This window comes from Melopsittacus undulatus, chromosome 6 (genome assembly GCF_012275295.1).
Source record: "Melopsittacus undulatus isolate bMelUnd1 chromosome 6, bMelUnd1.mat.Z, whole genome shotgun sequence".
In the NCBI taxonomy this organism is placed as follows: Eukaryota; Metazoa; Chordata; class Aves; order Psittaciformes; family Psittaculidae; genus Melopsittacus; species Melopsittacus undulatus.
Genome location: NC_047532.1, coordinates 85766406 through 85838494, shown reverse-complemented (window position 1 = coordinate 85838494; position 72089 = coordinate 85766406). Strand labels below are relative to the sequence as shown.

Below are 72089 nucleotides of genomic sequence, written 5' to 3'. Positions count from 1 at the left end.
GCACCCAGGGAGACTGTGTCACCCATCAACATGCCAAGGCAGCTGTGAGGGACAGATGTGTTGCTACATCTGCACATCCTGATGCTCCCATCAATGCAAGGAAAAGCTACATCTTCTGGCCCCCTCCCTTCTGGTGCAGAACAGCAGCCCTGGACTGGCCAGTGTGAAGGGTGCTGCTGCTGCTTCACCAGGTCTGGCTGTGCCCAACAGTCACTGTCCACCACCCCAACTGTGCAGCCACTGCTTTACCTGTGCCAAAGCCACCTTGGGGACAAGCTCCACCATAGCACCATGGCCTGACTTGCACTTGTGGCAATGGCCTTGGGCCTCAGCCTGGGGCATGCCAGGTACCTCCCACTGCTCTTCTAGAAGATGCGATTTCCAAAGGAATAGCAGCTCCTGCAAGAAGCAGGGAGTTGGACTCAGTGATGCTTATGGGTCTCTTCCAACTCCAGATATTCGATGATTCTGTAAGATGACCCTGAATCAAGACCTCTAAAATCCATCTCAATTTTATAGGCAATTTAAAGACCAGAGGCTAAGTGCAGAATTGTTCATTAAGTTCACAGTGATGCAGACTCCAACCACAGGGTTGTTAACTGGTAAGACTGCCCTTTCCTGTCCAGCAATGAGTTGGCTGTACCCATCCAGGCCTATGACAGCTCTTGCCTGGATGATTTGTCTTTATTTGTGCCAGAGTAAGAAGCTCAAACGTATCAGCTTTGATGGGGATGAGAGATGGCAGACTGTTAGGAGGTAGGACAAGCCAAGGGGAGCCTGTTGTGTCAGTACACTGCAGTTTCTTCTAATTACCTACAGACAGCTCTACAACTGGGTTTTGATGCTGTTCCTAACAGTGCAAATACACGAAGCATTTAAAAATCATCTCCTTACAGAGTATCTGAAGGGGGCCTACAGGGATGCTGGGGAGGGACTCTTCATTAGGGACTGTAGTGATAGGACAAGGGGTAACGGGTTGAAACTTAAACAGCAGAGGTTTAGATTGGATATAAGGAAGAAATTCTTTACTGTGAGGGTACTGAGGTACTGGAATGGGTTGCCCAGGGTGGTTGTGAATGCTCCATCCCTGGCAGTGTTCAAGGCCAGGTTGGATGAAGCCTTGGGTGATATGGTTTAGTGTGAGGTGTCCCTGCCCATGGCAGGGGGGTTGGAACTGGATGATCTTAAGGTCCTTTCCAACCTGAACTATTCTATGATTCTATGAAAACCCCAGGAAAAGATATGAGCATCCTGATTGCTAAAGCCCTGAGAGCTGTCCTGAGCCTAGCAAATAGCTTTGCTAAAACAGCCTTCCAAAGTTCTGAGACAGCTTGTCTCCTTAAACAAGGAGAGCACTTTTTTCCTCTTTAAACCAGGCAGTTTTGCCACTTATTTTTTCCAGTTATTTAAAACTCTTCCTTGTATTTTTGGAGGTTTTTATCAAATTCCTAGAAAACAAATTTCCCTGTGCCTTCAGCAGTCACAGCACACACAGAGATTTATTGCCAAAGACAAGGGGAGAATTGCTCTGTCTGGTTTGTCAGCCTCTTACCCCACATATTATTTTGTTTGGTGGGTGGTTTCTTTTCCCCCAGAACTTTCCACCCTATTAAAAGCTATTTTCTTCTCAAAGTTCAATGATGAAATGTTCGTGCACTTTGTTCCATGGCAAATTTCACAGTATCTCCTGCCATCTGCTTCACTGCAAAAGAGTTTCCCCTTATGAAGACTAAATATATAAACACAGAAATGCAGATTTCATGTCAGCAAGTTCTTCTCCAGAGATTAGGAACTATTAGCATGAGCAGAGGGTTAGCTTGATTGTATCTTTATATTGAACAGTCCCTAAACTGCTGATTAAGTAAAGCCAGACAAGATACAGATAGGCTGATTTTTATTTATATAATGTATATAATTAAGATAATACAGAATCTGAAGGAGCTGTAAGAACACAAATCTCTATAAATAAAGAAATCAGATCTATGCAAATAACTAACTTGGGGCATGATGAAAGGAGTTTCTGTTTGAATTAAATTAACTGCGTGGCCTACAGTTCTTGTTTTGGATGGTTTTGACACTTCATTAAACTTTCATGTATGAATCAACTTTTTAAACAAATTACAAAAGCCAAAACTTCATTGATATGCCAATATCGTAATCCAAATCTCTTTCAAGCTGATGTGAATTTTAATTTTTCTTGTCTTCCTCCTTAAATGCCATTTATTTGCTATGGCACCTGATTTGTTTATTGGAAAACAACTTGCTGCAGGAATGAGAGATGAAATATTGTGAGCTCAGTGCCTCTCACTACTCTAACCAAAAAGACCGAGGACTTGCACTGTAATATGCACATGAACTGGGAGTCTGCAGAAAGAGTAGGGCAGGGAAGATGTGGTCTAGTCCCGGACAGGAGCCTGGCTGACATGCACACACAGTGTTTGGAGGAAGGCAACTGTTGTCTTCAGTTGCAGAACAGCCTTGAAGTATTTTCTAGAGTCTAAAACCTGAACAAGTACAGTTGATGCTGAGCAAAAGAGAACGGTTTCCAAAGTGACCCCTCATAACATCAACACATCACAACCCATCAACACACCTCACTGGGCTCTCAAGAATCTTCTGTTTGCTCAGTGTTAAAGGGCAATATTAGACTTATGTAGTCAGTTACATGAAAACTTGGACTTAGGTCTCAGTCTAGCAACACTTCTACAATTGCTGAACTCTATTCCTGTGGCCAATTGTCTTGACTGGTTTTGGATTGCTCAAGGTTGTAAAGTCAAGGATGTGCTTGCAGAACTGAAACTCAACAATACACAAGCTGCACTGGTAGCAAAGGAAGAAATGAGCCTGATACCTGTGAAACTACTCAGGAATCATATGTCTAGTGGAATATGTGGTACTTAAAATGCAAGTGCAGTACTGAACTCCCCTTATCTGAAGGAAAAAAACCCAGTCTGAGAGACTTGCCATATGAATAGCTGCTGCTCACAGTGTTTCTCCTCCTTTTCTACTGTCCTTTTGCTGAAGTGGCAATTTCCAACAAAGACAGACAACTCTTTTAATCTGAGGGAATTCCAACTTTGACAAATCCACATATACCAGGGATATGAGACAGTTATCATGGGGACACTCAATAAATTTATTAGTCCATGTTTTAGGAAGCCCTAAGGAATGGTTAGTATGGAAAGGCCTGTCTAATTTAACAGTTGATTATCTGTGTTTGGCATCTTTTAAAGGTTCACTGCCACAAGGGGCTACACCAAGTTGTTGGTTTTCAAAAGCTTAAAAGCAGAATTCATGGTGCAATTGTCTGGAGTTGATCTAGTAATAAGAGGTAAGAGCCACTACCCAGTACAGCCCACCCTGAAAACGCACCTCTTCTTTTCTGATGTCTGACTTTGCTGCTTGATCTCTCACCAAGGCTTCCAGTGATATGTGTTTTCTATGGGCTAAACGCAGACTCTTTTGTGTGTTTATACCAAGTTTGGCATAAGCACAAGATATTGTTTTATGATGCATCATGATCAGAAAGTGAATCTGAGAGGCTTGTGAACATTGCTCTTTGAGATACAAAGAAACACTGATACATTTTCACCAGACTTTCTCAGTTTTATTGCAGAAGATATGAACTTGCAATGGAGCAAAGGGGGATTTTTTACTTCTAGGAAAAAAGCATCTTTAATTTATAGCAGTGTTTCTCAAAAAGGTCGCAGATTTCCCCCAGATAAAATCCATACGCTTCTGTGGGAATTCTTGCAAGCTTCTGTGGTTTCCTGTGCTATTTAGTTGCTTCTCTGTGGTGTTCTGCACCAATCAAAATTCCTATAGAACTAGTTGGAAAGTACATAAGAACTGATCCCTGAACTGAGCTGCTGTTGCACCACTGAATCACTCACTACATTAATTTATACAGCTGAATTAGGTCTTTGGGATTGGTGGGAGAAATAGAAAGCAAGTAATATCTCTCATCCTTGCTAGGAGCCTGAATCTAGATAGCTCCAAAACAACATTTAACTTCTAGAGAATTTAACAAAGCCAGAAAACTGTTTTCTCCCATTAAAGTACCTTGCAGAGAGTTACAACAGGCACTCAAAACCCAGAAAGTTTAAAGCCTAAGAAGTAGATGTGATTTTATTCTTATTTTCTCAGTAATATTTGGTGGTTATGAAAGTAACAAGACTTTTCAGACTGGGCTGATAGCTACACATCATACACTGGAAATTATAAAACCCATGGATTAGACTGGTCTGTAGTGAGAACCCATAACCCAGCACAGGGAAAAGACAATTTAAAAGGTTGGGCACTGGTTGCACAGCACGGGTTAAATTCTGCCTGTTGTCTTAGAATTGATCTTTAACACAACTCCCCATTTAGAGATGCTCTTTAGCTTGTCTATGCCGAACATTTAGATTCAGAACTCAATGGTATCAGGTAAGTTTCTTTCTTGATGAAGAGTAAATATACTGAAATTGAGTAACCTGATCTCAGGTTTGACTGGTTTCAGTCTGCATGGTCTGACCCTACAGCTGACCATGCTTGCAACAAAAGGTTGGAGTAGATGAGCTCCAGAGATCCCTTCCAACCCAAACTACCTTGTGATCCTGTGATACTGGATTTTGAGGCAACAAAATTACTTATGAATTCCAATTAAGCTCAGTAAATAATTCTGCCTGGAAAATGAACAAAAGCATTTTCCAGTTTTTGCTAATAACACATTGTCAAAATTATTGATTTGAAGAACGTAAATTGCTTCACTCTTACATATTCTAAATTAATTTTTTCATTACAAAATATGTTTTTTCATTTAAAACTGAACCTAAATTAGAGGAAGACACTAGGGGAAGAATCTGGAAGTTAAGAATCCCTGAAGGGCATTGGACAGAACCAAATACATATATAATGAAGTCCCAAGAATATTTGAATTTTCAGACTAATTTTGCCACATTTGTCCTTTTTTTATTAGTCTGAAATATATATGTATCTATGTAATAAATTTTAACTGCCAGCAAGGCAGCCTTATTATTGCAAATCATAAATAAGGAACTATGAACAAAGGCCTTTGCCACAACTGCAGTTCCTGCAAGCTTTGCTGCCAGCTTCCTCTGGTGCTTACAGACCCCATCCTCATCCTGAGCCTGGCTGTGCCATGGGTAGTTACTAGCAGTGTCCCCTGGGCAGTAGCTGTTTCACTGCTGTGGGTCAGTGGCCTCTTGCTACTGGAGCCAGGTTTGCAAATTGCTGCAGTTTGATAACAAAACAACTGTCTCTGCTAGAGAAATATACAGACAGGGATGAGATATTAAAAAATAGTGTTTCATCCATGCTTGATTGATGAGTGTGTTTTAAGATATCTCGATAGTGGTTGTATGTGTGCAGCCCTCTGAAGCAGGTGCTTAGAAAGGTAAAGGACCATGAGAACCTGACTTGCAGATGGACTATCAGTTCATATGTGGCTTTCCAGCTTTCAGGCTGAGACATTATACCTACCCAGCAATATGCTACATTGCATGGACTAACAGATTCAGGCCAATGTGAGTTTAGAATCTCTGTCCTGCCTTCAAAGATTCCCAGGTCCTGCTGGTTTTCCTTGTGAACCCAACCTCAGTGTGTCCACTGATTACATCTGACTTTGTATTTTAACTTTTTGTTTTAATAATAAGCTTTTCCAATGCCAATGTGCATCTTGATTCATTCTTTGGGCTGTAGATTTTTTGGAGTTGTTTTTCCCCTATTTGCATGCTTTTCTCAGAGAAGTTGAGGAATTTCTTCAAGACTTTTCTTTCTTACTTTGAGTAAGATATTTACTTCTTGTCACAGTAGCAGCCTGAAAACAGCAGCTTTTCTCTCTCAGGCTCCTGAGGCAGAATGTAAAGGAAGACCTTGTGAAATGATAGAAGCAACAAGATACTATTCACTATTTAAAATCCTAGGAAGTTCTAATGATCATCCTTTGAATGAAGTGTAGGCTTCTTCAAAAGCATGTCTTAACTACGTATCAACCCTGGAACTTCTGTTCCTCAATAAGTCTACGGTTAGCAGAAAGAAAACAAAAACAGAGTGACAGTTGTATAAACCCTTATACAAACTCATTTCCCTCTAACCACAAAACTTGCTGTTTTCTTGTTCCAAAGCATCTAAGTTACTTTTGTGAGACTTCTAATGAATTCACTCTGGTCATCGAAAGTTCAGCCTCAAGCAGTAGGATTTTAAGAAAACTAGAAGGATTCAAGCAACAGAACAGACCAAGACTTTACTGCAGATTTCTTGAAGCAAAAAAATATAGTTCCCAATTGGATAAAGCTTTTCAGCTTTAAGCAGGAGTACACTCATGACTGGCACATATATATATATATATAAAAAGGGATAAATATCATCATTAGTTAATCTACTCACAGGCTTAAGGCCCACAGCATATCTGCATCTTTTCCTCAATAACAGGAGGAAAACCTGTAAGTTACACATCTATTCTTAAGACTCCAATTAAGAACAATTAATAATCGTAATAATCTCTAATTAATAATCACTGATTTTAGTGCTTTGAAGATGTAAAGTGTCATAGGAATTGTTATTGCTTATGAATTATGACAAGAACAGAAAAATACTGTAGGTTACTTGGAAAAAGATGGGAAAATACTTCAAATAATGTCCTAAATAGGTACCATCAAAGCTAGCTTTTGGCTTTTTATCTTGTCAAGCTGGATATTATTCACACAAGCAGATGTAAATCATTAGTAGCTTCTCTGAAATCTGATAAAATTATTTATCCTGGCATGATTTAGAAAATACTGTTTCTTGAACATTTTTCTTTCTTTCACCTGAGGAAGTTTTTCACCTACACATAGAAAAGTATTACTTTATTCTGGAAAGAAAAACCTATTTTGTATTTGAAGATTTCTTTGTCAGAAACGAAACTCAGTTGTAGAGCTGCTCTTAGGATCCTCTGGGAAATAAAGGAACAGAGTATGCTGAAAGGGGGAAGAGAAAGGATATGTCTTCACATATGTGTCACTATATTATTCTGATCCATAGAGGCCTTTCACAGTGTAATGCAATGCAATTTATTCTAGGTGGCACAGCACCCCCATAAGGCGCAATTTTGAACTGATGGATGTCAAAATTGGCTGGGGGTGGGGAGCGTAAAGAACATAGACAGAAATTGCTGCTTGCTTCTGGCACATGTTTATATAAGAATCAATTTGCTGTGAATAAGAGTGGCTTTGGAAGCAGAGTAGAAAGAAGTGTACAGTAAAAGAGAAAACCACACAGTTTATTTTTGGTGCTCTCTTCACCCATCTATGTGTGTAGTTATGTTAGGAGAAGATTGTGATTAATGTAAATAACTGTTGTAATGAATGTAAGGATTAATTATATTAAACTAAGAGTCTGTCTGAATTCTAGGGGTGTCTGAATACCAAAGCCTGCCAGTATTAGGAATGGATTAGCAGGAAGATCTTTTCAATGATCACCTAGCCCTTCAGTGAATGATTGGTAAGAAGTAAAATGCACAGTGTTTAAAATTAATACCTTTAGATTTCTTTCCTTGGAAAGAGGTAGGAAAAACCAAAAGGAAATTCAGGATGATATGCAACTTGTATGCATAAAACCATGGACATAAAGTTGGATAAATGTCCATAGTGTGGAGCATTCTGAAGTCCACAATGCCCCTACTACCTACTGCCCTGGAAAACAGCTGCACACATGGTGTGGTAGTCAGTCAGTAAGACCTATTTAACTTTGTACTTCTGAATCACAGAATCACAGAATCCCAAGGGTTGGAAGGGACCTCGAAAGATCATCCAGTCCAACCCCCCTGCAAGAGCAGGGTAACCTAGAGTACATCACACAGGAACTTGTCCAGACGGGCCTTGAATATCTCCAACATAGGAGACTCCACAACCCCCCTGGGCAACCTGTTCCAGTGCTCTGTCACTATTACAGTAAAGGAGTTCTTCCTGATGTTAACGTGGAACCTCCTATGCTCCAGTTTACACCCATTGCCCCTTGTCCTACCACTGGATATCACTGAAAAAAGCCCAGCTCCATCATCCTGACACCCACCCTTTACATATCTGTAAACACTGATGAGGTCACCCCTCAGTCTCCTCCAAGCTAAAGAGACCCAGCTCCCTCAGCCTCTCCTCATAAGGGAGGTGTTCCACTCCCTTCATCATCTCTGTGGCTCTGCGCTGGACTCTTTCAAGCAATTCCCTGTCCTTGAACTGAGGGGCCCAGAACTGGATGCAATATTCCAGATGCAGCCTCACCAAGGCAGAGTAGAGGGGGAGGAGAACCTCTCTTGCCCTACTAACCACAGCCTTTCTAATGCACCCTAGGATGCCATTTGCCTTCTTGGCCACAAGGTCACATTGCTGGCTCATGGTCATCCTCCTGTCCACCAGGACCCCCAGGTCCCTTTCCCCTTCACTACATTTGTACTTTCTGCCTTCTAGGACATGCTCAACATTTCATGCGGTAGAAGATATTTAGGAGTTGCAGATAAGTGAGCCATTTAGTGCCTGAAACATCTCTGCATTACAGGCCAATAGGAACTCTTTAGTCAGCTTTTTCCCCTTTCTGTATTAAGACAAAATGTCAAAACATGTCACTCAGCCCAAGAAAAAAGCTGATGCTCTGAGTAGTTATTTATAAATTTGGGTTTTCACAAACAGAATTCTTAATTTGTTATGCCACTTCTTGGCTTCAAATCTACAGCACCATTTAGGAAAAGGACCAGTGTTGCTGTCATCCTTGCTACCTGCTATGTTGTACTACTATGTTACCTGCAACCTGCAGTACTTAATGACAGCCTTTATGTTTTAACCTGAAACAGCTTCAACTATACTTTAAGCAAATTGTGTATTTGATACGGTGGATCAGAATGCTTACAATGCATGTGTTTTGCTACCTACCACATACGAGCTGAGGAGTTTTTAGCTTATATATCTCTGATTCGATGCAAACATGGTGTCATACACCCCTAATATTGGGCAGGGGGAGATCTTATGCTATGTGGTGAAACAGTAACAGTAGAGGAGTTCTAGCCTTAGCTTTCCTGGGTATTTCTTAGGTTACCTGTGAGAAATTCTTTATCATGCTCAAAAATGGCCCCTACAATCTTGGACTGCTCAAATTAACCTGCCTGTGCTGTACTCTTTGAGACACTGCCAATAATTACCTGAAGGTGAAGTCTGAGGAGTTGAGAGCACCTTAAAACTTTGACTCCATGTCTCAAACTTGACTTCACTATTGGTTACAAACTTCAAGACATAGGCATTAGTCTAACAATGTCTCTATATATATCCTGTTTGGAAAACACTGAATACCATCTTAGTGCATACTGACAGCTGTGTGAAAAGCATTAAGGGAGTTTGTAGGTTTTGTTGTTTTCATTTGTATTTTCTGATTAAATACCCTGCTTCTACTCAATGTTTTCCACAAGCACCATGCTCAGTCTCCAAGTCTCTTCATGCATGCCTTCCTCTGTCAAAGACTTTATGTTCTACAACTGTGAAAAGTGATAAATAGGTTTTCTATCATCTGCCTCCTTTAGCAGTTCCTTTTTTCCCCCACTTTCTATTTAATTTAACAGTCATACTCAGAACTCCTTCTTTTCATGTTATAGCATAAATTTGATAAATGTTGAAATCATGTACCTTACACTTCTTACACCTTATATACTTTCTCTAAAACTATTTTACCTAATCATACTGTCAATGGTTTGGAGCAAGGACAAACCAACTACTCTAACTGTACCATACCAACCAAGTGAGCTCTCACTCTAGGCTCTGTCCAACAGAGCAAATGTGGCAAGAGGAAACTGCAGTGAAAGTCACTGAGAAGTTGGTTGCTAGACAACTGAAAGAACAAAGGAGAAAATAAAGGCAATACATTTGCACGTAAAGTTCAAAGATGTCTGGAATTGATTTCTTTAATAGAAAAAGTAAATATGGAATGGTAGACTAAAGAAAGCAGAAAACAAGAACCTGACAAAGAGATCAACTTAAGTCAGTATTTTAAACCTGATGTATTTGCTGAAAAGTTCATATTTTTGCAGTTGTCTAGACTCAGCTCAGTCCTGATTATTTCTATTTCTTTGATTCTTATGATTTTTTTTCCTGATTTTTACATTTTTCCTACCAAACAGGCTTGTTGTTTTTTCATAAGGTCACCTTCCTCTTTTCTAAGCCACTAACTCAACCATGTACTCAGAGAACCAAGTTGGTATCTGGTGCAATAAAACAGATTTTGGTGTTACCAGCACTGCAAAGGACCACCACCCTCTCCCTATAATTCTTTTCCAACCCAGTCTCCTATGTACTTCACAGGAATGATTTCAAACTCAAGCCTTAAGGTAGGATCAAATATATCAACCAACGCTGCTCTTTAAACAAAACAGTCCCAGGTATGGATGTAGGCTGTGAAGTGAAATCTCAAGCTTCATTGCATTCAAAACAACTTGCAATGCAAACTTCGGATAAAAAGGAATCTTGATTATTTTTTAAATAGCAAAATCTAACACAACTAGTCTAAAAAAGTTGGGCTTTTCAGCATATGTTAAACCCCAACAACACATGCTGACTGCAGCAGTGCTATTAATATAAGCATTCTTATTAGCACATTTTTACCACAGGAAACAAGATGTTATTGTTTCTGATCTCTAACGTACTGAACAATATTTTTAATGAGATAATTCCAAACACATTTCCTCTTGTAGCTCTTTTATTACATTTCCTACAGATAACACTTACAAAATTACCCCACTTATTGTTATGACTATAACCTGTGGTTCAGGAGCCAAACTCTAACAAAAGGAAATATTCTGTTTTACATTTCTTAGTTCTAACAGGGATAAAACCCTCCTGTGTTTAGCTTCTATTATCAAAGCTTACAGTGGTAAGTGACCAAAAATCCATTTATTAACCTAACTTCTAAAAACATCCTCAAACCTCCAAGCATCAATCACCTCTAGACTATCAAAGGAGAGAAAATACCTTCAGCATTGCTTCCAGAGAAATTATAATTACTCTCATGTGAATGAAAGACTAGAAAGATCATGCCATATTTTATGGAAAAAGGGAAAATAAATTGAATAATCACTTGTTAATGATGGGCTTTAACAGCAAGATAGGAAAACCAATGTTTTTGTGCTATGGTGCATCTGAAATTATAGTGTGATAAGGGAAAAACTGACTAATGTAAGCTGTTCTGTTTTATGGTACTGACCAAAAAAGGAAATCCAATCCTGTTTTCTAGCTAAAAAAGCTTTCATTTTTAACTTTGTACAGGGAAAACTGATCTAGCAAGCAGTTTTAGGAGATGGCAAAAAACTGTAACAAAATACAAATTTCCCAGGAAACCATTTGATAGACTTCTGTATAGTACCTGGAGAGTTAAAAGTGAGTACCTATTATTCTTTCATTAAGACTGTCATCAGATAAGCACTCATTTTTCAAGGGACCAAGAGTACTAGTTAGGAGCCAAGACTGCATGTTTTGACAGGCACATTGCTGTATTTACTCAGTTTGGATAAAATCTTAATGGTGATTAATATTTGACATAGATCAGGTAAAGTTTTCAGGGAGTTCAGACCTTTATTAATATATATATCAGTAACAACAGCCACTGATTAAGACCTTTTCTTCTATCTGTATAGATTCTAATCCTAATAAAATAAATAATCTCAAATAACCCTCCTTAGTTCCCAAACAGGCTAAGTTCTGTTCTTTTATGTGGTAAAGTTGGAGTATTTTACTACTTGTTTTCTCAGAGTCTTTCTAGTTTTCCATTAGAATCGTTGAGAAATTTGCCTTCATGTGTGCGGAAACCAAAGATCTTTAATTGCTGAGAGCCTTGAATGGCTTGCATGTTAAGAGCATGTGCTTTAGGCTCTATGAAAGCAGAGAAAAGTCTCTTACTGGTGGACTGACCAAGAAGGATGTCATTACCTTAACTGTTTACTTAATTTAGACTGAAAACCAACTTGAAAAGAGATACCTCAGTTATAGCTCCTTATTTGTCTTCCTAATGCCCTAAATAATCTTTATTTGAACATAGAACCTCACTTTTCTCCTCGGAGAATTTTTGCTCTGTTCTGATGCACAGTGTTGTTATCCACAGGGGCACATATGCCTCTCAATCACCTTTTTCTCATTAGTCATCTCTGAATAACTTATTTTAATAAGTCCTTTTCATGTTGGGAAGCTGTCAAATCTAAAATCAAATCAAGGGAACACATCAGCAATAATTAATTACTATATATATACAAGCATTGCTGAGACTTGATAGACTTGTTTTATTCACAGAGCATTTTTGGGTCTATGCTGCTTCTATTCAGGTAACAAACAAAACCATTCTTGACTGTAATAGGAATAATTCTTACTTGGTATTGTCTTACTGGAGTGCTTTAATTAAGATTGCTGACCTGTTATGATAGACCTCAGAGATCAAAGACAAAGATGATGTGCTACATGGCCTGCCCACACCCTTCCTGCCCTTCACCAGGATCATACCTGCCTTTTCATCCTGTCCTCCCGCACACCCTTGCAGAACAGAGGTCAGGGAGAAGGTTGGAACAGGTTTTATGCCACTGCTCTTTTTACAGGATCATAGAAGCATAGAACAGTTCAGGTTTTAGGCCATCTAGTCCAACCTTCCTGCTATGAGCAGGGATATCTTCAACTAGATCAGGTTACTGAGGATCACATCCAACCTGGCCTTGATTGTCTCCAGGGATAGCACACCCGCCAGCTCCTTGGGCAACCTGTGCCAGTGTTTCACCACCCTCAGTGTAAAAGATGTTTTCTTCACATCCAGCCTGAATCTCTCTTCTATGATTCTATGAAAAACATTGCCACTCATCCCACCACAACGGGCCCTACTGAAAAACCTTTTTGGTGTGTACCCTGGCTTTTTCAGTTCATCCAGCTTCACCACCAGCATACTGTTGGCTCATAAAGCCACTTGCACACCAGTAAGTAGTTCTTTTCATGTCCAAGATCATGTTTTCATCTTGGTGACTTCTCCTCTTTGGCCTTTCATCCTCCTCTTGACTGCACCATTCAGAGCCGGAGTTCTTAATGCTTCTACCTGTCTTCTCTGCAAAACTCTCATTAGCATTTTGATAATAAAGTCCTCTTCCCCAAGGCTTCACAACAGAGCTGAGATTTATTTGTGTCCAATCAAAAATGAATAGTTGAGAAATTACCTGAAGAGCAATACTGTTCCATCTTCTCTCCTCAGGTAACCACACTCCTTCCTTCAGCTGTTGGAAAAAGTATAATGGGTTTCCAATGGGCCTAAAGTTTTAACTAGCTTTATTTTCCTTTTCATGAGTGACACAGCCTAAGCTATCAATAGCCTTTACAGTTTACTGTAGAATCATTTCTCTTCATATGAGCTGGTACAATAATTTCTGTTTACAGTCGAAGCTGCTTCACATGAAACTGCCACACTACTGTATTAAGACAAATTCCTTCAGGGTTTAAGATGCCTATCATCATAATGTCATACAAGAACAATCGGTCTCTTGTGATTCTGACTGATAATGCTTGTCTCTTCCTGGGAAATGTTAGTAATTCTGGAGACATTTTCATTTTATTCGGATATGGGTTTTTTTTCAGCTGTTGGTTAACTGTGTCTTATGTTATTTTACCCCTCACATTCATCAGATAGCTTTTGGCAACACCTGACAACCCTATGAAGCCTGTGTGGCAGAATCTGTGTCCACATCACAACCTTTCTGGGACATAATTTCCACTTCAGCGATCTGCTGCAATGCACTCTGCAGCAGCTAAGGTCTAATAAGGCACTGAAAGAGTCAAGAAAGAAAAATATTGCCTCTTAAGCTTTATTTTTAACCACAGATGTGGTATTTTAATATTTCATGAAAACTGCCCACATGGACATCACTTCTTGTTTCATCAAATAGCATGAATATCTGAACATGCTTGAAATGCAGAATTACTGCACCATTACAGAGTCATAGAATAATATAGGTTTGAAGGCATGTCAGGAGGTCATGCGGGGCAACCCTGTTCATAGCTGTGCAACTTAGATCCTGAAGACTGAAGTGGTAGATGTCAGGAGGAATCTTGACCTCACCAAAGGCAATAGCAAAGCTCCGGGGTACTTCTGTTGAGCAGAGTACTTCACTTACCACAGGACCCCAGTGTTTGTGGCATGGTTCAGTTCATCATACAAATTGAGAAAACAACTTGCAGTTCCTAGTGATGACTTTTTACACGTCACCAATCCAAGCTGTTGTTTTGCATGTAGATCAGGTGATGCCAAGTAGCCTACGCTCTCAGGCAACCCACAGAGAAGCAGCCACCTACAACTGGTGCAGAGGCACAACATCTCTGCTAGAATAAACATGTCTTTCACTCACTGAAATCTATAACTTTCCTGCCACAGTTGAAACATTTCTTCCCCCAACTCCCAGATTCAGCAATGTCTTGTTCCAAGAGGCTCAGACAGCACTCAGAAAATAAATTTACACTTCTTCTTTCCATCTTCTGAAAAATGTTACATGTACAAAAGGAAAAATGATGCACTGAGTGAATGACACCTCTTTAAAATGTAAATCAATAATCATGTCTGACATCAAAACACTGGAGCTGTGCCAGATCTTTTGTAAAGGTGTGAATTGCTAATCTAACTTAGTACAGGGCTAGATGTTTTGACAATAATGTTAACAAAAGCAAAAGCTGTATAAAGCAGGGAGACAAATGAGTTTAGCTAAGACATATGGTAATTACAAGCTAAAAGACCACAAAATCATCTATTTAGTCTCATGATATTTTTTTATGTTTATGGTGGGGTGTGGGTGGGGGAACATATACTGTGTTGTGTCCATCATGTTGAATCCCTGTCACATAGATGGTGAAGCAAAAACCTTTCAAATGTGTTTTCAAAACCAAAACATACACTCACAAGCTTTTGCCTACAGTAGAATATGTAAATACAGGAACAAAATAACACTGAAGTTAATTTATATTTTCTTATTGGTGAATACATCATACAAATTTTGGGCAGAATTCTGTTCAGGTACAATACTGTCATTTATAAAGGAAATCATTTTAATTGCATTAAGTTAGGTCCAGCAGTGCTTCTGCTTGCTGTCTGATATTTTCCATAGTGGCAGATAAACGGTCAGTGGAGTCAAATACTTAATTGATATTTACACATAGAAGAATCTGGCTTCCTATTAACATGATGATACATCTGCATGAGATATATGGTAGTCTTTCAGGTGCTTTGCTATTGAGGGAGTACTGATTAATACTGGATAATCTACCTACATGTATCTTTGTGAATAAAAGCAGACATTATTGTAGTAACGATACATCTAAACTCAAAAATTATTCAAATCTAAGATCAAAGACATGTCACCAATATTTTCACACCCAGAGTAAGAGATTTGAGGAGAATGGTCTCTATGACACGTCAATAAAGCAAGTTTATACTGGCTTTAAGAACACTTGAATGGTGCTTGTGTTGAACACAGGCTTATAGCCTTTGATTGTTACATGAGCTGAAATGATTGCACAACTTGATACAGAATAGTAGGAATAATCATAATTAATTGCCACTTTCTGTGGAATTATATCTAGTTGAACCATCGTAAGGTACTTGTACTTCTTGTTTCTTATCAAGAGTAAAGGGAAAATCTCCTGGGTTTGCCTACCTATAAAGACAGGGTCTTCGCTTTATCCCATATACTTTCATAATCTTCGGTAGTCAAAACCACACCACTCTTGGGTTACTAAAGCTCATTTTTACACATATTTTTATTCACTCAAGCGTCCTGATTTACAATTTTCTGAACACTAAGTAGACTACCTTTCTAAAGTTATGACCTTGATCTTCCTGTTGTTTTGATAGACTTTTCTTATTTGCTATTAAAAGGTAGTTTGTTGAATAAGTTCCATTCCTTGTTTCATACTCACTTTTTGGGTTTTTTTTTTTGTTTTTTGGGTTTGGTTTTTTTTTGGTGAGATTAGAGGGGATGTTCCTTTAGCAGCCTTCTGTTTAATATCATGATAGTTTTGCTGAAAATCTCATTTAGTTTGGTTCAGCAAAACATTATTGAAGTGGCCCTTTTTAAAGAGTAGAGTACAGCACTGAAGTCCTTCCAATAGAATGAGACCATTTAGTTGACTTTTCATTATAATCCAAGAGAGCACAACCTCACTCATTCAATACATGTGATTTTCTTTGAAAGTCTGTGGAAATGAAAAAGAAATCTAAACTGAAAGGAACAGGACTATTGAAGTAGAATAAGTATAATCTTGTTAAAGGGTCCATAAAGGAACTTCAGGATTCAAGGTACATGCTGCAAGTGTTTCATAGTCTTCTGAGTGGATTAAAGTAATGGAAGAACAATCTAGACCATGGTATACAAGACAGTTCTCAAAATTAAACTCCATTTATCTATAATAAAAATATTGGTTTATAATTGTTTAAATTTACTACTAAGAAGAATAACAACATGCATAATAAGCTGCTAGTGTTTAATTTGGTTCAGACAGGGTTCACGAGTTTATGTGAAATGTTATTAGCCCTGATATAGCCTGTACTCAGTGTTTAAGGAACTAATATCATGTTTTCTTTCAAAATTACAGTGAAATGCATAAACTATTTTAAAGCAAAGTTAAACATATGGCACACATCAGTATTCTGAAAACAGATTTGTACCATCGCGTTTTGCAGACTACCAGACAAATTGTCTTTGGGGGCCCTCTCGTGGTAAGACTTCATTATTGCACCTAAAACCTTTGCAGTGTTCAGGCAATCTTAAACTGATCTGGTTTCAAGTATTTTCTGCAGTTTGTGAAGCTACAGAAAATGCAAGATAATATTAAGGGATTATTGAAACCCAAGGGAAAAGAAAGAAAGGTAAAAATATGCTATGCCGAACGTGTTCAGGATATAAACCTATGAATGGCGTGTCAATGACTTGTTTTTGGAACTAGGAAAGGATAAAACATTACTCATTGAGATGAAATTGTCAGTTCTGCTAGCTGAAAATAAATAAATAGATAAATAAAAAGTCTCCAATCCCAAAAGCAGAGCTACATGACTGTTTCCTTTGTTGGGTTTTTTTTCCCACACTTTTCACCTATTGCCACAGTATAAGATTACAGTGTTGTTTTATATGAGAATTCAGTGGGAAAACACAAATCTTTTTCAGTTATATATGCTCATAGTAGGAAGTTAAACATCATAGTCTGTCAGGATTATAACATTTCACATCATACTTCCATAGCAGTTCCCCGTCAAGGTAAATACAAATAACGTTACGGCCATTTAAATCTACTAGCATGTACAGCCTTTGCATACAGACCTACTGCTGCCCAACATCACTGAGGATTCTGCTACAGATTGGGAAGAGTCGTGACATTTTCATATTAATCTCAGTTAAAACTGCATTATGTTCCAAAGAGGCAGCAATCAACTTTCATAAACCTCTGCACTAGGTTCAGTAGTGAAGTATCATAGAACCATAGAATCAACTAGGCTGAGAAAGACCTTTAAGATCACTAAGTCCAACCATTGCCCCAGGACTGCCAAGCCCACTTCTAAACCAGGTCACTAAGGGCAAACTGATCTTCCCCCAAGACCTTCCCTTATGGCTGCCCCTCATGATGCTCACTCATCTGCCTCTCATCTGCCCCTCATAGTGGCCCACACTGTATAGTTGCTACCCCTATCCCCTCATAGCTGCCTCTCACACCCCATGGCTGCCCATGCTCTCCGCTCATGATCTTCCCTGATGACCTCTCCTCATGACTACCCCTCACCCCTCATCACCCACCTCTTACCTCTCTAACTTGGCTACAAGGCCAAATTACCAGCAGAGCAGCCTCCTTCCTGCACTTCATGGAGGTGGTGTTCAGAATGTTGTGGACCAGAATCTGATCCTCTCTGATGTTACTTTTCTCTCCGTAAAGTGGGGCAGGAAATGCTCCTTCCAAGAGACTCTGGAAGACTTAGTCTGTAATTGCTTGTAAACCACTTAAGTAGTAAGTGATATGGAAATCCAAAGTGGTAATTGTAATTGAGGCTTAAGAATAACCTATTTTTGGCATGCTATACATACTTATGGACTTGATTCAAGGCAGTTACTGAAAACTGCAAAGTATCCAAAAAATGATAGGAAAAAAAAGTTTGATTAAAACCATTGCAGAGGCAAATCCAACCTTCAGAACACTCTCTGAAACCTATTGTTATGGCCTGCTTGTACAAACAATAAAATTAATGCACTGCTAAAATCATTACCTCATGTCCAGTTGATTAACATGGGTGCTAGAAAAACGTGCTTGCCTTCTGCGTTAGAGAATTAGATAGTATTCTAGAAATGTTTATCTATTGTACAAATTACTTTATGTTCTAGATTGACTAGAAATACAGGCCCTAATAAACTCATGAGTTACATCTTTGGCATTGATGCTGAAGAATGCTGCCATTTGACAAGTATACAGGAGCAGGTTAGTAAAGGCTCATAATGTGAAATTCATCTAAGTGTAGATGTCTACAGCATAGCTGTCATCTGAATTGTCATCTAAGGTTCCAGTTATGGCCACTGAAATACAGGGCTGTACTTCCCCCACACTCAGGACACTCAAGTGCAGCACAGCTATTTCGACAACAGTAACTTTTGGATACAACGCTTAAGTCTATGAACCAATGCCAAGCCAGCAGAGTTAACTCCTAATGCACCAATCTGTTCTCAAAGACATCATTAATATACTCATGAAGACCATAGAATATTAAAGTCTATAGCTTCCAGAAATATAAACTATTAATTAAGTGCTATGAGTTCATACTAAACCTCACTTAACTGAAATGAGGGCTACTGCATGGATTACCATACAGGATTCATACAATGCCATCAAGCACGCATACTGTAGGGGACCATCTCTACATTTACAGTTCTTGATACTGTCTGACCACACAAAAAGAACATTTCTCTTGTGCTGCATTCTAATCAGCTGTACTCCAAGAACTATGTAATTGTTTTCTTGTTTTAATTCATTCATTTTCAAGACCCATTTAATCCAAGAACTCTTTTCACTTTCATCTCAAATGTGATTTGGTTAATGATTAATAAAACCAGAATTAGCTGAAGAAGCTAACATATACTTTTACACATGAACATGAGTGTCTATAACAGACTGTTTACAATGCCAGTATACTTCTGCAGACGAAGTAACATGCAGGCTTAATATACTAATAAATGCATTTGTGGGGTTACAAGAGAAATTGATAGAAACTCACAATCTGTGGGGGATGAAACCAGATAATTAGGCAGCACAATGCTACATAGCGTGTTTTTAAATTCACTCGATATTCAAAAAGAAGAAAGTAAACATACTATTGAGAGCTGCAGACTGACAATGGGATATAGACATTGGTCTAAAAGAAGGCACAAATAACTATTAGTTTTAAATAAGACTCACCATTTCAGCGAATAAAATAAACATAACATGGAGTAAGTAAGAAAAACATTACCCTCCAAGACAATTGTTTCACAGGTGAGTTGAATGACAATGATAGTTGATTTTTGGATGACCAAACATGACAGTAGGCACTATTTTAAAAATAGGTATTTTTAGAAGATTCTGTTTTTGTAAGTGACAATGTTTAATAATGTTATGAAGTTTAGATATCAGTGTTTACTTCTTTGACTCTTCTCTGTGAAACTGGGAAACTTCTGCGCTACACGCACAAAGTAGATTTAAATCCCTCAGGCTTCCTTCTATATTCAGGTCACAAAGACACAGTATACGGTAGAAACTGAAAACCACCAGTGGAAACATATATCTACACTAAAGTAGAATCTGTGACAAAATGAACCTTGGATGTTTATCTATTCTGAACTTACTACACAAAAAACTATACATTTGGAGGAAGATTAATGACTTACAGAAGCAACAAACAGTCGAGTCAAACTAAATATCACTTAAGTAATTATGATAGAAAATCCACAGAGATTAGTTGGATCTTCTTACTAATATATTTTTACAAGATCAAAGATTACCCACCAGCCCAATACATGTAATTAAGGATTTTTTGTTTCAATCATTTCACAGTATTTGGTTTTGTCCTTGTGTAATGGTTATACTTTCATTGCCTCTCCATATGAACGTTACCTTTTCGTGTATTTTATCGGGGCTTCCAGATAAAGTTCACATTAACTTTTCAAAGAACTGAATGAACAGGCACAGCATAATCTGATTTCTTGTACACAGACAGTAACACTTGCGAATCTTTCCTCATTTATTCAGCTTCTCTTCACAAGTTCTGAAAATACCTGCTGTTCCTTATCCTGATTTGGATATATGTAATTTCTGGGCATCACTTTAGTCAAGGACAAGCTAATGAAACTGCAATACTTTGGTTATATTCAACCTTGAGCTATTATTGATTAATCATAAAGCAGCCTTGGCTAAGAAGTTTTTCATCTTTATATTTCTATCGATTGTAACTGCTTCTTCCCATTGCTGACCAGGTTATTATAACATCATCATTTCAGCTAGATTACTGAAAGGCACTTTATCTTGACTGTATTGTAAACCAACAGGAAACACGCATCTGACCACCTTTAAACCAGTGTGACAGTCTCCTACCTTTTGAAACTTTTGGCTACACTATGAATTAACAAGGCAACAGTTTGAACTGTTTGGTCTATTTGAAATAACTATGTATCTCAGATGAAAGCAGTCTTTTTTCCCTCAGTATCAAATACAGTATCAGAAATTAGATACATTGGGACTACCAGGCTTAGATAGAAATGCAGAAGTTTAAATATCATCTCTAGGGCATGCTGAGATGTAGGGGAAAAGAAGTCACCCAGGAAAGGCTCCTGTATGAAGAGATGCAGCAGGAAAACATTTGAAAAGCTGAATTAAAATCTCTGTGAACCTCGGCAAAATATAGCTGAAGGCCAAAATGGGTGTGTAAATAAGTAGATTTGTATAAAATTCTATTGAGAGTCTCCAACAGTTAATTGGATTACCATCTTTAAAAAAGAATGTTTCCTGAATAACTCATATTTGTAGTCCCTGATCAAGTCTTCAGGTAAATAGTACCAGGTGAGGAAAAATACTTGCTCCTGTCACTCTAACCCCAGTGGCTATATGAAGGGTCTTTCACAAATCAATTGATACGCAATTGATACGCAAACACAGGGGGAAAAGCTCCGATTCCTGCTATTGTTCTGGAAGGCTGGTGTTGATGGCCACATTTTAAATGTTTAACTCCTTCAGTGCACCGAATCCAAGCTAGCATTTCCTGGTGAAGACCACCAGACAAAGAAATGGAATACTTATACAGATCCTAGGGAAACAGTATTAGCTACATCAGTGCTGCTGATCAGGATACAGGACTATGATATGCCCTCAGAAGTAACTTTAACTTAGCTTTCTGTCCTTCAACTTTCCTAACGAGGAAAAGATGGGAGGAGACCTTTTCCTTATATTCTCTACAAATATTCGAGAAAACATTTGAATAAGTCCATCACTGAATAAAAGTCAAAACTGTGTTTTTTTGGGTTTTTTATTTATTTTAGTGATGATACGAGGTATCCAAATACTGCCTGAAATACCTTCCAGTTATCATATCAGTCTGCAAAACATGAAGTAGTGTAGATCTGAGTAAGAAACAGAAGCAGAGCAAGACTTGGAACAGGTGAGTTGAGACTGTTTTGAAATGTGAAAGAACCTGGGGGGAGTACACGGCTGGGGAATTTTGGTTTAACTATAATCCTACAGCCACTACACAGTGTGACTGAACACTAAGATTATAAATGAGAAACAAAGTCTAACATTTAAATTAAGAAATATTTTACCTTTAATATTAAAGACACTAATGGAATTACTGACATGTATTTTTAAAGTGTCATTGCATTTGAAATACAGACATATTTACTAGGATCTAGCTCATGCATTTGAAACACATACACATTTACTAGAATCTAGCTTACTCTAAGTCTACATAAGAACCAGTTAATTTGCAAATACATTTTAGAAGGGATGGACAGTTCATTCTGAAGGTAGTTCAAATTAAAATAGCAAAACCAGTAAGTGATCTGGAAAATAAGAGGAAAGGTTAATAAATCAGCAGAAAAAATAGAAAGTGTGCTCTAGAAATATGTACATTTCCTCATTAAGTAGAAAAGGATTCGAGCATTCACTGGTCAGGACAAAACAAAAAATGTTGAATTTAAGTAATGGCAAGGAAAATTTAAGTTAAGCATTAGGGAAGATTATGCAGTATAGCAGCTTTTAGCTTAGGGGAAGTGGTGAAATGACCACTGGAAGTCAGACCTAAATTAGACATATTCTGTCTGCTCAATCTGCCTGTGTGACAGCAACCAATTTTATTAACAAGAGAATTATCATGACAAATGATGAATGAACTGAAACAAACCAACTTCAGCTAACTTTGTTCCAGGGTTGGGCAGCATTTATCCTGGTAGGCTGCTGAAACTTTGGTTTGAACCATTTATACAATTCCTAGTTTTTAAAAAGTATTTCTAACATGAACAAGTCACAAGAGAGGTGACTTTACAAGAGAGGTGTAAAGCTGTGCTTCTTTATAGAGACTCTGTAAGATCTTATCTCTGGTGTGAGTTTATTCATAAGCAAATCTTGGGTCATTGCTCCTCATCTTTAAATTTTTCCTTCTTCGGTCCTCCTGGACAAGCAAGCCAACCCTGTGACTGCCTGTTCTATGAGCACAGCTGCCCATCATCTGAATCACTAGATTGAACTGACCCTTCACTGTGCTAAAGAATTTGCTGAAAAGCATACCCACATCTGATGAAAAGAGAATCAAACACCTTCCCTTCAAGGTACACTACATAGCAATCATACCAATAAATTTACTTTAATGCTGTGAATGCATACAGTGAACATCAAAATAGGCAGGTGACCACATAGTATACAGGGATTGCCATAGGCAATTCTCTGAAATCTGTCACACTTTAATTAACAGAAAGGAAAAGTTCAGGTCACTAACAATACCATACACCCTTTCATAGCTTAAATGTAAAATGCAGCATACCGAGAAAAACTGAATTGCAATGTTTGAAGCACGATGTAAAAAAAGAAAGAAAGAAGATTAAATCATAGACTTCCTGATTTCAAGAGTTTTGAAAATTCATCAGTAGGTGCGGAATTTCACCCCATGATTTACATACGGAGAGCATCACACACTTATGTGGAGAAATCACAGCCATGGCAATACGCTGTGATTTTTGAGGGCAATGGTATAACTGGGTTGGGTTTGTTTGTTTGTTTGTTTGTTTTTACCCTTTTTCTTTATAGTTGGTTGAAAAAAAAAAAACCCAACACATAGGGAGATCGTGTTAATGTTTTTGCAAGTCTAACAGGCTGAATAAGCAGCTTTTGTGACAGTATACTTCCAGTTGTAAATGCTCCATCACTGATACAGCACTTGAAAACATTCATGATCAGGCTCTGTGGTGAACCACACATGCTGTATCTTATGCTTTGCCGTCATGAAAGCTCAGGAGTTAAAATGTCCACGAGTGTTTTAACTGCAGCTAAAATATTAATAGTGTTCCATGGCGATCTTGTTGAACAAAGCTGAACTTTCACGTGGAGAGTAAGAGGGATGAGCCTATCAGCCTTGCAGGTGGACAGGTCTGTTCATCTTGTATGATGGCATCCTGTGAGGTACTCAGCAGCCTCGGCCACACAGCCAGATCACATGCTAGTGCAGAACTCATTAACTGCCACAACAAATCACACTTTATTTATCATTCCTTACTATAACACAAGCAGACATCACTGCATGGTTGGGCTTTCTTCCCCTGCCATGGCGGCCATTCATTGCAGCGCTCCTCAGCCACCTGTGCTAGCTCCTACAGGCAGCAGCATCATCCCAGCACCTCCAACGCTCTCTTAACCTCATCATTCCCACCACCTTCGCCTGGGTGCCGGCAGCACCACGGCTCCCAAGCACCGTTCCCTGGCCCCGTCCGTTCACCAAAGGCCACCACACCACCATCCCTACACTGCCCGCTTCATATGCAAACAACACCCTCCCCAGCAGCGGCCTGCCGCAGGCCTCCGCAGGCCGCGCCCCGGCCCGCCCCCGGGGGAGCATCCCGAGCTCTGATTGGCCAGCGGGAGAGTCACTCAGGAGCGCCGCAGCTGGGGGCTCTGCCGCCCGTTGCCTCCCGCGCCTGCGCACAAGCGGCCCGTTCGGCGGTGGGCGAGCGGGGCGTGCTGCTCGCGCCGGCTCTTCCGCCCCGCCCCTCTCCCCCGCCCCCCCCGCCGTTATTCGGCTGCCCGTCACGTGACGCGGGCCAAGCGTTTACGTTCGAACCGCTCCCCCCCCCGCTCCGGTAACCGTTTCGGTTTCATTTCCGGGAGGCGGAGGAGCAGCGGCGGTGGCGCTGCCGAGCGGAGCGTCCCCCCCGCCGCGGCCTTCCCTCCGCCCCCCGCCGGCCACACCCCCTCGCGCTCGCGGTGAACCGAGATCCCCTTCCCCTCACCCGCCTGCACACACACCCCTCCTCCTCCTGCTGCCATTCCCCCTCCTGCGCCGAGAGAAAGGGAAGGGAGGAGGCGCCGGGCCTGGGTCTCCCGCACCGAGGCGCCGCGGCACAACATGGAGGAGCTGGTGGTGGAGGTGCGGGGCTCCAACGGGGCCTTCTACAAGGTACCGGGTGCTCGCGGCTGGGTCGGGCTGGGCCTCAGGGGAGGGAGTGGGGCCTGAGACGGGAGGAGGAGGAGGAGGCGGCGGCGGTGGCGGCTCCTCCTCCCCACTCTGAGGGAAAGCGGAGGCCCCGAGGCAGGAGGAAGAGGAGGAGGAAGAGTAGGGCAGGGGTGGAGGCCTCGGCCGGGTCCTTTCCGTGTCTGGGGAGGGAGCCGGGCCTTTGGGGTAAGACGAGCTGAAGGCAGCCGCTACCCCAGGGCTGGAGGAGCTTGAGGCCTGATGAGGAGAGAGAGAGGGAAGACGAGAGAGGGCCCCGGCGGCTGAGGAGGCCTTGGGCCTTCCCCCTATTGTGGGAAGGGGAGGCCCTGGCGCCGCCGGTGTGCGAGGGGAGGCTCGGGGAGCTCTGGGCCGCCGCTTCCTTGAAGCTGAGTCGAGGATCAGGGCTGGGGATGGGGCATTAATTGCTAAATCCTCAGCTTTTGTCGCTACTTAAGGAAAGTCTTTCTCTTAGGTTTTCAGGAGAGCTGCACTGCTAGTGCACAGCGTTTAAGGTGGGGGAAGGGGGAGGGAAGCTTGTTAAGTACACGTTTATGATAAGACGCTCTCGTGGATTCCTGCGTGTAGTGCTATGGCAGAGGGTACTGCCTACTGATATTAAAGAGAACCTTGCTTGATCAAATACATATATGTGCTGAGTTGCTAAATACATTTAATTGTGAAATGTACTTTTTACTGAAACTACTTAATGACATTCCATGTTTCTTCCCAAGCCCTTGTTGCTGGTCCTGAATAAAGCCATCACTGAGCCTCTACTGTATGTGCTGGGTGCTTAATATTTTTGTTAATACTGTGTAGTATTCATGTGGCTTTACATGAGTTGGGTTCTACTCATCAGCATATTGATGGGGTATGATTTGTGGGTTTGTGCTGTTAACAGGAAAATAAAACTTGGACACAGTTTGTTTGGGCCTACTGTTATTGAGATGTTACGAGTGTACCAGAAATAGTCATGGATTGGTTTCTGCGGGTCTGCCACAGTTTAAATGTTCCTGGTACTTTAAAAATTGGGCCTAGTTATTGTGCGGCATCCAATATTTATGTTAGCAATGAAGTAACAGGTAGAATTTCACACTCTGATGTTAGGGTAGTAAGGCAGGTTGGGATCCAAATGATACAGTTCCAACACTTCACAGTGCTTCGAAGAAAACAATGGAAGCTTACTCGTAAAATGCACATAATATACCCTTTCTGAAAAGAATTTTTCCTTTTTTTCCTTAAAAAAACCTTTTTCTTTAAAAAAAATTAAGCAAGTCTGTAAATATGGTAAATAAGCATCCTGTGGGTTTGTAGTGTTGTGGCCAGAGTTATATATCCGTATATTATTTCCTGGTATTAAATTGTTTAGGACTTTAAAAAATCATTTCTTATTATTGAAGACAAAGTATTTGCTCAGAAACAGAAGGCATTAAAAGGTTGCACAAGAGAACTTCTAATGAAGCTTTTATCAAATTATGTGGGAGTACTTACACAATCACGCAAAGTAGATGATGACAAAAATTGTGCGTTTTATAGTAAATTTTATCAAAGAAACCCACAAGAGTTGAAAACTTATGTAACTTTTTTGGGTAAATTTCAATTTTGACCTCTTGGGGTCCTGCACCCCTTTTGTTTGTAGCATACCAACATTTATGGTTGTGGTGCAGGTGAAAATATAATTTGAGGGTATGTTCATGGGAGCTTTTTCATTAATTATGATTTAGTATATCCAGGTTTTAACACAAATGTTGCTTCTAAGTTGTGTATTATGTTTGACTTTTAAGAAATTTAAACAAATTTTTTTTAATTAAAGAAATTTTGGGGTTTTTTATTGGCTTTTTGTTTGTTTGGGTTGTTGTTTGTTGTTCTTTTTAAAAAAACCTTCCTGCAGGATTGCTCAGTATAAATCAGAAATTTTTGTCTAGCCTGATTTACGTGAGTATTGGGTACAATATTTATTTTTCATCATGGTGTCAGAGTGTCACTCTGCCATTAAATAATTTATTGAAATATTTTCTTGGGAGTTCTATGCCCATCTTGAGGATGGGGAATTTGGTTACAAAATGAATCGGTTGACCGAGCTCAACAAGAGGTGTGTGATCATGTCGAGTGTGGATTTAATTGCAGGAAGATTCAATTTTTTTAAGTTAAAAAGTTTAGAGACGTGATAAATGTTTTACAACAGTAACACTGCAAACAAACCAAAAGCAAAGCAATTCATTTATTTAATCTCATGATTTGCAGATAAATTGTGATAATCTTGAGAATTATTCGAAGCCAAAAAAAGAAAATTTCATCAGAATATGTAAATGCTTTGGAAAAACATGCATCTATCTTGATATTAAGACATGGAAGGTGAAGGAGTATGAGCTTGCTGGAGTTGTGAAGGGACTAAATGACAAAAGTAGGCACCCAGTCACCACTTGAGATTTTTATATCCTGCTTGCAGCTCTCTTTGAGAGCTTCATAAATTCAAGACTGTAAGCACTTAGTTTTGTTTTTGAGTGTTCCCAGCAGCATCTTGATCTTGACAGTACAAAACTGATGCCTAATTGTCACTTAAGCCCTACTGAGAGTAATAAAACAGTCTTTTCTCTGCTTGTGTTACTTGTGGGACCTGATCCAGAGCACATTCAGAGATGCAACTAGAGGGATCATGTTCCACACAAAACCTGGGAGGTGGCTTGAAGATGGAAGGGTTGAATTAAAATGTCATACTGGTCAGGTGCACTACATTTCACAGAGTACTGGAGTGTGTTGGTGAGATTGCTGTAGTGGAGACTAGTTCTTTCTGAATGGAATTAGAATATCTCTTGGTGAATGTATTGTGCTTTCATGACTTTTTTTCTCATTGGCTAAGATGAATTGTTCCATGGGAAGTGCAGTGCAGTCAGTGAGCATGATTCAGGGATAATGGACAGTCTAGTACCTGGAGATGCTTAGTCATGATTTGATATGTTGCTGGCCCCAGAATCCTTGGAAGGAAAGGGGTAGATTCCCTTATTTATTTTCAGAAGGTCCAGCAAACCACCAAATGTGAATCCTATGGGGAGGGAACTGCCTTTTTGCAGCTCAAAAGTAAGTAGCTGCATCTTGAAGATGTTCACTATTTGGGCATATATTTTCACATCTTTTCTTACACAGGTGTAGTAAATCGGTTTTTTGAAGTTCTTGTGTAATTCTCAGAGGTCTAATAGACAGTCCTTTGTCTCATCTTTCCAGGACTAGTTTTAGATATTTCCCTGGAAAAGGGGGCATGCTGGATGCTGTTACAGCATGGGATTGATTTTTCTTTTCCAGTTTGGGAATGATTCTCTCTTGTATCCTCTGCTAAATAATAGAAATCATCCTGTTCATGACGCAGATAGGTTGGAGTGATGTTTGCTGTTGATATGTGTATGTTCTCTGTAATCAGTTTTTGCTACTGCGTGCTTTGTAATGTTGTTAAAAATCTTCTACTTACTACCCCAGTAGTTTCAGCACTTTGCTGGTTTTTCCTTGCTTTTATAGGTACTTCACTTTTTTCTGCTTCATAGAAGCAACGATTGACAAAATCATTCATTTTCTGTAGTTCATCATTACTTCAGGTCTTGCTACTGACTACGGTTCCTTTGGCCTCCTGTTGCATTCCGTATAATTTTTTTTCTTTTACTTTTCCATACAGACCTACAAAAAGATCTCCAGTTTCTTTGTACATTCACAAGCTCAGTCCTCTGATGATACCCTGTATCCTTGTCCCTCATTTCATTACCGTTCTGTGATTCTTCTTCCTTCCGTATTTTCCCTATTTGGTTTCTTTCTATGGCTTGCCTTTCTCAGATTTGATTAGCCACATGAGTTCTGCTTTGACTTTTTGCTCCCAACAGGTATGAAATGTAACATAACTGTCACACTAACAGTAAATGCACATTTGTATCAACATTTTTTAAATCTTAAAAAGCATATTTTCCCTACCTTCACTTCTTACAGTTAATTATCCTCCTTTATTAAAATGGTAGACCGTTCACATCTGATGTGAGCAGACTAAAGCAGCAGAATTCATGGCAGTTAGAGCCTTTATTTGTTCCTTTGAAGTATTTGTCATTCCAGTTAGCACAAAAAGTAACAAATATACTGATGTTTCCAGAAAATGTTTTGTATCAAACAACTTGTAAGATTGAGCCCATATCTTCAGCATGTAAGCCTTCTTAGAATGTGAATGATCATGTGTTTGAGAAATGACATGCCATTTCAGTGCTGTATTGTAAACTTTTTACTTATGCCTGAAGCATGGAGAGAGAGAGGTTACCATTGGATTATTTGAAAGTCAGATCTAGAAAAATTACAGCATGTGATTATTTTTTTGTTACTATTTTCCCCCTCTCACTAGTGAAGGAGAATCAGCCTTGGCCATTACAAGATGTGCTTCTGCTCACAGAAGTGCAAGCAAACTTTTTTGTCACAGATCTGATTTCTTTTTGTATACTCTTGTTTGGTATCTCTGCTATTAGTGATAGCTGCTGTAGCCTTTCACTGCCCCATTCCCTCATTTTACTTCCATTTAGTTTCACTGTGTTTTTAATACTTCTCATCTATGCTTTAATGTTTTTCATCTATTTCACATTCACCATAGCCAGTGTTCTGTCCCCTTTTTGGGTGTGCATTTCAAACTTGCATATATGCACTTTAATGTTTGACTTTTAAAGCCTATCTTACACTCTGTTTCAGAAATGACCTATGAATGCTTGTTGTACTTTTTATAATTCTGTGTGAAATCAGTACCACTTTGGCTTTACTGACATGAGGGCTGCCTTGTCCTATGTCTGTGCTTTTGGCTTATGGTGTTAAAAGTCCCATTTCTTTTTAGCATTGTGTATAATTTTGCACATATTACAGAATAAAGACAACAGAAGTTCTGATAAGGTTATATTTTGGTTTTCCAAAGGTGTCAATGTTTAAGTATTAACTTTTTTTTTATGAAAACTTATAAATGTTTCAAAACATTTTTTATTTGTATTTCACAACTATGTATATGTACACTTTTGAGGCCAAATATGTTTTACTTTCTACATACATGTTTATGCTGGAGGAAAATTGACATGCTGCTGTGATGCAGACTATGGAAAACTGATGTGATAAGTATCTCTGACATTATTCTATGTCATAAGAAATTGGAGAACCAGGAAAACCACCTTTCTGGGGATAGATGGGGCTAGACAGCCAAGTATTTAGGCTATTAGTATATTTTGTCTGGTTAATTGTTTCTTAAATGTAACTCTCACACAGAGGTAGGCTGAAGTATTGTATATATTGCTCGCTGGAAATCAGTTATCTGGCAACGCATCATTCACTTTGTAGTTAATTAAAAATTCATTATAATGATTTTTTTTTCCATTATTTTGAGTGGAAATTAAAAGGCAAACAGCAGTGTTATGACATCAACTTTTTTGGCCAGGCTAGAGTGAAAACCAGGTACTCCATCTGTTTCTGTGGTTGAGTGTTCTGAACTTTTCATAAGCAAATTATGTCAGTTTTACAATTTTCTCAAGCGGTGGCTGTATCGGGGCTACCTGTGTATGGTCAGCAGTCATCCTTAATGTTCCTGGTTCAGGATCCTTCAGCTTTCTGTGTTGTGACCAAAACAATGTTGAAAACCTGGTTTAAAGAGAGCATAGTTCAATACTCTTTTCATCTAGCGATGTGTCCCAAGTTTTACTTTTTCCAGATAATGTAAGTACTAGACTTTTTGCAGGTCTTAGGCTAGTCTTTAGCTTGATAGCTTACATTTATTTGTATCACCGTCTAGTTTACTTAATAATGGTAAGTTTTGGTACTATTACCGCTAGCTACTTACATTGTTGTATTCACTAGGATTCTACTCAAGATGACTTGGTGTATTTTTTTGTCATTTTCTATAATTTTTACAGATCTTTCATAGCAGAAGTAATGTTTTTTATTTGTTTGGTTGATTGTGGGTTTTTTGTTCTTCCTTTTTTTCCTGTTTTATGACTATGAGAAAATTCATGAGAAAATGTGTCAACAAAGTCTTTCTCAGGACATAGCTTTGTATTACTTTTACCTGTTTTTTTTAAATATCTGTAAGCCTACCATAATTATACCTTTTTTTCTACACAGGCATTTGTGAAGGATGTGCATGAAGATTCCATAACAGTTGCATTTGAAAACAAGTAAGTGTATTGCTTCTGTTATACCTGTAAATATTATTGACCTTGCATTTAATTAACCCAATGTAACTTAATAATGTAAAGTAGTATCTTTTAAATAATCTAAGCTTGCTGCTAGCATGTTTTAGGATTACGTTTGATATTTACCATGTTGTGACATTTCTGTATAACTGCTTTTAATAGTTCAAATATGTTTAGGTACAAAATAAAGTAACATGGGTTATGTTGGCATGGTAGGCATAATATTGAATTTACCGGAGGACAACCTGTGCGCAAATAAACCAGCAGTGGTACATGACTGCCTTTCTCATGTTAATGTCTTATTTTAGATACAATGGATTTTGTTATTACAAAATTTGTTCTATAGGTAAGTGATAATAAATACCTGTTGTCCAAGTTAGAAATGGAATTATGTTCCTTTCCCATCATTCCAGGGCATAAAAAGTCAACCTTCCATTATACCATTTAGTTCAGGCTTCATTTCCTTCAGGATGGCAATAATACATTGCTATCAACTTTTTGTTGTGAATTCTTTATTATAGCATCATTTGTCGTAGCTGGGAAATTATATTCTGTTTTCTTTCACAGTCTTTTCTTGTTATGCTCATTTTATGTAGTCCGTGTTAAATAAACTGAAAACTAATACTCTGCTCAGGCTGAATCGTGATCAAGTTTTCATAGCATATAGTAGATCCAGAAAAAAAGAAGAAACAGGCTTGTTTTGAAGCAGGTAACCAAATGTGTTAGGAAATGGTTTTTAACCTATTTTGAGGTTAAACCTATAAATGTAAATAGAGTAAAAACTGCTGCTGTCAGGTTTCATAACAGTGTAGGTAGCATGAGGGATTCACTTAAGGTACATAATGGTCATTTTGGTGCATTTTTCCTCATATATGCATTGGACCTTTAATACATATATGCACAAAAAGTCCACAAAATTTAAAAGCATAAAATGAATGGATTGGAAATGTTTGATTTCTGTTTACAAAGAAAGTGAAAATGTTAAAGGTCATTCACTGTATTTTTATTTGTAGCTGGCAACCAGAGAGACAAATACCATTCCATGATGTGAGGTTTCCACCGCCTGCGGGCTATAATAAAGACATAAATGAAAGTGATGAAGTAGAGGTATGTTTGATCCTTTTACAAAATCTGTGCTGGGAGGTGAGAGAACAGTGGGTGAAAAATGTCAGCCAGGCCAGGGGAAGGTTTGCTTCCATGTTATGTGATGTCACCTTTTTTGATTCCAAAAACTACATAAAACACAATGTCAAGCAATTCAACAAAAAGATTTTGACTTACAGCCATTGTGGAATTCCATGTGCTGTGACCTCTGTGCTGATTTGCATACATGATCAGGGCTTGATTACAGATCAGTTATCAGAACTGAATTAGTCTAGAAATAGAGGCCATGCTGCAGTTCTTCAGCTATAAGTCAGTAAAGTCTCTATTACCAAAATTTTAAGCTGAACAAGATAATTTGTATTACAGGTGTGTTTATGTAAAATACAAAAATACATGTGAGTATGTGAATACTTGTATGTAAAGTGGGACTGGCTTTAATGCAGCACATTCCTGAAACTTCTTTATTTTACAAACTGAAGTTGATTTGTGTAATTACTTTAAAAGATTTACAATTTGTTTGCACAATATTGTTTATTTATACAATCTTATATACATGACTTTATATACTACCTGTATTTGCAGTAGACATTTCAGCTGTTAGGTGCTTGCTGAGTAGTACTTAGAGACTTTATGTACCAATATATTTAGCTGGATTTTGTTCCTATAGCTGAGCTCTTGATTGTATTAATGTCAGTTTTGCAGTGTCTTCTAAAAATGCTACAGACTCACAATCTATTTATTTCGTTTAGGTTTATTCCAGGGCAAATGAAAAAGAACCCTGCTGTTGGTGGTTGGCTAAAGTGAGAATGATAAAGGGTGAGGTAGGAATATGCATATGTATATCTATTTTATATTTACTTTATCTTATTTTCTAAGTATTTATGTGCGTGGTGTTTTAAACTTGTCCCTCTTAATTTTTAAAGAGTTTTGTGACTAGGGCTGTTGTAATTACTATTAACCTCAACCTGAAAAGTTCAAAATTGACTTAGTTAACAAAATGACCTTGTACTTAATAGTGTAATACTTACTGTTGTCATAAAATGTGTGGCTTGGATGATTTTATTGTTTTTATATCAGTTCTACGTAATAGAATATGCAGCCTGTGATGCTACGTACAATGAAATCGTCACAATTGAGCGTTTGAGATCTGTGAACCCCAATAAACCCGCAACAAAAGATACTTTTCATAAAATCAAGCTGGCAGTTCCAGAAGATTTAAGGCAAATGTAAGTACATGTAATTCTTCATAACTTATTTAAGATAACTTCTCAAGCCTGAGACAGGAAGGGAAAAAAAAAGCTCTAAATTAGTTTTCAAAACTTTCACAGAACACTGTAGAAAATACAAATGTGGACATGCTCATAATTCAGAAATTGAGAGGATGATTTTCCAAGAGCCCTGGAGAGGGAATACTTTCTTCAGGGTTTTAAGGTTTGTGTGCAGTACAGGTTAAGATTTTTATTTTTCCAGCTCTTCAGTGATTTTCACAGATTAATCTGCATCCATTCTTTATTAATTTTAAGTAGTCACTCTTTCATTGACAGAGTATTTGGCAATCTGTGCAAGGTGATCTTTAATAACAAAAGAAAATACTGTCTTATATTGTAAGGCATAATGCATTTTGATGATGGTTGTGGGAATATTGTGAAATAATCAGACCTTCCAAAGTAAGATACAGAAACAGGTGGTTATCTTGTAGAACACGAATTGTTGTTCTCTTGTAAATATAGCTCTAAAACTCAGATTAATACTGACTCTCACTTTTTTTAGCTTCATATTACTTTCTGCTTTTTTTGAGGTACATCTATTGCCTCAATGTGTAACAAGTTATGAATTCAGCTTAAACTAAGATTCTAAACTTAATGTTACTGTAATCAAGTTCACTAAGTAGCAAGTGGACAGAAGTCTGGAGAAGCAAAACAGCATTGGATTGCTGAAGTGGTTACCGTGAAGTCACGCATCATTGTGATTAATGTTGTATTTGGAATTTTGGACTTGCTGATTTTAACAGACACAGCTTTTTAATGTAGTCTTGCTTAAGTGGTTTGGCATTTTGTATATAAATGCAGTGAAAATTTCAGAAATATTTCTAATCCTACTTGTGGAAACAAATGAAAGAAAAATTAGTAAAATGATAATAGAATAGAATAATAACTGCACTAAAAAAGAACAGGGTATATTTATATTCTTTGTATTAATAAATTAATATTTCTGTCTGTGAACCATAAATGCAGTGGTTATTATTTTTAGCTTTGTATTATTTTTTCTAGGTGTGCCAAAGAGTCTGCACATAAGGACTTCAAAAAGGCAGTTGGAGCTTTTTCTGTAACATACGATTCTGAAAACCACCAGCTTATTATTTTGGTAAGTTCCAGTGTCTAGCCGCATCATTGGTAGTGGTTTGTTTCAAAAATTCAGTGTAAACCTCTGTGTTTTCTTTCTTCTTACTAATAATTTAGTCAATCAATGATGTAACAACAAAGCGGGCAAATATGCTGATTGATATGCACTTTCGAAGTCTTCGTACCAAGTTATCCCTGATCCTGAGAAATGAAGAAGCAAGCAAGCAGCTGGAGGTATGTTGCTTTTTTTCTTGAAGTATTTTGAGTTAAAAAAAAAAACACAAAAGAAAATTTAAAATACTTGTGCATTTCTTAGCTGTTAGGACTTGCATTGGGGTAAAAGTAATTATGTACTGATACTATTCTTGATCTTAAAAAGAGGCAGATGAAGGTGGAACCTAATGAAGTTTTTCGTTGTTAAAGGGCCTGTTCTTACAAAGACCCATTTTTATCCACTCCAATTTTATTTGGCAGGATTTTGTGGGGGATTAAATAGAAATAAATATGTGTGTAAGAGACGTGTGTGTGTATACATATACACACATATTCATGTATGTCTTCAGTAGTTTGAAGCATAAAATCACTAGCCATTGTTGCATGAAGAGTGCCATGTGTTTAGTAGCTTTGCATTACCATTTGTAAAAATGGAAAGTAATGAATATGACATGATACTGAGAAGGACGAGGACTGGATCTTGCAGAACAACACAGTGAAAATGGACGATGGAAGGGGTAAGACTGATGTTGGTAGGATGTTCAAAGGCATGGGTTTGTCTATAGATAAAATGCTAGGAAATCATCTTACAGCAGATACAGCTTCTGATATTCCTGTGACTGGAGAGTGGGTGTTGACTGGCAAGGAGCTTGACTCATACTTGTCCATGGGAAAAAAAAAAAGAAAGAAAAAGTGTAGGCTAAAAAATAAGGGGATTTTTATACAGTAGAATTAACATTTTTTCATGGTTTGTCTCCTATCTACAAATCAAAAAAAATAGCATTTCTGAAAATTTCTTTTTAGGTTCAGTGTCAAGAACTAGAAGTACTTGCTTGAACTATTGTAATTGTTTTACATGGGTGTATAGCAGTTCTGTTGCTTCAGAACCAGATTTCATTCCCCACCCTTATACCCCAAAGGTTACCTCTGTTTGATCCCAGCTTGAAGTGGGATGTGGTGTAGTAGTTCAGGCCTCTTGTATTCAGTAAGTGCACTCATTGTTACATGAAGCTCCCTTTTTTTTTTCCTCTTCTTAGTCTATTGATCTCAATATTCCAGAGCTGTAATTCAAGTTTGATCTGTTCCTGATTTTTCTCAAGACTAAGAAAGGAGCAGTTTCTCCTCATCAGTGTTCCTTTTTGAACACTCCACTGTAGCTCTTCAGCAATCCATTCTTCTGTCTTCCTCTAGAGCTGACAATTGTGTGGGTAGTTTACCTCTTGAAGTGCAAAGTGTTATTTTGGGGGTGGGAAGAGCAACAGTCTCCTTAGAGCTAATTCTCTTTACATGCCCCCACAAATGCATGCACCAGCAGCTGTTGTCATTGATTCCATTCCCAAACTAATCTTTGATTTTTTCTGTCATTGTAAGCATGAACCTTTTTGCTCCTGTGAAGGACTGGAGAACCTCATTTAGTTCTCACTATAAAACCATTATTGGACTTTAGTTTCTACCTGAGCAGTACTTATGTGAAGGTTGTGAGATAAATATATGTGGTTATAATTTGCATGACAGAAGTTGGCTGGCTCTCTTTCCTGTTGCCATTTGTTTCCTGTACTTATAATAAATACTTAATCAATTTCAACCAAACCTGAAAAGCTTCAGGTAGTAAAAATCATACTTCATGATTTCTTTGAGACACTGACATGCAAACAGGCAGCACATATCCATCTGCAGAGGATATACTCGTGAATGCTTAGGACTTTACTGCATTAATAGTTCATTGTTTCCATCAGTCTCTTTTCTGTGTTTAAAACTGTCTTTTTTCTTTTTTAATGTCTGCCTTATTTTTTCCTTCAAGCAGTTTTACCTTTCTGGGCCGTAATCACTAGACCAGATTCTTTTTGTTTGATTGATTTTCTTCTCTCTTTCCATTCGTTGTATCTTGAACCTTCTTTTCTTCATATTAGTTTGGCTTTCATGGTTTTTGAACATGGCTTTTAGAGTATCAAGTAAAATAACAAATTGTTTTTTGTTTGCCAGTAGGTGTGACTTATTTTGGGGTTTTTTTTGACATGCTATAAAAAGCTTGAATTTACAAGTGTACTTTTGCATTCTGGTTTGTTTTATTCTATCTAAATGAAGTTCAGTCCTGGTCTCTAAGTAGGTAGGGATACATTATTTGCATAGTTGTTTGTGACTAATTTATTGGAGGTAAGCAGAGTAATTTATTTCTTATGTTTAAAGACCTATCTTGTAGTACTGCATAACTTGCACTAAAATATTAGATTTTCTATAAGTAATATAACTACAGGTTGAATGTCACGGCCGAGGTCCCCAGTGATGCTGTAGCTTCATCTTTTCTACATATTGTAGATGACAGCGTTAACCAATCATTGACTTGATCAGCCTGTTCTCCACTCGTGTGTGTGCAGTCAATAGCAGATGATGTTGACTGGTAAAATGGCATTTGGATGCCAATCCAAATCTATCAGATCCAGATCTATTAGAATGTGGATCTGTGAGCATTTAAAATAATGTTTGCTTTCTGAGTTGTCTGTAATCTAGTTAATAAAGTACTTGATAGAGCTCTCTGCCTATATGAAGCATTTCATGATGCTTGGATACTTCCACTGCTATCTACTGTACCCAGTTCTCTGTGGCTGTGATTTAGCACAGGATGTCTATCAACAACTTTAAGCAGGAGCAGGTCAGGTAACAGTAGCAGTTTAGCTGGGACAGAGTAGGGGTTATTGTGGGGACTTTCGTGATGTTTTCCCAGCCTCTTTTGGATTCCATTGCTGAGACAAAACTACTAATTTAATGTGTGCTTGTATGTCTTCACAGTAGTTACAGCTTTGACTGTGATGCAGAATCGTGTAGGATTGTAGATCTTTCTCTAGAGAGATAACAGAGCTTTATGTTTTCAATTTTTTCCTTCTAAAAGACTTTTTCCGATTTACTTGCAACTTCTAACTGTAGTAATCTATTATGTGACAATCTTAAAGTCTCAGATTGACCCTTCTGTCTTGGTACAAGTGTGATTCCTGGATGAAATTCTTAACATACTTGGTCTCTAAATTCAAGCACTGTAGCAGTCACACTGTAGAATTTGTTTTGTCTTGCATAGGCATGTGTTTTTATTTTTTAAGTGCAGTAAATACTCATGGTTGCTATGTTTTTTGCATAGTTTTTGTGTCCAGCGATTGAGCTATTGATGCTTCCCACTCCCTGTTGAAATGGGTGCAGGTTTTATTTTTTTGGTTTTTGTGTGTTTTTTTTTTTTTGCAAAGTTCATTAGGTTTGCTTGAATAATTAACACAGCTACTATTTTATTAACTTACATGAATGCTGTCTTTACCTAGTAACACTTAAAACCTGTAGATATTCTGTGGTAATACAAAATACGGAGGTGTCAGTGCAGCTGGAGGCTAGCCTTATGTTGATGTTGAAAAGGTGATATTAGGACTCGTGAATAAGAAACTTCAGTGCTCTTGAAGTGAAAATAAGTGCTTTTAAAGGATTGATTAAAATAAAATTAGGTTAAGTACCTGATAAAAGAATTTGCTCTAAATTTATGTTGTTTTTTTCTCTCCAGTTTACTAAAAAATTAAAGTAAGCTAACATTATCTTCTTCGTCAGAGTTCTAGACAACTTGCGTCACGATTTCATGAACAGTTTGTTGTACGTGAAGACCTAATGGGTCTGGCCATTGGCACTCATGGGGCTAATATTCAGCAAGCCAGAAAAGTCCCTGGAGTAACTGCCATTGATCTTGATGAGGATACTTGCACATTCCATATTTATGGAGAGGTAAGTTACCTTCTTTAGCTCTTCAGGAAAACCCAAAACAAACAAAAAAACCCCACTCTTGGGAAAAATTGATCTTGTTTCTATCATACATCTGTCTATTTTAGGATCAAGATGCAGTGAAAAAGGCAAGAAGTTACCTTGAATTTGCTGAAGATGTCATACAAGTTCCAAGAAATTTAGTAGGTATGTCAATTCTGGAGGCTGTGTGATAGGAAGGAAAAATGCTTTCTGAGAGCTGGTTTTATTTCTTTTAGAAGGGTGGCTGGTTACAAGTTTGGAGACGTTTTCATTGTGAGAAGATTCTTGGTGGTACACAAAGTTTTGGGGTGTTGAGGCTTTGTTGCTTTTTTTTCCAGCTTCATGCAGAGTTCTTACAGACACATTTGTCTTCAGTACTTTGTAAGAAATTACCTTCTGATTTGCAGCTCAGGGATATCTTAAACTAGAAGCAATGTGATGATGTTTAAATACCAGGTTAAAAAGCTTCTGCATTGAGCTAGAGAATTAAATTGCTTCCTCCATGATGTCCAGATATTAGTTCAGCTGTACAGCAGATGAATCTTTAGTCTTGTGTTTTAATAATATGTTTTGAATCACCTCAGTTCTGAAGCCGATTTAAAATCGGTAGTTTTCTCTTCTTTACTCCCCCCCGATGGTACAGGTGATAAAATAATGATGGCAACTTATTTTTACTTAACTAGAGGCTTTAATTTCTTTGTTTTCTGTTTAGAACTTTGTAATTATTTCTGTTTCGTTAGAACCCTGCTTCTTGGCCTAGAGCCGTTAGAATATGAAACTGGCTGAACCATGTGTTAGATCCAAAATAAACTATGTTATATAATTTGCTTTTTTAAACTCCTAATAATTGGACAGAAAACTAATAATTTGCTTTAAAAAGGCAGAATATTGCTTAATACAATATTGATAAGCTGAATCTTTGTATAAGGAGAATGCATCTGGCTTTTCCTACTTAATTAATCTTGAAAAAATATAAAACCAAACAACAAAAAACCCCAAAACCTAAACAAACAAAACCCACTCCCCAAGATACAGCCTTTTTTAAAGACTGCATGGAAATTTATAACCTGAACCATAGGCTGAGAACATTCACATCCAGTCCTATACTATTTTTTAAGATTTTATGTATGTTGCCAAATGCTAACTGAAACCTGTGCAGGATTTTCTTCTGGTTTCATTTATTTAATTCTTTAAAATAACTACCAACACTTTTTTTTATATTTCTTAGAAAGCTGCTGTTACATTTGACAGCAAAGTGTAACAGAATAAAGTACTTGGAAGAAGTTTTTGACTCTCAGACCAGCCTTTATCACCAATGAGGAATGCTTTTGCCGTTTTTTTTGTACGTTTTCTACAAAAGTTTTAGAAATTCATGGTAGAAAAATTGGAACACAAAATTTATTTAGTTTTCAGCAATAGGGACAATGTCCGGTGTGATTAGAAGTAGGTTTTAATTTATCTTGGTGGATTAATTGTATCGCAAGAACGATGGCAATTTTTCACTCAAGGTTTTTTCTGACTTTATTTCAGTGATGTCCTTATCTTGCAAGTTCTCAGCAGTTTTGTTTTAATTAAAAATTTATTTCTCCCACATGGAGAAAACATCATTTACATGGTTCTCAAGTATTTTCTTTCATGCTATGATTCTGTGATATGGCCTTTCCTCGTTACCTCCGAGAGCTCAGTTTTCCTCTGATTTGCCAAACAGCAAGTTATTTTTCTGAGGTTGGAGGTAACTAAAGTTTTTGTTTTCATTGTCTCAGAATATCTGGTTCCTATGATAAATGTATGCATTACTGGCATTAGAATTTAATTTATTTCCATTTTTGTCTTTGACTTTTTAATGAATAGTAAACTACTTGAAATACCTGTACAAAAGGTCAGTTTCAGAGAAGAGAATTTTACATCTGGCTTAGTCAGTATCATCGGTAGTATCAGAAAATTTCACCTGATTTAACTAAAATTTTTGTGAATGAATGAAGTTTTGCTTTATTCTCTACCCAAAAGGTAATTACAGCAAATGTAAGGACAGTTAGTGACATGGTTTAGTGGTGGACTTGGCAGTCCTGGAGTAATGGTTGGATTTAATGATCTTAAAGATCTTTGCCAACCTAGTTGATTCTATGATTGTAAAAGGGGTTTTGGATTTGGTGGATTTTGGGTTGGTTTTTTTAAGTGCAGTCAGCAATGTTTATTTGTAAATTACTGAAGTTACTTTAAACCTACCAAAGCAAAACCAAATTATGTAAGATAATATTTTTATAAACAAGATACCTAATTTCAGCTATATCCAAAGGTAAGGTGTTTGTGGTTGAATTTCCTTTTTTCTCTTTTAGGAGTTTTGAAAAAGAGACAGATTATACCTGTTTAAACTTCCATAATAAAGTACCTTTCTTCCTGCATGCTGCAGTGGTTGCTTTGGATCATTACCAAAGTTAGCACCACGAACTTGGACTTCTTAGTTCATGGCTCGTTAACTAAACATTTCTTGTGGAGTATTAAGTCATTTTTGACAAGTTCTTGCACTGGTACTAATTACTCCTGTTTACTTAGAAAATAGTAATACTCTCAGGTTTATAGGGAAAACTTCAAATGTGTAATGTTGTATATGTCTGTTTGTTTTTTCCTGTAGGGAAAGTAATAGGAAAAAATGGAAAGCTGATTCAGGAGATAGTGGACAAATCTGGTGTTGTAAGAGTGAGAATTGAGGCTGAAAATGATAAAAATATTCCACAAGAAGAGGTATGTTTTCCAGTTAATGTGATTTCTGTAGGTGTTCATTGGTTGTTATAGTCTGTGCAGTGATAAACTTAATTGGGTTTCTGTTTTTTTTACTACTTGTTTCACATCTATTTGAAAAAATACAATGGTCAATGTTTAGATGTAAAGGATTCACTGCTATGTAATATTTAATTACTGGTGATAAATTTTTGCAGCATATAATTCTTGAACTAGGTTAATAAGCAAGAGGGTGCTATTATTGCTGCAGGCCAAAACTTTCAACATCTTAATATGTTAGCCTACAGAGTAATAGGAGGGTAAAAGAACAAATAGTCATGGCTTCAATTAGTATGTTAGGTTTTCTTTATTTCTTCAGGCTTGAAATAGCTCATTATTTGATGTTCTTCAATCCAAAACTCTGCTTTTAAAGATAAACTTGAAAGGCTTTTTTTTTTTTTTTACCTTCCAAGTTCTGCATTCGTACCTCTATTTTCCCTGTTAATGACACTGCTAACACTGGCATTGCTTGTACAGCTTCACGTGTTAGTTATGTCATGCCAGGAGCAACACGGAAACCTGAGATCAAATCTCGGCAGTTAAAAATTAATTCTTGTAGGTTTACTTGTATTTCATATTTGAAATAAATGTGCATTAATCTTTCAGTGTGTGAACTTTGATATTAGCAGTTCTTCTTTACAAAAAAGGAACAGTAGTTAAGTTTGAAATTTTAATACAGCATTGGAATCTTTTTCATATGGTTGAGATGTTTGAATACTACCCATAAATTTCAGGTGCAGTTTCATAAATCCCATAATTTTATAACAGGCTCTTTAGGCTTTTCATCTTAAATGATAGGTACTGCTTGTTAGAGAAGTATACATTTTTATTTCTTATTCATGTAAGGTCTGCTCAGCATTCACCACTGAAACCAGGTTGAAGATTGGTACTTTTGCTTTCATGACAGAAATGAAGTTCAATAAATAAGCACTTTGATGCTTTTGTATGTCTAAAATTGCTTGACATTGTTACCAGCTCATTCTTCATAGTTGGCATTGCTATACCTAGAACCCACTGCTAAAATGCCATTTCCCTAAATCCTTTTTAGAGTCAGTAACCTTGTGATCTTCTAAAAATTTATTCTATATACTAGTTAATGCCAGTTCAGTAGTAATTTAATTGCTGTTTATCAGGTTGTATTAAATAATTATAAAACTTAACATTCCCCAGATAATAAAACATTTCAATCAACAATGCCTGTGGCCAGAAGTATTTATAATGCTCATGGAAGTTACTGTTGAGGTTTCTAAGGATTATAAGGCTATGTAATGGCCTTTTTTTCTTATTTAATGCAAATGTGTAAGATCTAGCAAGTGTTTTGTATGTAAGAAGGGAGAAAAGGAGTCAAATTACAGAGGTATCACTCTTGGGGAACATCAGTGTACTGTGCATTTATTTTATTTCTTTTTAAGATGTTTGTGTCTCAATCCACTCTTGATAATTAACTCTCCTTTGGAATGCAGTCCTGTCAAGGGTATGTGTACAGTTAAGATTAAAGGTATCTTTAGAGGTCATGATGAAATATCAAAACAAATTAATTCAGTAGCTGTAGCTAAGCTCTGGGTCTGCAAGGCTGCAGGATTCAGCAGCTGTGTTTATGAGGCTTTCAGGTTGACTTCTGCAGTCCACAATGAAACTTATACTGACATGGTGAGGGTGCAGCTGGTACAAGAATTGAGTAGTTTGAAGCTGGCTCACTGAGTCCATGTGGGCTGCAGTCACACCTCTGAAAGGCTGCGCAGACCTATTTTAGTGTTAGGAGTTTTGGTTTGGAAATTATCCTTGTATCTGTTTAAGTTGTTTTCTGCACTTAGAGGGGCCCTCTTAGGTATGTATCTTGGCATGCTTTGCCCATCTAAGTCTAGATTTTTTTTTTCTCCAGGTGTCAATTTTGAGCATTAGACTTTCTAGCTGTACAAAATGCTTGAAAAGTAAAAGAAATGTAACTTAGTAATTGTTACCTGAAGTACTAACTCTTTCTTGAGTAATTTTTTGTTTGCCTTTTACAAATTGAGATATTTTCAGGAAGGATTGGTATGAATTTGATTTTGCTTTTTTAAAGAAAGGTTTCTTTACTGATGTAGATTGAAAGAATCTGGTGTGAGAGTGCAAAAGTGTGACCAACAAAGGTGGTATTAATTTTGAAGGGAGGAAACGTGAATTCTTTTGTATTGACTCTTAAAATTTGTTAGAATTGTTGGCAGTGTAATGCATATGATCTAAGTTTTCGTATTTAAAAAAAGGTCTTTGCATAAAAGGAATTAATTTACATGATCGAGCCAACATTGAAATTTAAATATACTGCTGCCTCATTTATTTTAATTTATGCTTATCTGTGTTGTAAAAATTGTTTTCAAGTTTTATAGTAATGTTAGATTCTCATCTATACTTGATGCTTAATAACCATAAGGCTGCTGTTGCTGTGTTTTAGGGAATGGTACCATTTGTGTTTGTGGGAACCAAGGATAGCATCACTAATGCAACTGTTCTTCTGGATTATCATCTTAATTATTTAAAGGTGAGGAAAATGATACTTCTTTGCCACTGAACTTTTTCTATCAATGCTTAATATGGTAACAAGATGATGACCAAAATCTGTTTGGGCCTCAGCAGGTTTTCACTGTAAAAGGCTTCTTGTGGAAGTCACCTTTTAATAAAAGAATAATTTATGTGCAGTATGGGGGGAAACACAGCTTTTATCAGGATGTGAAATGGAATATGAAAAAATAAATATATCTAAAACTGCTGACAACTGTCTATACAAGGAATAGTTAAGTTCTCACGCAACTGCAAAGCAAGCAGTGTTCTATGCAGGTATCTTGTGTATAGTGGGTATTTTATTTGAAAACCCTAAATTTCTTTTTCTGTAGTTAATTGATATTTCATACTTGTGGATGTTTTAGAGGCAATTCAGCTTTATAAGCTGTGTTTGCCTCTTGGCTTTGTCACTTCTCCAGTAGTCAGCATTACTTGTCTTTTTGTGTAGGGAGCAGAAGATATTCCACATTATTGCTTACAGTTACTTTTGATTAGTTATTATGGCCAGGTATCCAGTCTTTGATGGCAGGGCCAGATGCTAATAGTAGGGACTACTTGGAGTTCTTTTAAATATATTCTTTCATTTTATTTGAAACCTCCAGACCATTAACTTGATCCATGTCCTGCCTGTGCAGTAGCTATAATTGTATTTTTTAGACTGCTAAACTTTCTGTACATAGCTAAAGGAAACTTTTCACAACAGATGTCAGAGCAGCTAGAAGAAGAAATTACTTCTGTTTCCTGCTCAGTAACTATACCTTTTAATCCTGCTTGCAACGTCCTTGGATTTATCAGTGTTTTGGAGAAGATATAAAGCCGCTCTGCAGCTATCGGGTAGTGGAGGCCCACATGGACCACATGAAAATAGTTACTGAATATCAAGCACCTTTCTTGCATGCTCATTATTATTTCAGAAGATATTTCTGGTCTAACTTTTTCAGCTGCCTTAAATGAGTACTTGCATATGAGTCAGTAGTTAGATGGGCAATGGCATGAGTGGAAAGTGCTTAATAGCCCAGCATGTTTTGTTTTTTTTTTTTTTTTGTTTTTCATTTCATTGTCAATTAGGATCACTTTGTCTTAGTATTGTCCTTGTAACCTTTCTGAACAGAAGGGCAGATATAACGGTGTTCATCAGTCTGTATAACAACTGGAGAATAGATTATGATTTCAGAGGTTTTTATCTTGACATTCTATTCTCACTTAGCATATATACACACACAGAGTGTTAATCATCTCAGTGGCCTGTTGCCCTGTGGTTCAGTTTCAGAATCATGTTCTCCAGCTCACTGGCAGGAAGTGGAACTGACTCCAAGCAAAGTTTATTAAAGAATCTTGTTGTAAAAGATACAGAATAAGGCATCAATATCAAATTGGTGGGGTTTTCTTTTTTTCTGTGAAAGAATAAAGCAGACTTGGCTGGAGCAACTCTTAATGTAGTGAGATTCTGAGAGGAAGAGAAAAACTAATACCAGGATCACAGCCCCAGACTTCAGGGAAGTAGACTGGCCTGTTCAGGGATCTGCTTGGAAGAATCATATGACATGCATTCCTGGAAAGAAAACAGGCCCAGGAGAGCTAGCTGGTATCTAAAGGAATGCCACCTCCCAAGTTCAAGAATAGTACATCTTGATACGCATGCAGTCACACAAAAGTAACAGGAGGTCTACATAGAAGAACAAGGAGCTTGTAGCAAAATTCATATATAAAAAGGAATCATACAAGGAGTGGAAGTAAGGACAGGTGACCTGGGAGAAACATAAAGACAGTCTGAACTTGCAGGGGTTAGTCTGGGAAAGTCAAAGTCCATCTGGAGTTGAATATGGCAAGGGATTTGAAGGGCAACAGGAAAGGCTTCTGCAGGTATATTGGCAGCAAAAGAGAAATTAGAGAAAATGTGGGCCTGCTGCTGAATGGAGTAGGGAACTTGGTCATAAGGAATGGCATTCAGTACCTTGTCCTTCACTTTTTTAATTGCTAATATTTATCCTACAGAATAGCGATCCCCTTAAATCCATGGGAGGGTCTGGACTAATGAAGATATACTTCCTAAAGGATTGAGTTAGGGAACATTTAGGTTAAAAATCCAAGAAGGGATATGCACCAGCAGGGCCTGATGAGATGCATCCCTGAGTGCCATGGGATCTTGTCAAAGTCCTGGCTGGACTATGTGACCTCAAGAGGTCCCTTCCAACATCCCATTGAAAATTCCATCAATAGCTAACGAGAAAAAAAAGTACTGGTTGCCACTTTTTGGGGTTAGCTTGACAGCATCTCAAACTGAGAGGAGTACTCTCTGAATATGTGTAACTGAATAATTGTTGGTTGTGTTTATTTCCTTTAGTGGTTGTGAGTGGGAACAATTTTGTGTGCTGGCTGTTCTTCTATGGCAGAATTAAAGCACTTTGCTCTCTATGCTTCCTCACATCACTAGTATTACTCATTATATTATTCATTATAATTTAGTAGATTTTAACAGCAGTGTAGCCTCTAGCCCTTTTTATTAAACAGCAGTACTACATCTTAATTGTTTAATAACTTTGATATTTGTTGCGTGCAACAATCTAAGAAGCTTATGTTGGAATCTAGGAAGTTTAAATTATGCCATGGATGGAATGCTGTAAATGGATGATATTACTGTCTTCAGAAATAAAGGTGTGCTCATTTATCTGGTTAAAGAATGTTTAACTTAAGGCTAAAAATTTAATAAACTTAATACTGAAGTCTAGTTAACTGGATCTCCTGAAATATAAGTGATGTTTTCGATAGATATATTATAAACAAACCTAAACTTGGCAGCTTTGCCAGTTACAGTGGTAGGAAAACATTTGAACATTTGAAAGTTGTGGGTTGTTGTGGTTTGTTGTTGGGTTTTTTTGGTAAACTGATTATTCTCAAAGCCAAGCTCCTGATGTATTAAGTAGATCATTGCAACATATAAGTGCTCTTTGAGAACTGCATGTCTGCACATTTAAATGATTAAGCAGTGGTTACACATGACTCGCTATGCTTGTGTTTGTGTAGGAAGTGGACCAGCTGCGTTTGGAAAGATTGCAAATTGATGAGCAGCTTCGACAGATTGGAGCTACTTCTAGGCCACTACCAAATCGTACAGATAAGGAAAAAGGGTACATGGCTGATGATGGTCCAGGACTTGGACGTGGTAGTCGACCTTACAGAAACAGGGGGCATAGCAGACGTGGTCCAGGTTATGCTTCAGGTAGGTAACTGGAAGTACACTGACAGTTTTAAAAGCAGCCTGTTGGACTTTTGATTTCTTGAAAGAAGACTGAACTTGGAAACGGAGCTGTTAAAACAAGTTCAGTTAATATTGAATAAGAGAATGATTTGGGTTGGAAAGAACCTTTAAAGCTCACCTTGGTCAGAGTAAACTTTACTTAGCAAAAACTAAAAACATTGGTGTTAGCAGAGTTGTTCTCAGCCTGAAAGTCAAAAACACAGCCCTGCACCAGCTAAGAAGGAGAAAAATGAATGCTACTGCTGAACCCAGGGCAAGTTCCAAATGCTCATATTGAGCTTCTCATCAGTCACCTCAAGTTTTTTTCGTCGGGGCCAGGTTTCTCAAAGTCCCACAGTCTAAGTAGGTGAACCCCTGGTTGTGGCACCAGACCTGTAACCATTCCATGATTCACCAGATTTGTGTGGCCTTTTCAAACCCCTACCCTTTGAGCAGGATTGATGAGAAAATGCCTGTTCTTGAGTCCCTTGTCACCATTCCCAGGCCTCTGTAGCAATTCTTCTGACTGCTCCTGACAGTATTGCTGGTGCCCACATGAAACAACAGCAGTAGATAACAGTCAGTGGACTGTGCAAGGCTTGGTAGTTGATTTGAGTATTAATATATGAAGATTATGTAGAGATTTATGCTACAAATAACATTCGGTAGTAAAACGTAGTGCTTATATGTAATCTGTGCTTATTACCATGCAGTTCCTGTCTCTTACAGCATGCTTGTGTCTTCTGCATTATAATCTTTTAAGGCAAGGATTTCTCTCTGGTTTGAACAGTTCTTAATTATAAAGCTACAGTTTTCAATTGAGCCTATAAGAGGCTATCTTAATGTAAATGTAAGTGATACTGTGTAGCTCTATGTGCAGGAAAGCTATGTTTCTCACATTAAAATGAACTTGTATGTTTTTACTGGAAGAGCATAGTCACTGAAATAGTGTTCCTCTTTTAAACCCTGTATAATTCATTAATGAATAGCTTTCAGGATTGTGCTTCTTCAGAGCAATCTATTACTGCTGTCTATAACGTAGATCAGCTGGTGTTTGTCCTGACTGAAAGGCCTGAGGCATGAGCTTAATAAGACAGCTACATAATAAAATTGTCTTTGTGCTGAAGCCATTTTGCTATTTTTAGAAGATGAGAGCTCACCTGGCTAATAACAGTTGGGGGGGAGCATGAATTTGGGAAAAGACGGTTTTTATCAGCAAAGGTGATCTATTAACTGGAAAAACTGTAATGGCCAATTACTTTGGATTTGTTACATTTCTAGCATTCTGACTTTGTTTTCTGCTTTTGTAGTGTGTTAGAGCCTGTTTCATGATGGATTTTTTGTCTTTTGATAGAGGAATTGTGAGGGCAGACAGGACAGGTTATATTCAGAATAGGTTTTAGAAATATGACTAAGTCTAGGCTGTTAGACTTATGCTTTACAAGACTTAATACATGTCAATAATGATAGGATAATAACAAAGTAACTATGAACTTATGGCAAAATTATTTTCAACACACTTCTTATATCTGTCTTGATTTTTTGAAGTTACATCTATTACACAAATTTCTGTATTATCTGTGTTATAGAGGTTGGGAGGCACAAAAACTCTCAATGAAAAAAGTAGTTTTTTGAAATACATACTTTTTTTCAATTTAATATTTTCATGCTAAGCTACACTGGCATGTTTGGATTTTTTTGTCCTCTTGATAGGAACTAATTCTGAAGCATCAAATGCTTCTGAAACAGAATCTGATCACAGAGATGAACTTAGCGATTGGTCAGCAGCCCCAGTAGAAGAAGAGCGAGACAACTACCTTCGTAGAGGAGATGGACGGAGACGTGGAGGTGGTGCAAGAGGACAAGGAGGGAGGGGGCGCGGAGGATTTAAAGGTAAATGTAGACCTCATTTTGAAGAAGAGGTCAGTGTTGGGATCCTTACAGAAAATCACTTCTGTTTGGTCATCTGCTCTGTCCCAGTGGCTGCTTTGATTTCTCACCACTTTGTCAATTTCTTAAATTGAGTATTTAGTTTCAGATGTGTTGAACGTTAGCTGAGGGAGATAACCCCTTCTTTTGACCTTCTGGCCGCACTCTAACACAATCCATTAGTTGGCTGTCATCGTTGCAACAGCATGCTCTTACCTTACTCAAGTTGTCCACCAGGACAGCTCCTTTTGTGTGGAACTACTGCATACAGTCAGTCCTCAGTGTGTGCTGTTGCCTGGAGTTATCTTGTTGAAGGTATGGGATTTGGGATTCATCTTTAAAGTTGAGTCTTCCATCAACCCATTTCTTCAGCTTGTTGAGGTCCTTGTGATTAGTGGCCCTGACCTTCTGTGTATCAAACAACTTCACACAGTTTGGTGTCATGCAGAATTGCTGATGAGGCATTCCATACCAGTGTCTCTTCATAGATTATGTAAAGCCACTCCTCAAAATGTAAATTTGGATAGCACTCTTAATCTTTTGCTTTCTTAATATGCACCTTGTCTCAAGTTTGTGGGCTGTGCCATCACACACAGAGGTCAGGAAACTGAGTTCTAGTTTGTCAGTGGACATATAAAACCTTTTTCTAATGTCTTATTAGTTCATCTGTCTATATTCCCATCATCTTATATTTGATTTTCATGCAACAGGATTGCATAAGGTTGTAATTTGTGTTCAGTGGAAAGTACCATGCAAAAGTAAGATGGGAGAAGTAAGCTAAAGACATACATAATGTGAAAATTTATTACACTTACTTGCTCAGCTTGTCTACCACTCTGCTTGTTTCTTGGAATGTTTTTTTCACTAAGACCTTTTCTAAAATAAAGAAAGGTAATGTGGAACTGGGAGAGCAAAGAAACTGTTAGGAAATGTTGAACCTTACTGAAATTGACTGTTCTTTTCTGTGGTTAATGATTTTGAGAGGTCAGTAGGTAGTCTCTTTTACACTGTGGTGATTTTAAACACTTGAATTTGTCTACTTCCATTACACCTGAGAGTATTTTTGTAATGATTCTTAGCCCATTGTTTCAGAACTGTTATGTTAAGAATATTTAATGCTCCTTAGCATGAAAATTTTAAAGTAATTCCATATTATGCTTGTGCTACGCCCTTGTCAAGCAACTTAGTAAGTTAATTCTTCTTACAGGAAATGATGAACAGTCACGAACAGATAATCGTCAGCGTAACTCCAGAGATGGAAAAGGGAGAACAGCAGATGGATCTCTTGAGGTAATTCTTCTCTTACTGGATATCTGCAGTATTTAAAAATGCATGCGTTCTATGCTGACATTAGAATGTTCATAGACCTAGCTGACACAGTAGCCTTGTGGTTACTTGTTCCCTAATTCCCTGATCAGATCTACAAGAGTTCTGTGTCATTTTTGTAACTTATATGTAGGAATTTCAGAATATCAAACTCTGTAAAGATGCAGTGTTGTGTTGTTAGCTTAGCTCTTTGGTTTAGAACTCAGATGAAGTCCTAAGGATTTACTAGCCAGTTTGATTTCAGTCTTTGTTCTTACTAGCTTTTTGGTTTTAGCTTTTATTTCTTTGTGTTTTGTATTTTGATGTTGCCTGTATACCTGAGGAAGGAGAATTCTTAATCCTTTATATGAAGTGGAAGTATGTTATAGCCAGAATCTGAAGAGTAAGAAAGATTAAACTTCAGAAATTAGCTTTGCTACTAAATGAAACCTTTGCAAGCGAAGGCTATGCAGTCTAGAAAGTAAGTTAAAAGCATGTTGAGAATATGTTTAAGTCATACGTTGAAATATTTTATAGGCTTAAATATTTTATGGCCTTTTATGAAGATACTTCAAGTATTTTTTTGTTTTGCTGCATATGTTTATTCAGACTGATATTTTATGTATATATTTAAAGTTTTCCCACATAGAAACTGTTCTTGCTTTGTTGATAATGTGTACAGACCTACCATTTTTTTACTGCAGAGGATGAGTTATGTTGGGAGGAAGAAATAATGAGTAGCTGTAAGCTCTTACCTTCTGCATGGTACTGGGAGTCGTGGTTCCAAAGGGAGGTGGAGATGACTTTTGATTTGGTTTTAGAAAGCCTGTTAAAGAAAGGAGGGGATAAAAAAATGGAACAAGTGACCAAATGCTTAATTTTCCAAGTGGGAGTGCTGAGCCTGAAGGTGCAGTATCTGAATATGCATTTGAAATGCAAACAATTAATATGCCAAAAGAAAATTCTTATGGTCACACAACATTTATAGCTAATCAGTAATGAACTTCAGTTTGTGGTAGACAGTGGAGAATAGGGAATTAAGGCTTAGTCCTCTTTCCAAACAGAAAAATTTGGCTTTCAAAATACTCTTTTGAATTTTTTTACGACCACTTTAAAAAGGCTGCAGGGGTTTTTTGGGGTGGATTAAATTTCAGATTCATAAGGTGGCTGAGCAGTTTTACTTTTTTTGGGGGGGGTGTTAGTATTGTTTAATGGCAGCTTTTCTACAATTTTGGTTTTGGGGTTTTTGGTGTTTTTGGGGTTTTTTGACATTTTTGTGGGGGTTTTGTCTCCCTTGAAAAATTTATAGGAAAAGTAACAAGTTCATCTGCTGTTAATTCTTCATCTTGCCATAGATGAACTGGGAAAAAATTTTAGCTCCCAAAGCAAGGTAGACAGGAACTTTTTTGGTTTTTTTAAGTGAAGTATGTGACAGTTTTGAGCAGAGAAGAATTGATGCACTGCGTTTCAGCTGGATCCATTCAACACAGCTGTAAGAGTGCACTACTATTTATGCCTTTTGACTAATGTATAGTGCTGCTCCCAGGCTGCTCAGGTAACAAACGCAGAAGGGGTAGATGAAAGGAAGAGGGGGCTTTATATAACTCTAACTTGTTCCAGATCAGAATTGACTGCAATAATGAAAGGAGTGTCCACACTAAAACATTACAGAATACCTCCAATGAAGGTAGTCGGCTGCGCACGGGTAAAGAACGTAATCAGAAGAAAGAGAAAACGGACAGCGCAGATGGTCAACAGCCGCTGGTGAATGGCGTCCCCTAAACTGCAGAATCCTGAAGTCATATTTCCTATACTGTTTCAGTAATTCCTATTCCATGTTAGAGAAACTTGTTAGGCCAAAGACAAATAGTAGGCAAGATGGCGCAGGGCATGAAATGAACATATGTTCTTTGTTAGCCTTTTTTAACATCAGCAGTATGCAGTTCTTTTCAGAATAAGAAGTTATTCAAATATTTGCATAAAAATATCTGAATTTCTGAAAATCGCTTTCAAGTACATATTGCAGTTCAAACAATGAAACATTCTTTTTTGTTTGTTTTAAAAATACTGAGCTGTGCATTGGTAAATTTTCTGTTCAGTTGTACTGTTTTAACACATCGGGTCAAATTCACTGCTCAATTTCAATTTTCAGAATAAATAGTGTTTGCAGTAATCAAATTGGCTTCTGTTTTCAATCTAACTTACAAGTTCTTCATGAAATGCTATGTCGTTTTATGTCCTGTGTCAGTTCACATTCTGGTCCACCTTTTTCAATATTTTAGTGGACCCTGAAATATGTGTGATGTAACAATTGTCATTTTCATTAGCAAAAAAGTTGTATGATCTGTGCCTTTTTTATATCTTGGCAGGTAGGAATATTATATTTGGATGCAGAAATCAGGGAAGATGAGTTGGTAACACTAAATGTAAAATATATGTAGCAATCTCCTTGTCAGACGTTAGTACTTTATAGACAAGTGCATGCTTTCCATAATTTTTCCTTACATAACCATTGAGTTAGGCAGTTATAAGAATAGGAGATTTATTTTGCACTGAAGATTTGGCAAATAGTGTTATTGAAAAAGGGTTGTAATTTTTTTCCTTTGTAGGCAGTACAGGAGCTTTTTTTCTTCTTTTTTTTAATAAAAAATAATTAAAAAAAAAACCCTTTCCTTTGTGGAAAACTTAAAAAAAAGAGAAAACTCATTGTTACTGAGGGAACAAGTGTAACGTGTCCACAAGCTAGTAATGTGTGCCTGCTGTTTGGCCAGATGACCAGTTTAAAGCACTGATGTTTCTCATCCTCCCAAAATTTTTTGCATTGCTTATTTTAGTTCAGGGGCCATCTCAGGAGAGGTAAGAAGAAAATGACCACGTGTAATGCCCTGGGAAGTACAGATAGAGGAGTTGGAGATACTGGAGGTAGAAAAAACATCCATATTTTGAGGTACAAGGTCTGAATTACCAGCCCATTCTAAGGTGTCGTGGTATTTGATCCAAAGTACAGTTGTACACCTGGGAAGTGGTGGGGGAAGCTGTGCTTTCTTTTATTTCGGATCATACGTTAACTTACTGAGCAAAACTGTATAAGGACCTTCATTTTAATCCATTTTTGTTCAGATTGCTCCAGAAGGAGAGCCGCTGTTTATGTACAGACTTGTACAAACTTGATCTGATGTATTTTGTGAGTTTTATTTCTTTGCTTTTTTCATTCTTTTTTTTCCTTGCATACAGGTGAGCATACTAAAAATGGCAACGAACTGCACACGAATTAACAAATATAAAAATGTCTTAAAAAGTATTGCCAAACATTAATGTTGATTTCTAGTTATTTATTTTGGGAATGTATAGTATTTGAAAACAGAAATTGGTACCTTGCACACATCATCTGTAAGCTGTTTGGTTTAAAATACTGTAGATAATTAACCAAGGTAGATTGACCTTGTAATGTAACTGCTCTTGGGCAATATTCTCTGTACATATTAGCTACAACAGATCGGATTTTATGTTGACATTTGTTTGGTTATAGTGCAATATATTTTGTATGCAAGCAGTTTCAATAAAGTTTGATCTTCCTCTGCTAACTGATGTTGATGCAATCCTTATAAATGATTGCTTTTAAAATCTCAACTTACAGAAAGTAGAAAAAAAGTATTTCTTTATTTCTACTTTAATGGCAGCCATTGTTTATTTACACATTTCAGAAGGCTTTTAAAATATTACCAGTTTTCAGAACTATGGCACATAAAGCTCAAGAAAACACAATCTCATGATGAAATGGTACAGTATCTGTTGAGTTGTCACACTGCGTGCGCTGTATTTCTCACATTCAGTGGTTGAGTTCACTAAGGTGCTAACTAGGTTAAAATGTGAAGTTACTAAACTAGTCTGATTCATTAGCTGCATTCCATTTTCAAGTGCATTTTGGGGTTATGACCTTCAGTATTTGTGTGCTTAACATGTATCCCTTTCTATTCATATTGCAGTGGTTTTAAATGTTATTAAATTTCAACAAATTAAACTGTGAATCTAAATGTACAATCTTATTTTGAAAAGTCATGTTGTTACAAAACTTGAAAGTGCAACAAATGTCTGATGCTGAAGTTCAGGTTCATCCTATTGGTAACTTATAAAGTATGGTCTAATGAATTAAAATTATTTTTAAAATAAAGTACTTTCAAAAGAGTGAGAGGTATTTGTGGATGATGCCAAAGTCTAAATTCAATAGGGTTAAGCTCAAAGCCTATAAATTAACAAATACTTACAAAATAGGAAGTTTGTGTTTTCTTTCTGTACTAAATGTGGGTTTGTTAATGAAGGTGGGAAGTTTTTTCAGAGTTGGTATAAAACCTTAGCAAGGGGGAAAAGAAATAATCTTTGTATACAGCTTCTTTGGAGTATAGATAAAAATCTATGAGCATTCATGAGCTCAAGAAGCAGCTAAGTTTAGTTTCTTGAATACAGAAACTATTTAAATTACTTAGCTCTGTATCAGCTTTTTCAGCCATTTGTGCCTATAATATTAAGTACTGCACACCATGCTTGTTTTCAAGAATCCAGAAGCAATATTGAGCACTGTATGACACTGAGCACAGACTATGCGTTCTTTGTGGGAGGACTTACGGTGAAAGCTAACTTGTTTTCATGAACTATAGTATGTTTCCCTGCAGAACCCTCCAGTGTTGACATTAAAAGGCAATAGATTAATTAGGTTCCAGTAAGAGTTCTTCAGTCACTTCAGGAACCCTGATCTATAAATATGGTAAGTGGTATTTGATATTAATCTACAAAAGGAATGGTGGATCTCAAATTTTGTTGTCCGGTGTATTTTTAAAGATTTCATATATTTCCAGAAATAGTAAGATTTGTAGTGAAATACCTGATGAGGGGAGATCCTGATGCTGGTTTTCGTGGGTACTTTAAAGATCAGTATTTTGGTTTTCCTACTATTTTACATGCTAGTCAATGTCTATTCCATCTGTGTTCACATCTATAGTAGTTAGGGTGACTGGAACTTTTAATGCCTTGACAGTGTAAGTCAGCTTTACCTATGTTATGAGCAGTGGGGTTAGTTCTTCAGAATTGTGTTCTGAATAGATTCCAGTTTGATCTGCAAAGTTCTCCATTACCATAGTCTGTATAAAGGACCAAGAACTCAACTCTGCTGCAGAAAGGGTGTAACAGAATAATTCAGGGAGATTTGGGTTACTTAATGTGGTTTCTGGTTTTGGGTAGTGGATTTAGACTGAATCTTGGGCATAGACTAGAGTTAAAACAAGGCGAGCAACCACTTCAAAAGGTAATAAAATCAATTGAGTGGTCAGTGTGGGGGCCAATTTTCCTGGAGTCTTGGCAGTCTGAAAAGTCCTGTACTTGTGTATCAGAAATACATCACACTATATGCAGTGTTCCATGAGAGGAAACAATACAGAAGATCTTAATTGCATATGAAATCATATGCTGCAGAAAATGAAGAATGTTTGTTGTGTATGAGGCACATTTCTAAGTATCTTCTTACCGGTGCTGTTGAGAGTGGCTGTGTCTAGTCTGCATATAGAAAGAAACAAATTGAGGACACTTCATTGTTGCTTAATGCTGCATGCAAATTATGTTAAAAGGAATCACCCTTTAAACTCACTATTCAGAGAAAAAAACAACCACAACATTTACATGTGAATATATAGTGAATGCATAGCAAAACCATAGCTTTTTGTCAAGGTTTCTTATCAGATCAGATGGCTCTTACAGAATACTTCCTTTCTGAAACAGAATTGCTCTAGGCAGTTCTAGAAATAGGGCATCTGAGTTTACTTTAGGTTTCTGTATTTGTAAAACCTTGTTCCTAGTCTGCACAGAGCCTCAAGGAAAGGAATGGAAATATTAAAGCTTTGTGTTAGGGTGTGCAGATATTTGGTGAACCCATGGGGTGATCCCATTACCTGATTAATTCATGTTTAATAAATTATTGGGAAGCCAACTTAAGATCTCTTAACCAAATCTTGTTCTGAGGAGTGAGTGTATTTTGATGCCCTGAGTTATCTGCTGCCTGGCCTGCACAACTATGTAGTGTTTGCACACTGAAATGTGATTGGTAATAGCATAAACTTGGTTTTAATTTTGTGAATTAAAAGATTAAAAGACTTAAGTGTCTTGGAAAGGTTGGGGGACTGATTTATTTCAAACTCTGCAGCTTTTTTCTGGTCCTTCTGTTGATGCATTTATTACATATGTACTGTTGATTCTGAGCTGCACCATAGTAACAGAGAGCTCATTGTGATGAGCTTTGATTCCACGTTGTGTGAAACAAGTCTGTAGTTGTAGTATTCTGGGTAGCTGTAGTCTTCCTGTTCAAACAGTAGCAGAGACGACAGCAAAAGTAGTACATAATAGATAAAACTGGGATTGTCTCTTTATCTCCCTTGTTTTATTTCTCCCATGAGGTGTTGTCCTGTGTGGCATTAGATGTTAATAGGTATCTTGGCAAACGTGATTTCTGTCCTCTTAAGAAATCATTTCACATTTACCTACCAAAGTAAAGTTGCTCTGCGGGGCAGAACGTGTCTGTATCTTGCTTTGGAGAACAGGTACCTTCTAATGTCAGGAAAGCTTTCCACATTTAGCAGGAGTGAGAGGAATCAGACCCCTTAAAGACTAATACCTGAGTAAAATGTCATCTTTTTCCTGGTGTAGCACTTCAGAAAGTGGGGTTGTTCTCCTTCACCGATACTAGCAAAATAACCTCTAGGTTTAAATTGCCTTAACTAAATACACATGGTAATAATAAAAAGAAGATCTTAGAGGTAACAACAGGAGCAGCAGGCAAAGTGGAATATAGCATCTGGCAAAGCAATCTTTGGGGGTTGATAGGAAGTAAAGTAAAAACCCAGCTTAAACCTGCTGTTAAATTATGGTGCATATACTGGGGATTTCTAAAAGTTTTTATCCATAATATAATTTTGACCCACCTTTATAAACTGTTTTATCTAGGCAATCACATATGTTCTGATCTCTAATTGTTATTTCAATGAGCTAAACTACAATTGTAAGCTTCTAATAATGTTTAGTTCTTCAATTGTGATTCTGTTAATAAAACCTGAATTAAAATGTTTAGCTGAAATTGATCTTTTTAGGGTGCAGGTGTCTGTCTCTTGGACATTTCAGAGAGATGATTTTTTGGCTGCTCTCTCCTAACTTGATGTTTCCTTTAAGCTCTTTAAGAGTAATTTCTTTAAAAACACTTTTTGCAAAAAAAAAAAAAGATTTAACTCTGTTTGGTCTCCTTAGTGCAAAAGAAAGGGAGTCCTGCTTTGTACAGCACTCTGCTGGCGTGATCTAAACCATGAGTAAGAAGTTCAGAGCAATCATTTTGTAATGCATAAGCTCATTATGAAACTGTTGGGTTTCTTGCAGTAATGCTGCTGATTTGCACCCATCTAGCGTGGAGCTATATGGTGCTGATACTCCTTTGTAGCATCAGTTCAGGTGAGTATTCAAGGAGAAATGCATCTTCACAGAAGCAGCAACTAATTTTAGTAGCAAGAAGTTCACAGTATTGTTCTTTTGGTAATGATTGGAAAATACCAAAAAATATTAGACAGTTAATTACTCCAGATGGGATTGATCAGTCCTGACACTTAAATACAGCAAAGCATGGTTTTCTTTTTCCCAACTGCATTGTCTGTTTCCCTCTTTGGTATGAGAAACATGCTGCTTTTTTTGATCCCTGGCAGTGTATCTTCCTTTTATTTTACCTTTGATTATAGGTTCATCTGGATTTTACCCCTTCATACTGTTAAGGGTGTTGTTTTCATCTGTTGGGTTTTGATGCATTTGCTTACTGCAGCAGGTGGATTGAAAGACTTAGCAAAGATTTTGGACTGATAACTTGCATTCACACCAGAAGCTAAATTTGGTCATCTGATGTGTGTGTAAAGAGAGGATCAGCCCACACATTAAGCTTGCATTTGATCCTTTATGTATTGAGAAACCAGACTTCAGAGACTACCTTTTCAGATCGTGGTGAAAGGCTCTTGGTTGCTGCAAAGCAAAACATTTTCATGGGGTGTGTTTATGTGTGAGCTCTAATGTAGCTATAAATGTGATTTATAAGTATGTGGTGCAGCTGATGCTGATTGGCAGTGTCCCATCAAACCTGTGTGTGGGGCTTGTATCAGTCATGTGCAGGACCACCATGGTAATATTTTCACATGATTCTTACCTAACTGACTGTGGGATACCTCATCCTATGAACTTCCTGAGAAATCATTACAAAATCTTTAAAGTTTTCTTTCTGTCTTGACTGCAGGGGGACTGTGACATAACTGTTAGTGTGAACTTTGTTGGTCACATTTCTGTTATACCAAGTTTCACATTCTCTATTTGACATACATTAAATTCTTCCTATTCTGATGCCTTTTTCTTTTCCCCCAAGGGAGTTTTGTATGGCACAGCAGAGGCAGTTTGTGCCCCAGGACAGAGAATTCATGCTCCTGATGCTGCTAGCTGAAGAATAATCCAAAAGACTGAAGTTGTTCAATACCTTTAGTTTTTAGTTAGGCCATGATCTCTCTTCTGTTTGCAGGAGCTATAAAACCATGAAATGCCTTTCACTAAACTCCATCACTGAAATCTATTAAAGTTGTGATGGTGTAAGTTTCTCACCGAGAGGAAAAAACAGCAAGCAAATAGGAATACTGGATTTCTTGGTTTCTTTGTCCCTCATTGTGCAGTGGTTGATTACCAGTGGAGTCCCACTGTGATTTGCACTTTTGGCTTAATGAAAAAGAGATAGTGAGGCAGCAAGGTTTACTGAGGCCATTTATTTTTTCTTCAAGTAGAGTAAAAATAAAAGGCAATTGAGACATCCCAGAGCCACAAATTACCAGGGTTTGGGAAAATACTCCGGTACCTCTATATTCAGGGATGTTTTACCTAAGTGTTGTAGATTGCTGTCTGAAAGAAGATGTTGGTATAGAAGCATGTTTGGCTGTATCTGATAAAGCTATGTTTCCCAATGTTTTGTGTTTCAGTTGGGGAATAATCTTTAAAGCAAAGGCTAAAAATCTCTGCTTTCCTACATTAGAAAAATCTCTATAGATACAATATGGTTTTCATGTAACCTGCAACTTGTATGTGAACAGTAAGGCTTTTTACTTTGACAGTTTCTATCTGAATGGCTTCTTTAATTAAAGTTTCATAGCTTTAGTTCTTTACTCATTGTGGTTCATGAAGCAATTTCAAGTAATAGAAGTGAATGCAACAAAAAGACATCTATGCTTAACCTTGCTAGCCTTCTGTAGTCATGATTTATAATGAGTATAAATGCCTTCATAATGAAAGATAATCAGTATGAAAATGTCATTGCGTTTAATTAATTATGGATATTTTGATGGTAATGAGCTAATCATTATGAGCTTTCAGGCTTTGCACCACCACCTCAGCATGTGTTAGAAAACAGTGAAGTGCCACCCAGTGTACTTACCGTGCTGAAACGTCCATTTGAGCCTTTCTTAAGATTCTTCAGCCCAAAGAGTAAGTGTCACTTCATCATAGGAGCATTGTTTCTCTTGTCCCTTTCCCTTTCTTCTGTCTTGCTTCTAGTTCACCCTTCCACTCCTACCTGGCAGCATTTAATGTATTTAAAACCCCCAATCTGGTACTGTAAAACACACTAGATCTCTTCAAAATGGTATAGTTACATGGTCCTTTGGAGCAATTAAATTTGCTTCTGCTGCTTTACTACCCTTCTACAAATCCCGTATTTGTCAGTGATGTGATTGCACTAGAAATGTTGGACAGTTCGGTGTAGGGTCCCCCTTTGATCTAAACTACTTCTCTAGTCTTCCCATATGCACATAGGACAAAAAGAGCAATTTGGCACATCCTAAATGAGAGAAGGATTCTGCACCATGATGCCGTCTCTCCCACTTCTGTTGGCTAGGGAAGGCTTCAGTGCTGTTAGCTTAGACTGGACTACTGAAGTTAAATGCCAAGAACCACATCATTTCATAGAATTGAGACAGAAAATGCAATGCTGATTTGCTAATATCAATAAGAAAGAGATCTTCAATAGAGAAAGGGTTTGGCATGTACAGAAATTGCAAGATCTGTAATTGGATCACAGACAGATAGAAAGGAGAAGCGGAGATAACGGTGGAGTTCAAGATCTTCAGGGTGGTAAGGAGGGTGCATAGCAAGCTGTCCAAACTGGACTTCAGGAGAGCAGACTTCGGTCTCTTAAGGGGTCTGTGTGGTAGAGTACCATGGGATAAAGCCCTGGTAAGGGACAAGGGGCTTGAAAGCCGGTTAATATTCAAGGATTGCCTCTGAGCTCAAGAGTGATGCATACCAACAAAGGAGGTCGTGGGAAAGAATACTAGGAGGCCTGCATGGATAAACGAGGATCTCCTAGACAAACTGCAGCGCAGAAGGGAAACCTACAGAGGGTGAAACAAAGACAGGTAGCCCTGGAAGGGTATAGAGAAATTGTCCAGCCAGGGATCAGGTTAGCAAAGCTGAAGCCCTGATAGAATTAAATCTGCCAGGAATGTCAAGGGCAACAGCAAAAGCTTCTACAGATGAAAGGATGATGAGGGGAAAATGTGTGCCCTCTGCAGAAGGAAACAGGAGATGTGATTACTTGGGACACGGGGAAGGCTGAAGTACTCAATGATGTTTTTTGCCCTGGGCTTCACCAACAGGTGCTCCAGCCACACCACCCAAGTGGTAAAGGCAAAGGCAGGGAGAGTGAAAAACCATCTGCTATACAGGATGACAGGTTTAAGACCATCAGTAACTGATTAAATATCTTGGGCATTTGTTCCTACAAGATGATTTTCAGGTGCCTGTAGAAACATGCGATTAGTGCCGAACAGAGATGGTTTGCTGCAATGTATCCTATGCTTGCTGGAACCTTAAAAAAATAATAATAAAAAAATCTTAAATTTGTTTTCTTTTTTAATTAAACAGTCCTGTCAGAAAATGGTTTGTCTTTCCCACTGATTTTGCAAACCTAAATACAAAAAAGCTGTACAATGATGGTTAGATTGGGTTTTGTAAATGTTGTGTAAGAAGAAAAGCAAACTACAGAAGATTGTGAAGGACATTTGAGCTTTCCTGTTAAATTTAATATAAATAATAGTTTTGGGGTAAGAGCATACATGAAAATCAATGGTACTTTTTTTTTCAGGCAGATTTATCTTATAAAAACATACTAGGGACATCAAAATGCTGACTTCACTCTGAACATTGCTCCCAGAATAGAGGTCTTACGTATTATTTCTTTTTCTTTAAAGCATGCCGTCACAGAGAAGGACAAACCTTAATTCCTTGTGATGTAGGAGTGGGCCTTAACACAACCAAATGCTTGGAAAATAACTGTTGTCCTTTCCAAACCAGCTATGGACCACTTTGTTATATGCCATTTGAAGACTGTAAGTATCATTCTGTAGGTATCTACCTCATAGCCAAATGGTGCTTCTGGTCAGACAATGTGATTTTCATTTCTGTTTCTCCCTTAAGCTTTTCACATCACCAGTCTCTTCAATGGAAGTGTAAGCTTGCATTTGTTTCCGAGTATGTATATTGATACAGAAAATAATTGATTCAAAGAATTATCTGGATATCTTGTCAACTCCAGCACAAGCAAAGGATGTGGTACAAGTAAACCTAGTAAAATATGTTAGTATAAAGAATGAAGACTTTATCTGTGGAAAGGGGTAATTAATCCAAAGTAGTAGTGTCTCTGTGAAAGTGCGGTCAAGAAAAGGTGGGGGAATTGGATGTATTTAATTTGGTCAGGAGGAGGCTAATTGGTTGTTTAATAGGTACTGAAGCCTGTTTAGGAGGGCAGTTTCTAAGATGAGCAAGCCACAAATGCTTGGTAGAACCAGATGTTAAAACAAGTGGGAATTACAACTAATTGGTTTTTGGGAAATCTAGCTTGGACATTAGGTGGGGGGAAAAATTCATCAGGAAAGTTGTGCAACTCTGGAACAATCAGAAGTAATCAGGTGCTGGAATATCCATCCTTGGAGGGTTTTCAAGACCTGGCTAGGCAAAGGCACAACTTGACCTCATTTTGTTGGTAGCCTTGCTTCAGGAAGAAGGATGATCAACCAGATCTGCAGAAATCGCTTACAGCTAACACTTTCTGTGTCTCTGTTCTCAAATTCTACCCTTAATATTTTACCTTGGTTTCTTTTAATCTGAGCATAGGTTTGGTGTACATGGATTTTCTTCTCTTTCAGATGAAAGAATGTAGAAAACTTTTTGTATGTCCTACCTTTGCACAAAGCTCTCTGGTAATCTCTGCTTCACTGAAAGGGTTGTATCGAACCTTAACTTTTTTCCTGTTTATACAGCTTGGTAGAGACAGCTGCTTTTCACAGTGAAGTTGCTTCAACAAACTGAAAAATACGAGGAAGTTAGAGGCTCTTTATTAGGCACAGAATTATTGGTGTTGAAGGGACCTCTCAAGAACATACAGTCCAATCCTCCCTTCTCAAGCAGGGTCAGCGGCAACAGGTTTCCCATGGGCTGTGCTATAGCAAAAAGGAAAGCTGTACAGTGAAAATTACAGCTCTTCTACTCATTTGAAGGGCACATACTCAAGCACATGTTAAAATTAAACATGCTTATTCAGTTGTGACTACTTGATTGCTTATTCCTGTTAAACTTTTATTGTTTGGACATAAATATCAAGGGCTGACTATTTTACAGAATTATTTGCTCATAGATTAATTAGCTACTAGAGTGCTCCTGGATGTACAACATATGTCCATAGAAAATACAGACATTTACTGCCCTGGGAGCACATGCTGTTTGTCTTGTAGCAATCTGTTGACAAAACAGAAGTGCTTAGCAGATATTAAACTCATGGTGCTTGTGTTTCTGTAAGATGGTCCCAGGCTGCATACTTAAATGGTTCTTATCTGGGAGTTTTGTCTTGAATTTCACTAGGAATAAAATGCTTTAAGAAAATGCTGCAAAAGTTGTGAACTGAAGTAGGTAGATAGCATTCACTTGCATGATTTTGTCTCCATTCCTAAGGATGCAAACAAGTTTCCAAAGGACGTGTTATCCCCCCACCCCTATGCCCAGGGTTCACTCAAAACCCAGTTGCTTCTGAAACTAAGTGAACTTGGGCTGTTCAAAGGCATGTCAAAGTTGAGACTTGATCTTTCTCACCTGAGCTCATTTTGAAGACCTGCTTTTTTCATTGTGTTGTTGGCCGAGATATATTCATGTCTGTCTTAGAGGTTCATCTCTGTCATCTATACATCAATATATATCTGGTATATATTGGAATGATTCACATCTGGTATATGTGGAATGATTTGCATCTAATGCAAACCTCTGCTGACTCTACAGATATGCGTCTGAGATTTCTACTGATTGTGCTTGTGGCAGGAGGATTTTTAGTTTTGGGGTGTCTCTCACTCTGTTGCTGTGCTGTTTTGCAGAAATGGTAAGCATGAGAGCATGACCAGATCGCATTTCTAATGTACTGCCGCTAAACACAGAAAATATGGATAACTGATGTACTTGAAGTCAGGGGAGAAAAGATGGGGGGGGGGGGGGGAAGCAAGAAACTAATGTGCAAACATAAACGAGTCCCTTGATTTTGAAGCCACATGAAATGGTGTCAGGCTTAAGAAAAAAAGCTTCTTACTGCCCCAGTACTCTTCCTAAAGACCCAGTTATAAAGGAACTGGACTTAATCTTACTTCCCTGGCTTGAGAAGTTGCATGTAAACCATGAAGGCCAATATCCTGAGGTATGGAAGACTTGGCCTTTGCTCCCTTGACTCTCCTGTGTTCTCCACCACTTTCTGCCCCTGTTTCCCCACCAAAGGCTAGCATATCCATCTGTGTTAGTGGAAGCTATTTTCCATTTTCCTCTGTTTGAAAGCAACACCAGCAACTGGCAGGTGTGGGCAAAAAATGTGGCAAATGAGACTTAAGAACAAATCAAGCTGTTGCACAGCTCACAACACTGCATGCAGCCCAACCCGTTCAAACCAGAATAGGTTGGTAGGACACTGTCCTGAGTGTAAAGAAAACCCAGAACATCAGAGGAAAAAGAAAGAAAAAGGAGGAAAAAAAATGAAGTTTTGAGGAAAAGGTGATTTCATTTTGTAATGTTTATTTAAACAGAAACAAATGAGAAAACATTCTGCCACTTGTCTTAGCCCTCAAAAATCATAGGAGGGAGACAAAAATGGTCCTTTAACCACTTCTGCAAAGTGACATATGCAAGGAATGAGTATCTGAAAGGTAACAGGGAATAAATGAATGTGGAAAAGCAGTTTGTAAAGAACAGTCAGTAGAAATGTGTCTTTGTGGGATAGACCTAGAGTTATGCAGTAAGACAGAAGGAATGAACAAAGTAGTAGGCTTAAAAAGAGTATGAGAGGTGGGCTGGGGAGCATGCCTGGGAGAAAAGCAAATTAACTATCTCTAATGCTTCTAATGAGAAGTGCATCTTTTCTTAATGTATGGGGCACATTACAGCCTGTGAGTGCAATGCAAACAGTTTACGTGTTTGATGTTGTGAAGCATTTTGGTATGTGTATATGTTGTTATGACAATGGAAAAATGTAAGCTCCACAACATCAAAATTATTGAACTGAAACTGCGCTTTATTTTTCTAAGGTGGTAGTTGATATTGAATAGCTAATGCTGTAGCTCGGTAAATATGACATATATTATACAAATTATATATATTATGTAAATGTGTCCTTTTTGTAAACATTTTTTCTCCTGTTAAACTTTTGCTTTACTAAGGCATTAGTAGTCTGTGTGGGAACATACACATACACGTACACACACACACATAGACTTTACTAATGTGGCTGACTAGCAGATGGCTATTTGCTGTGGAGTTCCACATTTAGACAAAACCTGCTGTGAAAATCTCCACATTACATCTTACACTGTGCTCAACAGCTGATGTTCAGCATACAGATAGCTGCACTGAGTCATCAGTGACTCTGAAAACAGGAGGCAAAGAATTAACATGAAATTATCATAAATTTTCTGGAAAATGAATTAATATGTGTTCATTTTGAGAGAATTCACATTAATGTTTAAATGATCATTTCTGGGTTTTTTTCATAGCCAGGGAAATTAGCAATATTGCTGTTCTGCTATGACTTGGTTTTTGCTTTGTTTTTTCAATGCAGTGATTAACCAGATGCTGAATGGTTTTAATTTGCAACACCATATATTTGAATTCTAGGAAAGGAGCAATCCTATAAGAGTGTAACTTTTGAGTTTATCAGTTTTAGAGACAGCTGATAGAGGGTATGGCTTTGAAAAGCATTCATTTAATGAGCCTCAAACCTTCTCTCTGGATGGAAATTCTTTTAACTTCAGTGTTGTACAGTCCTTGTTGAGAGGGTGCTACATATGATGCCAAAACTGCACTGCAGTGGATGTGCACAAAAGTAAAAATTGTTCTGTAGAGTTATCAATAAACATTTATTAGTTCCACTGTGCTTCTTCTAGAGTAAATTCCAAGGTTTCCCATAAAATCCTGTATTTATATAAATTTGTATCAAATAATTTTAATATAAATGTATATGAATTATACATTTAAATAAAGTATCTATAATAACATAAAATATACATATAAAATAATATATCTTTTATAAATTTTATCTATATTCATTTGTGTGTGTGTGTGTGTATATATATATATATATATATATATATATATATATATATATGTATATATATAAAAGAAAGAGGAAGGGCAGAGAGACCAAACTTGGGCAACTGGAAAGCTTTTACAGGCACTTGTGTTAGGGGTGGCTGTTGGCTGTTTATTAAGAGGTGCCCAGGACTAAGACAGCAGAGGTAATTCTATAACATGGCCAGATTAAAATCATGTTAAAGGCATGGAATTCCTGTAAAATTGATCAAGAGTGGAGTACTCCCCCCGTTGCCACACTTGATCAGCACTAGTAATTTCTTGGGTTAGTGAGGCTTTGTTAATTCCACACCCCCACTGATGAGCTGTGTATTTGTCTCCTTCCAATGGTATTTTTTTGTGCAGAAAGCAGAGTCTGCATGTGCCCATTTCCTGAAATTGGCACCTTCTCTTGTGTGCTATCAATGTAACACCTCTTCTTGAGCTGGGTTCTCTGGTGCTTTTGCTATGTCTGTAACTGTGCTACACTAAGTTATTTCTGTTGTGTTAGTCTTCATTAGCATGCAGTGGTGGGTCGGTTAAGATACTGAAGGTTAGGAAAATGCAGGTACACTTAACTAATGCTGTATTTCTTTTAAAAAAGAATGAGAATTAGAGAAGCCTTCATTTTCTTTGGCTGAATTCCTAGTACAGCTGTGGGAAGCAGGCCATAGAATTTGCTTTACCAGTTACTGGGGACATTTCTGGTCATGGTTGCATTATATGAATTGGAAGGTGGGTTGAAATTCATGACAAATGTAAGAGATGGAAAAGCATTTCAATAAGCTTTTCCCTAGCTTTAATCTGCCCATGTTCTAGAGGTGAAATCTTGTGATGGCCCCTGAAATCAACTGTAGCTTTGTGGGTTTCTTCATTGAGCTAGGATTTCACAGCTAAAATCTACGTGAACTCCTCTAAACACCTTTTCTGGAAGTCAGCCAATTTCAGCTGTTTTAATATGTTGCAGCCAATGTCTCAATCGCTTACGATGGGTACAAAGCAGAGTAAATTCTGAAGGAAGAGCACGTATTGGAGGTGTTCGTGGCATTTTACACAATTTGCTTCAGAAATATGGATCACAAGAACATCAACAAAAGAAAAGGTAAACTAACCTTGGAGTTTTCTTCCATTCTTTCAGTTGAGGATTGTTCTATCAGTTCCGTATAGAATACTAAATGTATGCACTACTAAATGCCTGTTGCTTCCCAGTCCAGTAGACTTTATCAAAAGGCACTGTTTATCAGGGACCATCTTCAATTGGTGTTGTGGGAGAAGTACTGGTTGATTGCTGCCCCAGGACAATGAATCACAGCAGAGCAAGGCATGGCCAATATTACTGTCCTAGATTTGAGTCCTCTGCCATTTCAATGTTACTTTTCCTATGTGCAAACTGTGTCACATCAGAAAGTGGAAAAGCAAAGTAAAGTTTCACCACATTCAGGAGGTGCAGATCCATTTACAGCCAGTAAGAGATCTGTCCTTCTGTATAGATAGGGATGTTTTACAGCTGACATACTTGCATAGCTCTACATCTTGGCATTCTTCCTCAATGCTGAAAAGCAGTTGACTACTGAAATAAATGTAATCTGAGTGTGAAATGCTATTTACTTTACATAAACATGCCAAACTATGGCCTACTAAAGACAACAATGAAATAAGAAAGTGTCAGTGAGGTCATTATACAATAAGAAAATGTTTTGGGGAGAGTATTTATTTGACAAAAATGTAAAATATCACTAAGCATAGTTACAGTGATGTTTAGTAATGGGTTTTTTTTTTATCCACTTTGTTGTAGAGGAACATCCACCTGATCTTGAAGACCTCAAGCAGGACAACAGGATTACTTGAGTATGTCCTAAGAAAGATGTTTTGGCTTAGTAATAAATACAATGTGGTCAATCCTTGATGATGCTATTGATTTTGCAAGAGAAGGTCTTAATCTTCAGTTCTTGTATGTTTATTCTTTATCTCCTGTACAAAAAATGCTAATAACACTGAAAGGCAAAACTGCTCTTGCAAGTCTTGAATAATAAAGCCTATTTTGTCTAATTGATACAACATCACAGTGGAGGGATATAAAAATACCAGTTAATTGCCTGTTTCCATTTAGAGGTCAATCTTAGAATATTATCTGGATTAAGAGGAGAGTGTTGTCATTCATTAAACTGGTAGCAAGTGGCAATCTTACTCTGTTTCACTCATCTGTACTGGATGGCACCATAGCACAATAGTGCTACTCTTGCTGAGGAGAATGGCTAATTCCTCACCAGGCTGCAGAGGACTTGAGAATCCCATTGTTGGGCAGTTGCTTTAAAGGTATGTCTGGCAAAAATACGAAGTAGTCAAGGAAATTGTTAGTGTTTTCTCTGGCACTGTTTCTCCATGTGGTATACCACTGCACCTCAAGACTTTGTGAGCTTTGAATGGCCTACCTCCCAAGGTAGGTGATTTCCAAATGCAATTTCTCTCAGTTTCCCTGTAGTATAACAAAAATAACAGAAACAAACATGTAACAGTTCTCAGCAGATGAGTGCAAAGTGAAAATGAGCATCTAAAAGAATGTCAGTTGAAATCAGTATTGCCCCTGATCACTGGTAATTTTTCTTTGGGTCTCTGAACTCCGTTTAGTGGAACTTCCAAGAACTACAACTGGGAGGAATGGAGCTGTGCTCCTAAGCTGGAGCTTAAATAAAATGAGTGATTCTTCGAAGCTCTGTGTACTTCTAGGGTTCCTCATTAAATAAATTTTTCTTTGCTTCATCAGTCCCAAAAAATAGCATTAGTTAAATCCAAGCATAATATGGGTGGAATATGCACATGGGCAGTCTCATAGTTGTCAGAATACTTACTGGTGGTCAGACATGGCTATATGCAGGAGCTTTAAAGCCTGATATTGCAACCATTGACAGTAGTATGACAGATAATTTGCTTATGATTTTGGAAACGTGTTTTTAATGTGGAGCAGCAGAATGATGGAAGCTGAATAGGGCTCTGTTTGCCTTCCAACTCTGATATGTATTTACTGTTCCTTGATATTATATTTAGGAATAGTGAAGCATGTGTGTAGACATTTTGACACACATAAAACCAGTTTCCTGCTATATGAATTTAGGAGCACTGTCACAGCTGAAATGTGCATGTAAAAAACCACACAGATCCTCATGGCTGATAGTGATAATGGAGAGAGTTGTGCTCTGGAGAAAGTTAGGCTTTCATATGGTGCTTCATGATTTTGATTTGAAGGGTAATAAATTCCTTCTGTTTCCATGTCATTGACAGCACAACTGCTTTCAGTGTCACATAACATTCTGACAAAGGGATACATCCTGATAAAACAACTGTATTTAACAGTAAGCAATCAATACATCTGCAGTAACTGTATCTGGCAGCACCAGAACACGATGTGCTTAAGCAAAATATATGCACTGTAAGAGGAGAAGGAAAAGCAAGGGTTTATGTTCCCCCTACTGAAACAGTAGTCAAGAGCATTGTGCATGGAGTTGGGCCCTGTCCCTTTTCCATGTAGCAGGTTTGTTGTAAAGATATTCTGGAAAACTGGAAGTCTTTTCAGTTGGAGAAGATAAAAGCTCTAATTTTAAATTTTAATTTCTATAGTAGCTAGACAGTTCCTTGAATCAACAGCTGTCAAGCATGCATATTGCATAAATAACTGCTATCTGTGCCTCAGATGTTGTAATAGCTGTTTCATTATGACTGCAGGTCAAGATTATCACCTTGGGATCAAATCACAGGTATTCATTCACAGGCCTGTTTGTGATGCTAACTGTACCAAGATTCACGTGAATGTGGATGTTTTGATCAGCTGCATACTTCCACTGTTAAATATCCAGATCCCTTTTCTAATATTTGGTTTATTTTTTTTAATCATGGACTTTAGCATACTACAGAACAATCTGACCATGGCATTACCTCACATCTACCTGGAGCAGCTTGTCTCTCCAGTGCTTAAACTGCTGGTATCTTCTATACCGAAGTGCATGTTGCTGAGCCAAACTCAACTTCCCTTTGTCCTTTCCATCCCTTCAAAGATCTCCATTAGGGCCCCAGGTCAGCTGCAAGAAGGCACAAGCTTTCTTATAAGGCTTCTCACTGTGCCTTTGTGGCTGCTGAGAGAAGCTGCTCACAGCTGGGTGCAGTGTTGAAGTCTGCAAAGCAGAAACCTTCCTCTCAGTCCCATGGAGACACCTTCAGTACTAAAATCAGGGACCACAAGATGGTGCTGCAGGAAAATCTTTTTCCCTCAGTGGTTTTGGTTTCCGGAGAGGATTATTGATTTCTACCTTTTACAATGTGGTTCATCAAGTCACAGAAAGGCAGATGGTGTACAATAGGGCAATGGTCACTCAGGAAAAAAGACAACATAATACAGCATATGATGACAAGGCTTTAGAAGACTTACAAAGTATACAAACCATTGCTGGTGGCTTTAGATCTGTTCTCCCTCCTATTGAACTGATACACATTGAAACAAAAGGGCTCTCCGTGGAGCATCCTGCTTTATCTTCACAAAGATTAAATAAATACAAGGCTAAACAACCTGCCCCAATGCACAATAGCTGTGTCTGACAGCGGATGCTGCTACCCTAGAGACAGGATCTGTGGTAGTGCTGTGGTAGTAGTATAGCTCTTTCATCACACCACCCCGAGCCTGCACCATGTCTAATGCCAAAGGGTTTGTCTCATTTTGTGTTACCTAACTTGCACCTGTAACCACAGTCTGTAAAACTAAGAGATGGTTTTGGAAAGCTTTAAAGCAATATGAAATACTAGCGTTGCACTGCAGGCAATTGTGGCAGTATCTTGTGCTTCTCTTGGTCTGACCTTTAGAAAGCTTTCAAAGTCATGAGAATTGAACTTAAAAAATAAACACAATAGAATGAAACCCAAACTTCAGAGTTATAGTGAGGGAACAGACTTGAACCATAAAGCTCAAGAATCCAAAGCCAAATACATGTTTGTATTTAAGCAAAATCCCTGTGACTGGGGATTCACCTCCTGTTTTTTGAAGGCTTGAGGCTCAGTTCTGAGGCCTGTGTTATCCAGCTGAGATTCATGCAATGCAGGATAGTGCACCTATAGAAGGAGAATGTACTTCATTGCTCAACAAATATTTTCCCAGCTTGTCTCCATGTAAGGGATGCAGTTTTGAAGCTTTATGGTTCTTCTGATCCTTTGCCGACCTAAGCTTGGATGCATGGCTAAAATGAAGTGCAAAAGTCTCCCTGGAGGAAGCGTTTCATGTTCTCCTGCCAGGTCCTAGTGGAGCGACTGGCTCTGTCCAGCTCAGGTTTGCTTCTGATCTTTGTGCTCCAAAACTTCTTTGTTATCACAAAAGAATTGGAAGACATAAAAAGTGTTTTTGCTACATGAAAGTGAAAAACTGTCCACAGCTGTACTGTCCTTCTGCATTCCACTGTACCCTTTCCAAGTGCCTTCCCAAAAGGCGTGTTTCCTACTACACTGCCTCTTCACAGAGTCCACTATCCTGTGTATATCTCCCATCCAAGAGGATAAATCTTTTGAGTGTGTGTGTACTCTGTGTACAGGGAAGTGGAATGGAGCTTCACTCTGAAGCAGCCATCACTATCCTGGTAGCTTTGTGGGTTTGGTAGTGTCAGCTGGCATTCAGGCACTGTGGGGAGGATGATGGCAATCCTACAGAAAGCTGCCCTCTAAGAGGAAGCATGGCTACAGTGTTATCATCCCGTCTCCCTGATTTTCAAGTGTATGATTTTAGTCTGTAAGGCTGGATCTGTTCAATATCCCACCTGTGCAGCTCGTCGGCTGAGTTCAAGTGAACTGATAAAAGAACTTGTAGAAAAAGGATTTCCTGGTGCATCTGCTTGGCCTGCATTTAGCACTGCACTTCTGCACAGCCTCCTGTTAAGATCTTTACTGGCTCTCCAAGCTTTTACCATTTTCTTATTTGAGGTACTTGATCCAGCACTAATACACATGATCTAAATGTGGGATGGAGGAACTAACCCAACAAAAAGAGGACAGATAACATCTTGTGCTTAGGACTTACTGGGCAGCTAGGAGATCTGGGGAGATAATATGCATGCAAAATGCTCTGGCATACATTTCCTGTTAGGGGAGCCCTGCTTCAGTTAAATACTCCAGGTAGGTATTACTGAAAAACAATTTCTTCCATTAAACATATCCTTGCAAATTGCAGTAGCTAAGCATATAAGAATTGTGGTTGGCTCTGTGATGTGTCTTTTCCCATGCTCTTCAAGGAAGGGCAGG

At 37.9% G+C, this 72089-nt stretch overlaps 1 protein-coding gene across 2 annotated transcripts; it reads left to right on the top strand.

Moving 5' to 3' along the window:
- Window positions 1-24410: 24410 nt before the first annotated feature.
- Window positions 24411-54486, top strand: FMR1 (fragile X messenger ribonucleoprotein 1). Of its 2 annotated transcripts, none has more exons than XM_005146860.3 (15): window positions 24411-24690; window positions 30838-30890; window positions 31922-32015; window positions 32762-32833; window positions 33090-33238; window positions 34283-34376; window positions 34472-34588; window positions 38150-38320; window positions 38425-38503; window positions 40971-41080; window positions 43548-43634; window positions 46679-46874; window positions 48606-48785; window positions 50029-50111; window positions 51747-53710. In XM_005146860.3, the coding sequence occupies exons 1-15, from the start codon at window positions 24640-24642 to the stop codon at window positions 51906-51908; spliced, it is 1698 nt and encodes a 565-aa protein (XP_005146917.1). In that variant the 5' UTR covers window positions 24411-24639; the 3' UTR covers window positions 51909-53710. The 2 variants fall into 2 exon arrangements, with proteins under 2 accessions (XP_005146917.1, XP_005146918.1); XM_005146861.3 differs by having other exon boundaries at window positions 24413-24690; window positions 51798-54486.
- Window positions 54487-72089: the final 17603 nt, after the last annotated feature.

Coding starts and splice junctions, on each gene's coding strand:
- FMR1 (XM_005146860.3), top strand. CDS start 24,640: ATGGAGGAGCTGGTGGTGGAGGTGCGGGGCTCCAACGGGGCCTTCTAC. Junction 33,239..34,282: donor CCAGAAGATTTAAGGCAAAT/GTAAGTACATGT, acceptor TATTTTTTCTAG/GTGTGCCAAAGAGTCTGCAC. Junction 38,321..38,424: donor CATTCCATATTTATGGAGAG/GTAAGTTACCTT, acceptor TGTCTATTTTAG/GATCAAGATGCAGTGAAAAA.